Below are 72,089 nucleotides of genomic sequence, written 5' to 3'. Positions count from 1 at the left end.
AAACTTGAACAAGAAACTGGAGTTCCCTTTCCCAACCTCCCCCAAATCCTCACCCTTGCAGCATGCTCTGACTACACACCTACCCTGTGACCTGTATCTACATCACAAGAAAAACTTGATTGTTATTCAGTTGGTTTCTCTTGGTGATGATGCTTGTAAAAGTGACCAGAACCCCTGTAGGTAATTTCAAATACGTCTGGGTTTAATTGAACACAATGCATTTTGTAGAAATATTCACAACAAAGCCATTTCTCCACCACTCATCTCTATGGACCAAAGACTGCTTATTTCAGAAGCCTCTGGATGCCTGAGGAATATTTGTCTCATTATCCCCATTATTTTCTCCTCCAGGGAACTGTCCCTAATAAACTTTGCTATGTCTCTTCTCCTGGCTAGCTTTAATATGAGCCAGGGGAAAGATTTCAGAAAAGCATGAGTTCGTTTCTGCCAGGGCTTGCAAAATTGTCTTTTACAGCAGATGCATCTGTTAGTAATGATGGAGACAATCTGTGCGGCATAAGACAACTTGTTGAGAGATGAGTCTAAAAGACCTTCTTCCAAGAAATGTTTAACCTCTTAGTACCTTTGCCTGATAGTAAGATCCTGAATCTAATGTCTCCAGTGGACTACTCATTTGGCATGGTCATTTTAACAAAACGCTGCATTGGGGAGCAAGAGGCCCTTGTGAATTTTGGGAGCCCCAAGGCTGTCAGTATTTCCTGAACTGGTACTTCAGCTTCAAGTACTATTTCCTCTTGGGGAGGCACAAGGTGACTGAAGTTAACAACGGTTCTCTTTAAAGGAACTGGAATCCCTTTAAAGGAATTGGAATCCCAATTCTCTACATTACCAAGAAAGTTTGCAAGGCTAAAACCAAATGCTCAAGAAGCAGAGAGCACCAGAAAAATCCCTAAATTAGTCCCCTAACCCACTTGTCTTATTAGCGTTTTTCCTCAGTCTGGAAATGAAATAGTCTTCTGCCAGAGATTTAGAGTAGTGTGGGTATGGACAACCAGGCCCAATGGGCCGAGCCAAAGCTAGAATCATCTCTGGGAGTCCAATTTCCCTTAAAGCTTATTTGCCAATGCATCAGCTGAGGCTACCCTGCTCGAGCAAGGATTGTAGACACCGAGACAGATAAGGCCATATGCCAGGAAGACAAGAAGCCCCAGGAAAAACATGGCTCAATGTCCTAGAATATCCAAAAGAGTGAAAATGTCATGATTTTAGTTTTAGAGCACTACAAGCCAGAGAACAACTAAAACCTGGAGTAAAATGCAAAATTCGTGGTCTTTATGAAAGTTGAAGCAACCCCATTTCAGATCTCGGTGGTCCTAATGTTTTTCTCTACCACGAGGAGCATTTTTGATAAGCTGTGCTAATCTACCTCTTTGAGAAAGGCGTGCTAATATACCTCTCCCAAAGCTATTAACATGTTTTTCACAAGACACTCGAGAGCGGAATAGATTGAGCAAAGAGTAAAACACAACATTTCTTGTAGGAGGCTTTCACATACCTCAATTATACAGAAATAGACTCTGACATTGTCAATAGGGCTAGTAATGTCCAATCTCACACAACCCCAGTCAAAGCTAGGCAATGAGTAGAACTAGTAAACCCAAAGGAACAAACTGAATCTCTCTCATTGTAGCCCTCAGTTCATGCATCCACTCCAGCCATGTGAAAAAAGCTCTGAATTTGTCCCTCGCGAGCATGGAGCAGCAGAACTCCTAGCTTACTCAACATGAGTTCCTTTCCACCTCCCTAATAGCATAGGCCCTGCTGGACCCAAGAAAGAAGAGTAAGCTCAGGTTTGTTCTCTTGGGAGATATTTCTATTGACTATTATTGACCCCCTCTAGCCCAGCTGAGGATAATTTGGATGACACAGACCTATTATTGGTCAATAGACAAGAGGTCTTTGAAGAAAAACTTAGTGGAAATTAGAGAAGTGAATGACTTGAAGATTCATGGCTGTTTCCTTTCTCTCTTTGTAGCCCTCAGAGTCTGATTTCTCCAATCTGCTTCTCTCTCTCTCCCTCTCTCTCTCCCTCTCTCTCTCCACCCTCTCTCTCTCCTCTCTCTCCTCTCTCTCTCTCCCTCCCCCCCCTCTCTCTCCCTCTCTCTCTCTCTCTTTCTCTCTCTCCTCCCTCTCTCTCTGTCTCTCTCTCTCCCCCCCCTCTCTATTTCTGATTCTTTTTTTGGGGGATGGGGGTCCGGTCATAGGCCTGAACTCTGGGCCTGAGTTCTGTCCCTCAGCTCTTCAGCTCAAGGCTAGCGGCTCTACCACTTGAGCCACAATGCCACTTCTGGCTTTTTTTTTTCTGCTTATGTGGTGCTGAGGAATTGAACCCAGGGCCTCAGGCATGCAAGGCAAGCGTTCTACCACTGAGCCACCTTCCCAGCCCCTTCTGATTTTTATTTTTTTTCCTTCTGTGGACTCTCCATTTTCCCTCCTTCTGTCTTCCTCTTCTACTGCTATTCCCTTTATCTGATGTGAAAAATGGTAGCACTTGCTAACAAGCCTGAGGATATAAGCATCACAATATGTAATTAAAATACGTACGTGACAACCTTAGTACATTGCTTGGAGTTTTGTTGCATACTTATTAATATGTCTGTAATTTAATTTGAAATACTTCAACTTATTCTGTGAGATATTCTGCAGATGGTAGTTTAGGCTTCTTCTCCAGGGGCAATCAGCTGCCTTAATGGAAAACCCAGACTCCTGGGGTGCTCAGTTAGCACTGTATCAGGAAAAACACCCAGAAGCAGCTACTCCAAATGCTTGTTTTCTCCATCTCAATCAGCTGTATCTAATTAGCACAGTGAATTTTAAACATATTAAATGTGAGTATTTATTAAATAAATTCATGGCTTTTAATTGGCATATTACAGGATTTTCATGTGCTTATACTACTTTTCAAATATCTTATTTGATAGCAATGGAATCCAAAGTTCAAAGGCTTTGTTGGTTAAAAAAATAATAATTAGGTGTACTCATGATATTTAGATTGGCTAAAATATTTAAGAGACTTACCCAAACTTGCTTGAATAGGGCATAGGAATCTAGCTAGGCCTATAGCATAACTCTTCTGAGATTAAGCTTAGCGATCAGTAAATGGTCCCGGGTCCAGTCATTAGCCAGGAGAATGTCTGGTTCCTTAAACTGTAGAAGAGCATACTCCTGTCTGTGTTATCTCCACATCTGCCTCAAGTGAACCATTCACGCAAGTGGGGATCAACACAGCAAAAAGAACAGAGACCTGGGATGTCATCATGCTTGTGGAGCAGATTGCCTAAGCTATTCTGCATCTGTTTATATGACTGTTTAATGAATGTTCACACCAGGGAGAGGGATTTGGCCTGCGACTTGCTTTTATCACAACTTAGGAAGGTTGTAGGAGGCAGCTAATGCCCACTCACCTCCAATCTCTTTAAAGACTCCTAGGTGCTATCAAAAGGACTTTGCACATTGTGCATTAAAAATAGGCTTAGGCCTAGGGCTGGGAATGTGTCTTCAGGGTAGAGTTCTTGCCTTGCATGCACAAACCCCTGGGTTTGATTCTTCAGTACCACATAAACAGGAGGAAAAAAAAAAGATGGAAGTGGTGCTTTGGCTTAAGTGATAGAGCCCTACTCTTGAGCAAAAAGAAGCTCAGGGATGATGCCCAGACCCTGAGTTTAAGACCCAGGACTGGCAGAAATAAAAAGGCTTAAGTCAGATCATAACAGTAACATATAGGAAAAAAAAGACAAAGGTAGCTTTGTTTCTTATTTCTGCTGTCCCCAGAGCACTCACAAGAAACACCAAAAAAAGCTATTCTCTTAGCACCATGTTTTCAAAATTCATCCTTGTTGTGGACAGTAATTGTATGCTTATCCATTTAAGGAATAACCAGACTGTTTTCTAAAATGGCTGTGCCATTTTACATTCCTAAAGCAGTAAATGAACGTTCTAGCTTCTCTATATTTTTACTAAGATTAGTTATCTGCCTGTCTTTTTTCTGAATTATTGGGGGTATGAAGTAGTATCACATTTTGGCTTTATTTGCCTTGTCCAATGGCTAATGATGTAAAGGAACTTTTCTTGTGTACATTGTTCTATTTGTATCTATTTTGGAGGAATTCCTAACCAAATATTTTGCTCATTTTAAGATCTGAAGATCTATTATTGTTCCATATATCTTATAGCGACTCTTATCTGAAATGATATGGAATTTTTTTTCTGCCTTTCAGTCTTTTTCATTTACTTGTATCCTCTGAGGATAGTTAGAGAAGTTCAATTTATCTATTGTTTCTCTTGTTGTTTGTGTGGTGAGTATTATAGTGAAGAATTTATTGCTATATCTAAGATCACAAAGATTCATCTCTATGATTTCTTCTAAGAGTTTTATAGTTTTAGCTTTTAAATTTAGGTCTTTTGGAAATTAGGTCAAAATTCAGCTGATTTTGAGTGCTGGGTTGGTGTAAGTTAGGGCTCTACCTTTATTCTTTTGCATGTGGCTATATAGTCATTCCAGAACCATTTATCCTTTCTCCATTTAACAATTTTGGTGTTTCTGTTGAAAATACTGACTATAGATACATGGCTTTATTTCTGGCTTTCAACTTTTTTTCCCCATTGTGCAGTATATCTTTGATCTGTACAAACTGTCTTTATTACTACTACTTTGTAGTAAGTTTTGAGTTGGCAAATAGAAGTCCTCCAACTTTCCTCCTCTTTTTAAGACTGTTTAGGTTATTCTGGGTCCTTGGCATTCCTGTCTTAATTACAACTCATTTTTGTTTCAAAAAAGAAAACTAATCTAGTGTTGTTGGGTTGTAACATCTATAAGTAGCTTCTGATTTTGCCTTCTATAGATTCAAAGGAAACCAATCTAAAATTTTATAGCTCTGTATTTCAATGTAGTAGGAATTTCCTTTAAAAACTAAGCTTATCAAAGACAAGATATTCTTAAAATGTCTTTGTGCTCTATTCATCCTCTCACTTTTCCTAATGAGAGATCCTTTAAACCTATCCAGTGTGGGAATTGCTTGCTCAGAATGCTCACAGATATTGTCACCTCTTCTTTCATAGCAACCTTGGAGAGGTTGTCACTACTTCATCAGAGAAGTGGAGGCAATGAACAAGAATTCATCTGATACCAATTTAACAGTCTGAACAGAAAAATAATTTTCACAAAAAATGCTCTCTGAAACCCCTCTTATTTAAAATTCTCGACCTAAGCATCATCTAATAAGTCATTACTTCCTTCCTTCACCCCCACTGTGTAACGCAATGGTCTCAAGAACTCACATAAGACCCCCTTCAAAGGAGTTCACCAAGAGGCAAGGAAATGGTGTTAAAAGCAGTGGAATCCCACAGAGAAAGGAGAAGAGAGGATGGAAAACAAGATAAGCAGATAAGCAAGTAACCAATAGGAAGCGCAAATGGGAGATGAAGAGGGGAAAAGGAAAGAGAAGCTGAGAAAGGGAGAGAGAAGCATATGGCAGGTATCAATTATTTACCATTTACGTACAATAAAAAAATGCACTTTAACTACAGGAAGAGCACCAAATCCACTCACTAGCCATTTAAAAGCATATGGAAATAAAACATAGGCATTTAAAGGGTTGTAATAAATGTGTAATGCTCTTTGTAATGCCCCTGAAAGAATACAAGTGTTAAGCCTTGATAAATTACACTTAAAAGTAAGTGTAACATAAAAATGAAATTAGGAATACAAATAACCTCACACTTAGGGTTTAAAAAAAATCTCCTTCAAACAGTTAATTAGAAAAGCCTCTAAGGAGCATAACTTTTCTTCTCCCATATTTCTCTTTCCTTAACACGAAAGTCCAGACATAACAGGAGCATATAAATAAATGGAACGAAGACGCAGAAGAAAAGGTCTACATTATGTCCTCCGCCCTGGAAAAAGGAGAGAAAGAGGGGTAAAAGAAGAAAAAGACAAACAAACAAAAAGAATAAATGGGCGCTGTCAGAACTGTTCCCATCATGAGTCAAGCGGAAAAGGTCAGATAATGTGATGTTAGGAAAACGAACCCTTAAATATGTATTTTAATGTTTTTGTTTCTTTCATGCATGTGTTTCTAATGCATTTATAAGATTATTTCTTTGTTGCTTTGTATGTCCCTCCCCCACAGTGTAACCCCCGCTTTTACTATATTTGATGTCAGTATAACATGTGGAGGAGATGGGGACAAACAAGTCGTTTAAGGATTCAGGTGGATCTGTTGCCACAATGAGAAGTACAAAATGTCATGTCAAAACCAGCTTTACAATGTCGGTGGGGGGGGGGGTATGATTGGGTGGGGGGAGGGGGGAGGCTGGGAAGGGAGGTGAAGGGTAAACAAAGGAGGAGGCTGCAATGCTTGGTAAGAAATGTATGCATTATCCTGCCCATGTAATTGTAACCCCTCTGTACAGTATGTTCTCAAATAAAATAAAATAAAATTTAAAAAAAAAAAAAAAAAAGAACTGTTCCCATCACTTAGTGGAGAACTGGATGAAACCCTTTAAGCAAGGGTCACAAAAAAATATGTGGCTGGTCACAACTATGTGTATTGCAGCATTATTCATCATAGCTAAGATATTGTACCAACTCGGATGCCCCTCAGTAGATGAGAGGATCAAGAAAATGTGATGTGTGTGTGTGTGTGTGTGTGTGTGTGTGTGTGTGTGTGTGTGTGTGTGTGTGGTGGAATTCTATGCCTCCATCAGAAAGAATAACACTGCCCCATTGGTTAGGAACTGGAAAGACTTGGAAAAAATCGTATCAAGTGAAGTAAGAAACTTAGGTCCCATGGTTTCCCTTATTTGCAATGACTAGTATACATCTAGGATAATCTTACCAGACAAGCAGAAAAAGTCAAAAGCTATGTACATATGACCATATGAGATGGTGCTAAGCGAAATGAATCCCAAGATAGGGACACAAGATGTTTTTTTGCTTTGTTGCTGTTGTTTTTAATGTACTATGTAATTTTTTGGGTTTCCTTTTGTATATTCTTCCCCCACGGTATAACCCCTGTTTTCACTGTATTTGATTCTGGTGCCCTGTATCTTGTATATATATTTTTCTAATTTGGGGAGGGAAAGGAAAATAACAAAATGCTGAAATAAGGATACCAGTTGATCCATTGTAATAGTGAGACATAGAGACACTAAGTTGAAAATCAACTTTACAGCTTTGGGAGGGGGAAGGAAGAATTGGGGAGGGTGGGAAGGAAAGGATAGTCCGGGGGGGAAAAACAAAGGAGGGGGTAACAATGCTGGATAGGAAATGGACTCATTACCTTCCTCATGTAACTGTAACCCCTCTGTACAGTATCTTTACAATAAAAATTTTAAAATATGTGGCTGGTTTCAAGGGTTCTGTTCCTCAAGTGTGCATTTTAATAGTTTCAATGTTCTCTTCAAAATATACTAGCTAATCAGAATTATTATGACCACACGTCCATTCTCTGAGATAATATAGTCATGTTTCTAATAAATCAGTATGTTCCAACCATTAAAGAGTGAATGGAGGGGCTGGGAAGGTGGCTCAGTGGTAGAGTGCTTTCCTTGCATGCATGAGGCCCTGGGTTGGATTCCTCAGTAACACATAAGTGGGAAAAGCCAGAAGTGGAGCTGTGGCCCAAGTGGTAAAGCGCTAGACTTGAGCTGAAGAGCTGAGGGGCAGCACTCAGGCCCAGAGTTCAGGCCCCACAACCGACCAAAAAATTAAAAAAGTGAATGAAAAGGAGTTTTGCTCCAAGAAGACTGTGGCTATTAGATCCTAGATTTAAACAGCAGAGGTAGGATGTCACTGTTGGCATATGTTGCTCTGCAAAAATATGAAAAATCCATGGGAAAGTTCTACACCAAGAGTCCTGTCAGCCATCAATGAGTGGCATACTCTTTGTCACCCTTTCCAATTAGTGCCCACATCTCTTAGGTATCTGCCACACAGCACATGTACCTATATAACTTGGTAAATGTTACAACTTGGGTTCCCCAGGCAGCCCACTTTGAGACAGAGATCAGTGTGCTGAATATTTTTAGGAAGATCTTGGAATTCAACAATTGGAGAGAGGAAAAAGAAGGAGAGGAAGAGCAAAATTGGGAAGAGAGAAGCCAGACCTTTGGGAAGTTCTAGAACTGGACTGACTTCTCAAAGCTATCCCAATTGAGGTGAGAGGACCAGGCTTCACTAGCCAGTCTCTGGCACAGCTGCCCAAAGAAAGAGACAGGGCTGGGCACTGGTGGTTCATGAGTGTAATTCTAGCTACTCAGGAGGCTAAGATCTGAGGATCCCAGGTCAAAACCAGCCTAGGCAGGAAAGTCTGTGAGTCTTTTATCTCCAATTAACCACCAAAAAAACTGTGAGTGGAGCTGTGGCTAATGAGACAGAGTGTTATCCTTTAACACAAAAACTCAAATGACTGCACCGAGGCCCTGAGTTCAAACCCTAGGACAGGCACAAAAAGAAGAGAGGAGAGGAGTAGAGAAGAGAGGAGAGGAGAGGAGAAGAGAAGAGAGGAGAAGAGAGGAAAAAGGAAGGAAGGAAGGAAGGAAGGAAGGAAGAAAGAAGGAAGGAATAGAAATAGGAAGTGAAAAGGGAACTCAGAAAGGCATTATCACAGCTAATCTGAGACAACTCACTGACGACTGAGGGTTGTCTGACTACAACATCTCTGACAACACCTCCTGAAAAAAAATATTTGAGGGCTGGGAAGGTGGCTCAGTGGTAGAGCGCTTGCCTTGCATGCCTGAGGCCCTGGGTTCGATTCCTCAGCACCACATAAGCAAAAAGAAAAAAGCCAGAAGTGGTGCTGTGGCTCAATGGTAAAGCGCTAGCCTTGAGCTGAAGAGCTGAGGGACAGCGCCCAAGCCCAGAGTTCAGGCCCCATGACCGGATCCAAAAAAAAAAATATTTGAGTCCATATTCTGCTGCTATAACAAAACACCTGAGACTGGGTAACTTATAAAGAAAAACCTTTGACTCACAATTCTAGAGGCTGAAAGAATGAGTTTGGGCACCCCCATGTGACAAGAATCTCATGCTCCACCATAATATGGGCAGAAAAGCAGAAGGGCAAGCAGGCATGTGCAGAAGAGACAGCAGAACAGGTGAACTCTCTTTAGAATAACCATGCGCATAAGAAAAGCATTAGTTCCTCTTAACCTAATCACCTTTTAAAGGCTTCACCTCCCAGCACTGCCGCCATGGCAATTAAATGCTCACCAAAGTATCTGAGTAGACAGATCAGGTCCAAACCATTGCAAGAATCTAAGCAGTCTATATCCATGCCCTTCACAGGGAACAAGCAGATTAGTCCTTTTAGGTTCGGTATTCATTTAGGCAACTCATACCGCATCATTTCCGTGGGCATGGCACTAATCTACAATTCTAGCTACATCTTCAGGCTCAGACCAGAAGATTTTGTACCCATTGCTGCTTCTCAGTTTTCTCTGAGACAGTACAGTATGAAGAGCTTGCCTGGACATTTCTTCTCACTGACAACTGCAAGAATTCAAATGGTTAGAATATGTTACAAACAAGTCCTCCAGTATTTAACAGAAGGCAAAAAGGCATCTTGAGGTAACAGCAGGCTACTTTACCATGTAATATAGCCAATCCATTGACATAGGTCAAAGATGGACAGAAAGAGAAAAGATACTGCTAAGGAGAAATATACTGGAACTTTAGTGTCTCTTCTCTCTCTCTCTCTGTCTCTGTCTGTCTGTCTCTCTCTCTCTCTCTTCTGATTTCTCCCAGTCTTTGCAGGTATTACTGCAGGGCAAGATGTCGTCCATAAATTATAGTCTGACTCTATTTTCTAAATTTCATTAAAACCCTGTATTCTTCTTCTTTATCTGAAAATTTCCTCTTTCAACTCTTCCAAAGACACTCCTGGGTCTGTCTTATTACCCAATAAGTAACCTGCTACTGTGCACGCCGACTGTAATCAAGCCTGTGCTGCAGTTCTAACAATGCACCTAAGTGTGCCACAGACTTCCACAGTTCACCCTGTTGTGTCATTTCACTTAATTAATAAGCAGAACAAAAGATTTGAGAAAAGGAGGAAATTTGATTACGCAGCGTTGTAATGGCCCACAAGGCTACTATAAAGACAGAGTGGGGTCTACCTCCCCTGAAAATCTCCATTTGCTCCACGATGGTAGAGTGGAAATGGCAGCTTGACTCCTCCCAACCCCCAGGTGACCTTTAGCTGCATCTCTCAGTAATACCAAACCATTAGTCATGCCTGGGTCAGTGATGTGTCAATAATGGAATAATTATCGAAGGCAGCTTTGAAAGGAAGAACAGCAGCCTCGATTCAGACCTAGCTCAACCCAAACCGGCACCACGGTTTGTTGAATAAATGAGTCGATGTCGAATAAATGGCCCCTTTACATCTGGGAACCTAAAGACTACAGATTCCATTAATCCCGGGTTTATTTGTAGCAGCTAAATACCTCTTTAGAACAATGAGTGGCATGGCTTTTACTCCTGCTGACTGCATCCCACCCTTCCTGAGCAGAAGAAATTTACTGTAGTTAATGGCTCTGGCATTTTAAAAGGAAGTCAGTCAGCAGGGCTATTCAGAACACCTGTGTATTTGCAGAATGTTAGGCGCAGAGAAGATACCGGCTTGAGGTTCTCAAATTAGGGAGGTGTCACACTCTGCCAAGTCTCTTATAGCAAGGTATCAAGAAGAGAAATGAGGAGCATTCAGAGAGGCAATAATGGCTCCATAGGTTACAGCGGTGACGCATGAAACAAACAGGCACGCAGGATGGGGCAGCATGAAGATGGAGCCACGCAGAACAGGAGAGACCTTCACAGAACCCTCCCACGCTCTCCCGCCGGAGAAAGCCTACCTGACAACTTAGTCTTGGATCTGTCTTGGCTTCCAGATCTGAGATAACTTTCTGTGGTGTAAGCCAGTGTGTGTGTGTGTGTGTGTGTGTGTGTGTGTGTGTGTGTGTGTGTGTGTGTGTGTGTGTGTGTGTGTGTGTGTGTGTGTGTGTGTGTGTGTGTGTGTGTGGTGGAATTCTATGCCTCCATCAGAAAGAATAACACTGCCCCATTGGTTAGGAACTGGAAAGACTTGGAAAAAATCGTATCAAGTGAAGTAAGAAACTTAGGCCCTGAGTTCAAGCCCCAGGACTGGCAAAAAAAAAAAAAAAAAAAGCTAGGACAAGAATACAGTTTATCTACTTCACAAATTTATTATGGGCTTCAAGAGTTCTCATATATAAAAGCACTTTTGAAATTCTAACATAGTCCAGTAAAGGAGAGAGAGCCTAGGCCCCAAAATGCTCAATAGCAATTTTTACACTGTCACAGTCTTCTTGAAAGCAAAAGTTCAGTTCCCATAATGCTCTTTTTTAATAAGCAAGTATTTCCTGTAATAATAAATCACTAGAATAAATCCTATGTCACTCACATCCAGTTGTCCAAAAGAGCTGCATGAAAAAGGAAAACCGTCAATGAACAAATGCCTTTTATAGGCAATTCCTTGCTAGTATACATCCTTACTGTGATTTGATGAAAACAGCACTTCCTGTGGTCTTTCTCCAATCCATCAAAAAAAAAAATCTTATAACCCTAATTGAATTGTAACATTAGAGAAATTTCAATAGAAAAGTACTCTACCAAAATACTTGACCAGTCCCTCTTAAAACCAGCAATTCAGGGTCATCAAAAATAAGAAAATCCTGAAAAACTGCCACAACCAGCAGGAAGCCAAGGAGAGGAGAGGTTTCAATATAACGTCACATCCTGGATAGAATCCTTGGAACAAGAATTAGGGAAATTGGAAAATTGGAATACCTATGGACTTTAGTTAACAATAATATATCAAAATTGGCTCATTAACTACAACAAATATGCCATGCTATCATAAGGTGTTAATAATGAGAGAAACCAGCTGAGTGTGGTGGCAGATAGCTGTAATCCAGGCAATGAACACAAAGTTTGAGTGGTAGCATCCTGGGGAGGGGGCAAAGTGGATGTGTGTAGCAAGGTTCTAGGCCTTACATTGGGTGAGTTTTATATAACTTACATAGACATAATATATTCTTTGGTATGTATCCAATAAAATACGCATTTTTTTAAAGATAATAAAAACCCTAGTTATAGTATATACCAATCAGGTTCAGGCAGACAAGGAAACCAACTTCAGCTTAAAGAGAAAAGAAATTTATTAGTTAGCAAGATTTTGGGTGGCTCAGAGAATAGCCAGAAGGATAAGACAGCCAGGCTATGGCTCAGCCAAGAATTCAAGCAGCAGAGCTAGTCCTGCAATGACACCATTAAACACAGACACGACAGCTTACATCTCCCAAGAGAGCCAGGTCCTCTCTCAGAGCTGAAGGAGGGGACAGTTGCTGCCACCACAGGTCTTCATGGCTCCTGCGTCCTCACTCTTCACCCTCTAGCTTTAGTTTCAAGTAGCCAATCTGCCAACCCATTAGTCCTGCCTACGAATTGGGAGTAGCTTCTTGTCTTAGGCTTTCTCTATCCAGATGCAGTCATCAGTCCGATGCAGAAAACACTTTCACACCTGGAATTGACAGAGGGCCCTAAGAGGGGGCTATAGTGACCTTACTAAAGCTTCACACCATCAGGACAACTGCTATCCCATATCTGACGCTGTTAGGGACACCCAAGCCCTATTAACAGTTGTTAAACCTTAATGTTCATATACTGTTTAGCTTTGGGATAATTATATGCTGAATAATTGTTTTGTTGCAGATACAGAACTAGTATACACCCCTCTTGATGGAGTGGGATATACTCTGAATACAAGAAATGTTTCCACTTCAGTTATTCTGGAATCTCATCTTCTGCTCTTGAATAGTCAAGGTCTGTGTTTAAGGAAGGATAACTGTCAACTTTCAACTATAAACCATTTTCTATTCTATTACATTGTCTTCCAAAATATCTTCAGACCAAAGGGAACAAAGCCCACTACCAAAATATATGTTAGGTCATATTCAAGGGTCATATAATAAGGCACTGAAAAAAATGTTTTGACACATTTTTCACATCACCATTTTTCTTCTTATCCTCACAGGTTTATTTGAATTTTAGAAAAAAAAATGAGACCAAGAATAGAACTGGGACCCTTTTTGTTCTATTACTTCTGAATCAAGAAGACCTTACTCGTCACCTCTTTTGTAATTTCTTTCTCTTTCTTTAAACTAAGAAATTTGTCACTCATGCTGTTTCTCTGACAATCAATTCATTGATCTTCACCATTCTACTCTAGTAATATTTGAAATGCAAATGAGGTCACAGGTCTCTTTTCCATTAAAAAAGGGTCATTCAGAAAGAGTAAAATTGTGCAGTTCTATAAATCCTCCATCTTTCTAATATGTGTACATATCAATCTTTTTTCCTTTAATTTTCTTTTTTATCAAAGCAGAAAGTAAACTGCTGGCAAAGGCATATAGTGGTTAATCTTCCAAAACACAAGAAATCATTATATTGGAAGACTCTTTATTCATTTGACCGAAACCCCTCAATTTCTTAGACACTCAACATCAGCAGTATTAGCAAGTCTCTTTGTATCTATCATCTACTTCATGCATCATTCATATAAAAGGTGACCCAGGTCCCATTAGTTGACTAGATGATCTGAATCTTCTGGGTTACTAAGATAAGTCATTTCCAGTGGTCCTTCTTTTAAAGTTAATGGAACAGAACAGAATACATGCTACTTAAAAGAACACCCTGCTGGGAATGTCTCACTAAGCTAAGGTTAATTCTTTTCAGTATTTCATCCTTCTTTCTCACCCTTATTCTTGCTGTCATTGTGAAGGACTGTATTTCTGAATTTATTTCAGATCCAGAAGTATAGAAGATCAATGTCAAGGCCCCAGCTGGGACTTCACATACATGAATTGGAATTCATAGCTGCCCTCTGGTGCAAAGCCTATTTCCCTGAAAGTGGTGCCTTTCTCCACCAGGCCTTGGTTAAGCCCATGAGAGCAACAGTCCAGTTGCTCAATGGAAGCCGTGTTGATCAAAGCCTCAAAGTTGAAGGCCTTCCCTGTAACACCTTACAGATCTGAGAGATTGCTCACCTCCTTATTTGCCATGAAACTGTCACTAACCTCAAATATAGGTAGGCCTTAAAATGTGTGTGTATGTGTGTGTGTGTGTGTGTGTGTGTGTGTATGTTTGTGTTTTGGGAGATTTAAGAAGGGAATCACTATCAAGTTCAAAAATCTTTCAACAGAACCCAGTAAAGTTCAGTTAACAGTTCAAATTCTGAAATTAACAGAGACTTTAGTGGCTGTCCACTGCCTACCTTCCTACCATCATCTCCCACTTGGACATTTTATTTCTCCTATCCCAAGTTGCTTGGCATTTTCCGTGAATGCTTCTGCATTCATGATGCCTAAGATGATTCCGCCATCCTGCTAAGGCTTCTTCATCTTCCAATGTCACTAATTTGCCAGGCATCTTTGTGGAATGCTGACTGACCGTGTTCTAGATATTTCTGCTTTGCTCTTACTTGTCTGTGCCTACCTTTTGGGATTTGTCATTCAGATTCATTTACCTGTCTATTATGCCCATTCAGAGCATCTAATCTTTCACTCATAAATTCTTGCCAACCCAAATCTAAGAGTCAAAGTGGTGGCTGTTGGATCCACCTAGCATCAAAGGTGAGCAAGGCCAATCTGACCAAGAATTATCTATATGAATTAAGTATCTCTTATCAAAAGTGCATGCATGCAAAAATGTTTCTAATTTGGGACTTTTTGTCTGATTTTGGAATACTTACATGCACATAATAAGATACCTTGGAAACAGGTCCTGAGTTGAAAGATAAAAAAATTATGTATGTTTCACATACACCTCATATTCATAGCCTTAAAATAAGTTTATACACTATTTGTATTTTTGCCTACTCTTTTACTGTGACCTGCCACATGAAGTCAGGTATGGCATTTTCTACTAGCGGTACCAAATTGGTACTCAAAATGTGCAGCCCTGCAGACTTTGAAGCATTTCTCATTTAAGATATTTGAATCAGAAATGCTCAACTGTAACTTCAATAAAAAAAATTCCCCAATTAATTAAGGAATTTATCATTATTCACTTAAATTAGTTATATGTAAGAGGCATTTTAATGGCTTCTTATATTTCAGGGGAACTTCTTCTAACATACTTTTTTTTGCCAGTACCAAAATTTGAATTCAAGGTTTAAACTAGTACTCATTTAGGTTGTTTGCTTGACTAGTTCTCTACCATTTGTTCCATGTCTCTCCCACAGCTTTTTGCTTATTATTTTAGAAACAGAGTCTCTTGGACTTTTCTGTACGAGCTGGCTTCAAACTGAAACACTACAGATTCCAACCTCCTGGCTGATCAGCCCATCACCAACATACTTCCTTTTTAGTCATATATTAATTATACAGGAGGAGGAATTTCATCAGGACATTTTCATGCATGTTTGTAATATATTCCAATAATCTTACCCCTCCAACATATATTCTATAAATCACAACTAAAGCTCTAATAAGCTGTCTTTAGCTACTGTTTCAAATGATGCAACACCATCACCCTGCTGAGGAATTATTTCAGTGTCCATGCTTCATGCTTAAATGGCTTTCTTATGTCTCTAAATATACAGACATACAACACCTGACTTCCAGCCCATTCTATATTCATAGCCTATTAGACCGCTTAACTAGTTTCCTGCTGTAGTAGTCAAAACACAGATACAGACATAAAAAACATACACACCAAACACCTTTAAAATATCAACTAAAAGAGAGCCTGTGTGATTTTTCTAAGATATGTAATGAACAGATTTAGGGAATAGTCAGCTAGTTCTGGTAGTTGAAATGACGTTATCAGAATCTATAGTTTATAGATCTCTTCATTCCTAACACAGCCTCATTCCCAAAGAGGTACATGTATTTCTGATGAGAAGCATAGACATAGCAGACCATTTCGGGACCCCAGTCCTATTTCCTCAGCCTACCTCAAGTTTCAGCTGGAGGTGGGGTAGACAGTACCTAACTAAGGCATTAAAGTCCAGTTCAGCCTCCATGGTACCATCCACATTTCTGCCTTGACCAGCAGCACTCTCCAGCCTACAAACTTGTATTTGCTGTTGCCTATTGAACAAAAATATCTAAGCTGGAAGTGCAAAGCTGCTCACTCTCTTGTAAAAGAGGGCAGAGTTGGTCAGCAAATGTCCCCTCCTCAACACAACTCTCACACGCCATCTTTAAGGTCCATCAGAAAGTCCCAGGGACATTCAGCCCAGTTTGTCTACAGTGTAAACAGCCCAAGAACACTTTCATTTGCTTTTTCTTCCATCTTTGTCTTGATCTCCACACCCCCACTTCTGTTTCCTGAGACTATTGCCAAAAATTAATTACTTATGCATACACCTTAGTTTCAGAGAAAGCCAAACAAAGTTAATAGGCATCTGTTATTATTTATATCATCTGAGCCTTGAAGGCAATGGGATTACATGAGAAATCTCTCCCTCCATCTGACAGGGACATCATAGCCAAGTTACAACTCCCTATGTAGAACCACTATTGCATAGTGTTTATATACATAGAAAAGCAGGGGTCAAGTTTGCTGCCCTCAGCTTTTTCTTGAGATAATGAATGATAAGTAAGCCTTTGGTCATGCACACTTTTATTCAACATCCTATGTCACCTCCAATCTACCTACTCCTCCTTGTCCCTACTCTACACTCAAGCTGGCACTGGGCCCACCTGTCAAAATGTCAGCCATTCTTCACTGTGCCCTTGGCCTCACAGTTCTTGATGTGCTAGGAAAGATAAGAGCAGAAGACAAGCTTTAGAAAAACAAGGATGGGATTACATTTGCCTGTATTTCCTCAAGTATTTTCTCTCCAGCACACCAAAAGCCTTCTGACCAGACACAAAGTAAGTATTCAATAAACATGTGCAGATTGATAAATGAGCAAATTCCATTTTAAGTGTATTTCACTCCATTCAATATGAAAATGATTATTCCTTTTCTCTTTATGAAGTTTCTCTAAAGTAACTGAATATTGATAAAGGTGTTTTTTTAACAATTCCAAATATCAGGAGATCTATAGGACAATGTTTCTGTCTATAATAGTACAGACATTTACAGTCAGAATTCACACTTGCAATAATATTTGTAATGCTTTTTAACTTAGGCTTTTTATATGGTGCTATTCTAGATGCTTCTTAATATTTTTATCATAAAATTGGACTGATGAGAAGGGAAGACTGGTTTAGACCTAGTGGTATTTAGGATAGATTACAGAGTAGAGTGAAATGTCTTAATATCAGCAGACTTTAGAATTTTCATAATAGTTCAGAAATGACAAATGATGGCGACAGTAAAATTGGAAACGGAGAATGGGTTAAAAACCATTCTACAGACAAAGACAGGAAGATGCTGGTTAGACAGTTGCTATGGGGAGAGAATTTCAACATATGAAAGTGTGCAAATGTGAAAATGAGTGAAGATTCCCTAATGAGCCTAGAGAAGGAACTAGGGTGGGAGGTATTCTGATGAGCTAATTTTACCCTTAATCAGTTTGGAGTTATGGAAAAAGTCAAGTTGGCATTGCCCATTAGACATTTGAGAATGGGCAGATAACATTCAGAAATCATGAGCAGAGATTCAGATTTAGATATTTCAACTCAATTGGCATCGGCAAATCCTATTTTGTCCAAATCCTGAGTTGTGTTTATGTGATTATAGCCCCTCAAAAGAAGTTTCCTTTAGGCTATGTTTTTCTTACTTTCCCGAATGGACTTTATATTTCCATAATCTAGAAAAGGTACGAAATTCAAGTAGAGCTGGTATTCTCTTTTTTAAAAAACACTGTGCCTATTCACTTACCAACTTTTTATCTCTCGTTTGCTAAAGTTTCACAGTCCCCACCAAGTCACATTAGCACACTTACCCATTTCATGCACGATCATCTGTATTCCAGCTTGAAGCTGTTTGTTCAGTTGGGTCAATAGGTATTTATTGAGCATATAATATGGCCCAAGAAGTGTTCTCACACAGAGGGAATGAAGATGATTAACATGTAACATCTTCCCTGAGGAGCTATGAGTCTTAAGAAGACATCAGCAAGGTGCTGGGAAGGTGGCTCAGTGGTAGAATGCTTGCCTTGCATGCATGAGGCCCTGGGTTCGATTCCTCAGCACCACATAAGCAGAAAAAGGCAGAAGTGGCGCTGTGGCTCAAGTGGTAGAGCGCTAACCTTGAGCTGAAGAGCTGAGGGACTGTGCCCAGGGCCAGAGTTCAGGCCCTATGACCGACAAAAGAAAAAAAGAAGAAGAAGAAAACATCAGCAAGTTAGGTAAGAGCAGTTAGGAGGTAAAGAAGAAGACAGCTATCCAGCTTAAAGTGCTCAAAGACAGCTGATGGAAAAGACACACCAAGAACAGCATGTAGAAAAGGAGAAGAAGCAGGGTCTTCCAAACAGAAGTGAGGCTGTGTGGGGGTGGCAGGGGTTAGGAACCAGTTGGTTCATTAAAGGAACTAAGGAAGGCTCAGTTACAGGTTAGTTGACCCAGAGAAAGGGGCTGTAAATGGAATATCACATAAAGTCACATCAGAAATTCATCTTGGCCAAAGAAGAATGGATCCAGGAACCAGAAAAAAAGTGTCTAGAAGGTGTGGCTTAAGAACAACAATCAGGGGGCTGGGAAAGTGCCTCAGTGGTAGAGTGCTTGCCTTGCATGCATGAGGCCTCGGGTTCGATTCCTCAGCACCACATAAGCGGAAAAAGCCGGAAGTGGCACTGTGGTTCAAGTGGTAGAGCACTAGCCTTGAGCTGAAGAGCTGAGGGACAGCGCCCAAGCCCAGAGTTCAGGCCCCAAGACTGAAAAAAAAAAAAAAGAAAGAACAATCAGAGAGAGTAGTCCTTGTCTAATGGGGTATTTGAGTCTCAGGGTAACCAACCATGTACAACTAAGGCCAATAACCAGTAAAATTTACATCTCTTAATGTGGTTTAAGCTTAGATCATTAAAGCCTATTCCTTTTGTTTGTCTGTTTTTGTGCCTACTGGCACAAACTGGGACTTGAACTTAGGACCTCATGTTATGGTTCAGTTGCTTAGCTGGCATTCTACCACTTGAGCCATGCCTCTAGTCTTACTTTTTTCTGATTAATTGGAAACAGTCTCACAGACTTTTCTGCCTAGAATAACTAAGCAGAAACTAGGATTATAGGCATAAGTCTTTAGTGCCTGGCTGTTAAAGCTTGTTTGTAATTACTAAAGTGTGTGTGTGTGTATGTGTGTGTGTGTGTGTGTGTGTGTGTGTGTGTGTGTGTGTGTGTGAACTCTGGCAACAGGCCCTAGCATCAGACTCAGATCCTACAATGAAGATCACTATGAGCTTCTTATTCATCTAAACTGCTTTCCTTCTCTCAAAATTTCTTCAGTTTTCATGTTATGTCCCCTATACCATTAGACTCATTATATATTAGGATAATTTATCCATAAATAACAAAAACCTATTCAGAAATGTTGAGTTTATCCTAGGGGCAGGGGAGTATCTTACAGAAACTCAAAGCAGAAATACATCTTGACTGCAAAAGACTGGATCATAGGACCAAAAACAGCATCCAGGAAACATTCTCCATCTCTTATCTCTGCTTCAATATGTGTGCTGTAAAGTGCAAAGAATAATACTAAACACACATATTCTGCTTCTTCAGAGTGAAATACCCACTACCCAGCAAGGAAGTATTCCAAGTTCCTGCTTCCAATAACAATTATTTCTTTGTCATTCTCAATTTCAAATCTCCTGGGAAGGGAATCAGCCTGGGTTAGGGAAATAGCCTTGAACCAATTCATCTGACAACCAATTCATCTGGGCTAGTGAGGAGGTTCATCCTGAGCTGGGAAAACTCTCTACAGAGTTATTCACAGTAGGTAACAACCCTAACATCACCATCGCCCAAGCATCTAATTCAGGGAGTAGTCTTCAAAATATCCCTACCCCCACCACACAACCACACACTGACAATATCCATACTTAGCTGTTGAGCCTGTACTCTTATCATTGCATCTTATCAATGACCTTCTCATCCTTCTATGATGGAGCCACCTAATCCAGCTGATGTGGGGGTTAGAACATCATGTAAAACTTTTGTTTATCTACCCATAAGTTCCACCATTCCCAAAGTATGATAACTCTCAACAATAGCCCGTGGGGTGGATTTATTTTTATAATACTCTACAAGCCATCCACACTCCACACAGTTGTCTACTGACTGGTTTGTGTATTTATCCAAACCATGTTCTCTCTTTTGCCCAATTTCATGGTAGCAATCGCAATTACCAACGGACAGTGTAGCACGATGACATGATTATAATATACGTACAATTCAGTTAGCATGGTACTGTGCAAAACAAGAACTGCCTGCATTCTGATTTGATTAACGGATGGACTAATAGGCAAAACACGATCCCACATAGACGTGCATCGGCTATTCTGAATTCTGTCATTCTGTTCAACTCCCTTCTCAAGTCTCCCTTTTACAGAATCAGAAACTAAAGAGACTAGTGGGTGGTAGGGCCGAAGGTTTCTCAGGCTACTTTCCTTGCTCACTTATCCTGTCAATTTTCATTGTTACTCTTTTATTGTCATCAAGTTTATGAGAGAAAAAGATGGCATCATATTAAGGCATAATTAGGATAATAAACGGGAGCTGTGGTTTGTTTTTGGACTGAATCCAATTGGGTAGCACACATAATCACCTCTAGCTGACTGCTTGATGATTGTGACTTTGACAAAGTGGCATTATTTACTGCTAATGGAGGAGATGATGATTTATTACTAATTACTCTCTTTTTCAACAATTTTTATATTATGTTAAATGAAGGATTATAGTAGGGTAATAAATATTCTCTAGAGGAAAAATGTCTGGCAGCAGAGTTCATGAGACTGTACCCCGAGGAGAAGATCCATTTTAATACTCAGGACCAGACTTCAGAGAAACCCAAACTAAATAGTCCATCACTAACCCTCTCTCCCATCTCTCCTATGAGCTCTTTTTTCCTTCCTTCAGGAATCTCCACTCTAGTGCTTCAAGCCACGTCACCTACCAACCATCAGTTTCATTCTTTTTTCCTCCTGAAAAGATGCTGGGGAAAGAGCTTCAGCCACAGTAGCATATCCTAGGTCAATGTGGGTTTCCAGAAACTCCTGAGGATGAGGGGAAAAAAGAAAACATTAACCTTTCTAAGTGGGAACTGAAGATGCTTTTAAGTATCATGAGTATGAAGAGTGTACAGAGAAAGAGTCTAGTGACAGAGGGGACAAAACGTAAATGTGGAGTCCTGAATCTTACAAATATGGGTGGGACCCTTGGGACAAGATGGGGATGCACTAACAAGTCAATCACATCTCTTTTGGAAGAGGAGCAGATGCAGACTTGGGTGGCTCTAAATGGTAGTGTTGGACTTGAGCTTTTGTGAGAAGAGAAAGTGCTCAAATCCTGGCACAAAATGCAGAATGACATAGATAGAGGAGAAGACTAGGAGAAGGAATGAGAGATTAAGGAAAACTGAGCAAAAGATGGATTGAAAGCTCCTTGAGGTGTACCAAAAGGAGATACCTTTTAAAACTTCTTTATAATCTCTACAATGCCTAGAACAGTTGTCCAGAGCAGAGAATGCTCTGTAACAGTGTATTGATTGAGTTTTGGCAGCAGGATTAAAGGAGAGAGAGCCAACACTCACCACATGCAAATCAATTAATGATTTTTTTTTTTTTGGCCAGTCCTAGGGCTTGAACTCAGGACTTGGGTGCTGCTCATTAGCTTTCTCAAGATTAGTGCTCTAACCACTTGAGCCCCAGCTCTACCTCTGGATTTTTGGTACCTAATTGGAATGAGAGTCTCACAGACTTTACTGCCTAAGCTGGTTTTGAACCATGATCCTAATATCTTAGCCTCCTGAAATTAGGATTACAGGCATGAGCCATGAGTGCCTGGTTCAAATGAGTAATTTTTTTTTAAGATTTGCAGACCAGATTTGTAAAAGATGCTATCTCTTACTATCAGGAAGTGCAATATCATCAAGTTAAGCTAAATTATTATTTTCTTCCTGTTTCACTAGTGGTTTTCATTGCAAGCTAAAATTCCATATACTTTATAATTAGCACACACAGCAGTATCTGATTTTAATGTGTACTCTTGATCAAATTTTATTGTTGAGTAAGTTGCTCTTGGGGTTAGTTTATAGTATTGTTCTTACTAAACTTGTAGACCTCTTTTTAGAAAATGTGGTTTCTTTTCACATTTTTTAATATTATATACTTCTTTCATTTGAATCCTATATTCAGACTGCCAAAAATATAAATTGCTTCATTGATATAAATAAACTTAACAATGTTTTACATTTTCTGGCATATTTATGTGTAATCACTGAGCTGACAGCCAAAGGTACCAACCATCTCCACCCTAAAACTCTTGGGGTCCACCCAGACATATATGTACCTCTCAGTAAATGCAACATTGGATTCTTGCCATCACCTCCATGCTAAACAAATCTTAAGCAGTGATTTGTGAATTAAGTCCAAAAAGATGAGTAGAAATTGACAAGGCAGAGAAGAGAGTGTAAGACAATTGATGGGGAAGAGGGGAACAGAAGATAGACCATATGGGGTGGATGCTAAAAATTTTCTTAGTTAAATTTTAACCAATAGGCAACTTGTGGCTCTAACTGTACTTCTAAGGAAGTACAGTTATTCCTTAGTATTCATGTCCCTCAAACCACCGGGAATCTCCAACAGCCACAAAAATCCACTTATTCTCAAATCCCTTCTATTAAATGGTGTATTTCCATATAACTGATGTGCATCCTCCTATTTATTTTAAATTATCTCTAGTGTATTTATAATACCTAACACAGTGCTCTGTAAATAGTTGTTAGGCTGTGTTGTTTGGGGAAAATGACAAGAAAAATGTCTGCACATGTTCAGTACAGGCACAATTTTCAAATAAATATTTTCATCCCTCGGGAGTAGAATCCACAGATGTAGAACTAACAGATAAGATATGGAGAGCCAACTGTAATATGATTTTATCTGTATTTTAGAAAACACACTGACACAGTGCAGAAGATAGATCTAAAAGAAAAGAGAACTAAAGAGAGCAGCTGGGAGTTATCCTGGTAAAAAAGTAAGAGGTAAGTTACCCAGGAAAGAATGAACAGTCTCTAGGGATAATTCCTTAGACTTATCATGACTTATAACTCATTAAATATATGAGCATGAAAGAAAGAGAGGACTTCAACATTTTTAATTTTACCCTGAATGTGTGTGAGAAATTTTGTGAGAAAGCATTGTATATATTTTTTAATGGAATTTCACCTTAGGCTTTGTCTTCTAAAGAACTTGCATCTAAATTGAAGAAACAAGTATTTGTACCAGAAAGGAAGAAAAATGAACATCCTTTGAGCACTTACTAAGTGCTAGATTTAGTCTAAGCACTCATATTTAGCCCAAGTATTCATATTTAGCCTTCATAAAAGTCCTATAGTACAGATATTATGTTATTTTTGCACACCAAGAAGCTGTTATAGAGACGAAAAATGAAGACTCTACTCAAGTAGGCCTCAAGGTCATTCGGCTAGTAAATGGCAGACCCTAAAATGTCAAATCAGGCTTTGGGGTTTTGAAATAAGTATATTTCTTTTCTTCCCTCCTATAGTTACCCCATGAAGGATTGAGGTCTGCCTTGTTCCCTAGGGTAAAGCAAACTACCAGGTGTGTGCTCACATGCTTGTCCGCAGACAGGTCATTCTGACCTTGTCCCTAGGAGACAACAGCCCCCCACACCCCAGGTGGAGCATTCCACTGTGAGCCTCATCAAGGACATGCCCTTGGCCTCCAAGAGACCATAACCCATTCTTTATTTTCTGCTTCCTTGTTAAACTCCATATAAGCCCACCCCAAAATCCAGTCCCTGGCACAACCTCCAATCCTATGGGAAGGTCTGTGGCCCTCTCTGATTCTCAATAATACACAGCCCTCACCTGTTAACCATCAAGTCAGGCCTATTCCTTTCCCGTTCTCCTCCATTTTCCCAATATATGGTGCTCAAACCCAGGCTGCCTGGGTGAAAAGATGGAGAGAAGCAAGTCCTTCACCCCATAGTACAGTAAACAAAACCTTCATAAAATCTATATTCCTATCAGTAATTTCATAGTTAAGAATTCAAAAGAGATTTGAATTTTTACCCTGAAAGTAAAAGACAAAAAGAAGTAAGTAAGCCAGTCTAGAATTCTGAGGAGGATGCACAGAACTCTTGATGCCTCAACTTCTATTAGCAGCATTAAAACTGGCTGAGGAACTGGCCATCAAAATTTTTGTGTTGTTTCATTTGTATCCTCAATAGCATTATTAGTACCAGTAAGAATTACTTACAAGTGTATCATATTGTAATGCAAATTCACATTTAGTTAAAAAAAATGTCAAGAAGTATCAGCACATATTTTTGAATTTACAAGAAAAGATTTCTAACAAGATATGACTGAGTTGATTAGTTGATTCATTAGTTGATTCATATCCTACTCTGCTTTATGGTTCTATTAAAGAATATGACAGACCATGTGATTTATAAGAATGGAATTTCTTATAAATTCTAATACATATATTAGCTCACAGTTCTCAAGGCTGCAATACCAATGCACAGGAAGATTTCATGTCTGCTGAGGATTTGGTCTTTTTTAAAAAAAAATAAGTTTTTTATTGTGAAAATACTGTACACAGGGATTACAATTACATGAACAAGGTAATGAGTACATTTCTTATCACGCATTGTTGCCTCCTCCTTTGTTTTTCCCCTCCCATCCCTGCCCTCCCATCTTCACGACTACACTCTCCCCCCCTCCCACCAAAATTGTAAGTTTGTTTTTCGACATAGCATCTTGTACATCTCATTGCTGCAATAGGTCAACCTGTATCCCTTTACTTTCAAGATAGTACCTTTAATTCTTCAAGAGAAAAGAATACTATTTTTCATGTAGCAGAAGAAAAAAGGGATGAGCCCACTCCTAAAGCCCTTTTATTGAATCAGTAACCCATTTGTGAGGAAAGAGCTCTCATTACTTAAATACCTCCTATTAGGCCTCACCTCCAACATTTGGTGATTAAGTTCCCAACATGGAAGTGTCAAACCTTAATAGTTGGTTGGATTAAGATATCCTTCCAACTTCTTCCAAGATGATAAATGGGGTACAAAAATATTTAATACAGATAAGATGGTTGCTTTTATGGGCTTCATAATTCAATTTAGCAGAAATTTTACTGTCATTAGTAGTTGTACAATGGAGCTACCATTAAGCAAAGCTGTTTATGAATACAGTGCATCTTGATCTATGCTTTCCACATTCTCACCCACCCTCCCAACCTAACTCTTCCCTTATTTTTCTTAATATATTGCATTCTTGACGGCATCTCCCCTTCTCTTCTTTACTCATCTATCCCACTCTCCTGGGTTCTACCCCCTCCCCTTGCAAGAACCTGTTTCCTGGTACCTAATTTGTTGGGCTTTGACTTTGCTTTTCTAAGAAATTATACTAGTTGAGTTCTTCCTTGAGTTCTTCAGTTAGTACATTTGTAACCATATGCAGAATTAAATCTTAGTGACTGAAAATGTGGGGTAGTGCCAAACTTCCCATACAACTTTTTTTATGGATATGAATACCTAGGACTAAAATATTCTATTTATTCAAAAAACATGTATTGAATAACATATATGTGCTAACTATGTTCTGTATGCTGGAAGTACCTATGGCAGTAAGCAAGCTAATCAGACAAGGAGCTTCATTATACACGTGAAAGAATGAGGTGAAGAGTAAACAAGAACTCAGAAAACCAGTACAGATAATTCTAGAGAGTTGATTCATGCTGACTGCTCAACCAAAAAAGAAGCCAACATGGAGAATACTAAATTGAAATAGCCATGCTTTTTTAATCTATTTAATTCCTATTTCCTTAAGCATATACTTTGAATTTGGTGAAAATAGATATGATATTAGAATAAGAAAAGAATAAACACCTGCGCTTTCCAAGTGCTTTGTTTTACCTTTTATGAACAATGTAGAGGAATCTAAAATAGAAATTAATGAAATATATGAACTTATACTTTACTTTTCATTAGAGAACCATGAGAACTTCAGTGCCATAAATAGTTTTGAATTATGACATAGTATTTGAGACTGCTGATGTCGCCAATGCTAAAACTAAAGTTGAGAGCACAGAGTTATATATCCCAATATTCAGTGACACTCCTGAAAGACACACTAATAAGTGGCCAGTACTAGTTCTGGAGTTTTATCCCTACATGTACAACTTGGAGGTATAAAAGAGAGAAGATTTTTAGAGAAACTTAAGGAAGTAGTTTTTCCAGTCCCTGCCCCATGAACAGGAAATGAAGGTGTCCTGTTCCACTATCCCATATAAAGCCTTCAACAAGGGACTGTAACACAACCTTTTGTACCCAGGAAGACCAACATCTTAGCTTATGACAGAATTATCTCAGGGAACTGGGCAAGAAAGAGTTCTTGGGGAAAACTGGACTGGCTTCCAAGTTAATAAATATCATTGCTGAATAAACAAAGCTGGAAGGACAAAACTTCCTGAGCCATGTGCATGCCAGGGAAGCCATCTTGAAAAGCCCTGCCTGCAGTGCATAAGAAACATAGTAAGAAAAATGAGTGTAATATAGGGCCACAGCAAACACATGAAAGAGGGTTACAAGAGATTAGCCAGAAAATATACTACTCTTTGCAGATCAATTCCCTGAGTGTGGGTGTGGGTGGTGAGGAGGATCTTCAATTACTCACAAAACATGTCTCAAAGAAATCCAGCACTGAGACATCGGCCACATGAAGAACACTGACACTCAACTACATGAGTACCAGCCAAGTGAGAAACTCTGCCGCCATCTACCTCTCCTCTATCATTGCCAATACAATTTAGTAAGAGTCCAGAAACAGCCTACTGAATGACACACTTGCAGTGGTAGAGCAAAGAAGAGATGGGAAGGAAAACAGGCCAAACTCTACTGCCTGAGGGATCATGTCTTGTCTGAGCAATGCAGGAAGAAGGAGCACATTGGAGAAGAAGCTTCCATTAGATGGAAGATTAAGGTTGTTTTTTATATTAGATTGAGCTATATTAGATACTTAATAATCGAAAGTGGCCGGGCTCTGGTGGCTCATGCCTGTAATCCTAACTACACAGGAGGCTGAGATCTGAGGATCCCAGTTCAAAGTCAGCCCTGGCAAGAAAGTCCATGAGACTCTTATCTCCAATAAACCACTAGAAAACTAGAAATGGCGCTGTGGCTCAAGTGATAGAGTGCTTGCCTTGAGCTGAATGCTGAAGGACAGTGCCCAGGCCCAGAGTTTCAAGCCCCACAACTTACCAAATAAATAAAAAAAATTGAAAATGAACCTATTTGCTAATACTTTGAATGTGTCTGAATAGCTTTGAAAATTACCCAAATTGTCACCAACAAGGCAAAGAAGGGAAACATGATTAAGTATGATAAAGAACAGTTGGAGAAGAAAAATGACAGCTATATCTTGGTCTAGCCCTATCAAATCTATCACCTTAATAAGCCAGTGAGAGTTAAAATGCTGAGTTAATCACAAAGATTATACTACCTCACCTGTCCAAGATTCCTTTATGTCTACTGTAGTTTCAACATATCTGTAACCAGGTGAAATGAGCTTATAAGAGACCAGGGACTAGTTTCTAAACAATTTACATATTGATTAGAAAAAGAATAAATTAAGGAAAATTTTAAGGGAAACCAACCAAACTAATACAAAATGAAGCTGAAACCAGGAAGCTAATGTTATAAGAGGAGCATATTTATTAGCTATCTTCAATGTGCTAAGTGGTATTTAGAGGCATAAGGAGTCATAGATATGGCTCCTATTCTTAGAACCAGCTGGATAAAATAAATCCATGCTGAAAGGAAAAAAGACACAGTAGAAAAAAAGAATAAGCAAAGTAAGTAGAATCAAATGCTATATTGAGGTTTAGAGGATATTACTCTGCATTGAAATGTACTCACATGAAATAGAAGCATGGTGAATAGATTTGTATGACAAAAGAGGAAACAGACCATCCAGAAAGACAGAGGATTTTGAAAATGTTTTCCTGATGCAGATTACAAAGCTTGAGCAGAGATGATCCACAGTAGTCAACAGAGATTTCCATTATACAGACATCTGTTGGTAGTCTCATTATGGGAAAATCAAACACCCAAGAAATAGTGAAAAACCCTTGCTGAGAATTTTGCTCCTGGGAAGGATATCATTTGGAAAAAGTTAATAGGGATAGGTTTTTCTCCTTAATCAGAAAAAGAAAAATCAAATGACCATCATAACCTGTCATGTGGTTTCAGGTGATAGGTTTCAGTGATAGGACTTCTAAATACTGGAGGAAATGAGTGGTCTAAAACTACATTAATGCAATAAGACTGAAAGGTAACTCTGAGAAACTATGAAGAATATAGGTGGCAAAAGGAATTATCTGAGTTCAAATTGGACCAGGATGAAGATCTCTTTTTGATATTTTTCTCTCTGAACTTAAACAAGCCCTTTGTTCTCTACAGTGACACATGGCCTTGGTTTTAGGTTTACTGATAAGTCAGTCATTTGATCTGAATTTCCTTGTGAATCAGCATTGACATTCCAGGAAGACATGCCAAGGTACATATGGATGGGTTTGGTGATACTGTGTATCCCTGAGGACAGAAGCCTTTCTGCCTTATTCACAAATGTTAATGTGAGTCATGCATACTAACCTACTTAACCTACCCTTTGCAGATAGTGAATTTGGTGTCTATGAATATGGGACATCATGAGGAGTTCTTCTGTGATATGTACATGCCGAAGCACTTGAAAGAGAGAAAGAGAACACTCTGAACATTGGAAGAGGCTGTTCAGGTCAGGTTGGTTTTTTTTTTTTTTCCTTCAGTAAGTGCACATTAAGTTATGCTGACCTAGATATTCCAATTTTGACTATTTTCCACATGCACTAGAAAATCCTGATCTCAGCAAGCATGTGGGCCTGGCGAGCTGGGAGGATTAACCTGCGGTCCTATCAGGATTCTTCATCATTTTAACGTGGCTTTTGCTGGAGTAGCAAGGCTGCACTATTCTCTCACTTGGGGAGTCATTTCTGTTAGTTCTTCCACATACAACAGATGGAAGAGAGGCCCTGATTTGGTATAAGGCCATCTCATACTTGATTTTTTTCTTAATCTGAAGTATTCTGTTATTAAAGTATTTTTTGTTGTTGTTGCACATTTCAAGGAGATAGGGTTGAGATCTAAAACACAGTTCTAGGTCTGATGATTTCCTGAAGAAAAAAACATTGTCCCTCAGCAAAACCACTTAGTCTCTTCTTTGACCACAAGATATAAGCTGTAGATTATAATGGACTAACAGTTCAAACCAAAATTATAACTTCTGATTGAGCAGTATGGCTTGGCCGCTGAAACACTACTGTAAGAAGCCCTGAGAGAATGTGGAACCCAAGATGGTAGCTATTGTTTGTGAAAGCAGCGTAACTTCTGTGTTTAACTCTTTATTAGCTAACTTCATCATCCAAATCTTATAGTCAAAGCACAATCAAGGCAATCAAGAAGGTATTACCAGAATCAGGAAGCAACAAATAAACTCTAAGGCGCAAAAGGCAGCATTTGTTGATTCATTCCAGAAATGTTTATAAGCACACGCCACCTGCCAAATGCTGGGGAAAGAGCAGGAAGTTAGGCCTGGTGTACACCAATGAGATAGTATCTCGTGTCTCTAGGACTAATATGCACCATGTCAACTTCAGAAAGGTGTCAGTGTCACCTGTATAATCTTGTAGCATTAACCTTGAGTGACCTCAAGTGATATAAAAACTCACATGAAGCACTTAAAATTATTTGGAGGTAAGTAACAGTAAGGTCAACTCAAACTGCACCAATAATAAATTTAATGAACTATTTCACATAGTGAAAATTTCAGAAGTTATATAAACTTTGGAAATCACTTGATGAAGACTCCAGCTCCCATGTTTGCTGCCCTTTTGACTTTTCCTTTCTCTATGTGCCAGTTTTATTTTCAAGCTGGCTTTCTTCTTAATGACAAAATGAAAGCTACAACTCAGAATTCATATTCCCATAACAAGTCACCCATAAAAATGGGAGAAAACTTCCCAAGCAGTGACCGAATTCTAAGGTCCTCACCTACCTTAGCTAGTAAAAAAAGTAAGAAAGAAAGAAAGAAAACAGATTTTACTGACTTAGGTCAATCACAGTCCATGCCTGAACCTAGAAGTGAAGGTCAACCCTACCAACCTCATGGCTGCTCTTCCCACAGATAAAAAATGCTGAAGGAGAACCGTGATAACAAACCTAAACCCTCATCTTGGCTATCCAAAATTAGAAACACAAGATTTACCAAACATTTCTCTTTTCTTATGCCAGTTCTGGGCTTTGAACTTAGGGCCTGGGTGTTGTCCTTGGAATTCTTTTTCTCAAGGCTAGCACTGTACCACTTGAACCACAGCACCACTTCTAGCTTTTTCTGAGTAGTTTATTGGTGATAGAATTTCACAGACTTTTCTGCCCAGGCTGGCTTCAAACCATGATCCTCAAATGTCAGCCTCCTGAGTAGCTAGAATTATAGATCTGAGCCACTAGCACCTGGTTTAAACACTTCTAGGCAGAGTCCTAGTGAGTTTCAGAAGGTACATACTCAACTTTGTTCACAAGAATCTCAAAATATGCCAACAGCTAAATAAAAAATATTTCTCAGTAACATTTCCTTAGGCAGTCTATAAAGGTACAAGTTTCTATTTCTGCTCCTGAGAACTGTGGAAGGTTTTCCCACAGCTCCTTCTAAATGAACTCCTCATTCATAAGCCCCAATATATTAACAAAGTGATCTTGAAAACTTAGCCACGAATGAGTGGCTCAAGCAAGAATCCTTGATCCAAAACCAGCAACCACTTGCTTCGTCTATAAAGTGGCCTAATATAAGAGCTCAGTATAACAGGAATTCTCTACCCTGAATGGTAACTAATTGAGCCTGTCGGATCCTCTTAGGGAATTTGAATGTAAGGCCTCTGTCAAAGTGAAGAGCTTTAACCTTCTTTGCAAGCTAACAATTTATCCTGCCACACTTTAATGGATGCTAGCAGAAGATGCAATAGTCTTGGTTAACAACAAAGGACTTATTACAACACTGTAAGTATCCACTTCATATTTATCTCTGTTTCCCTCGCCCTCCATCCCGCTAAGACCCAAAGAGGTGACAGAAAACATCAGGTGATATAGTAGTAAGACCTTGTTTGCCATAACAGCATAACCTGAAGGAGAAAGAATTTATTTTGGTTCGTAGTTCCAGAGCTTTCAGCCTGCAATTGTCTGGTTCCATTTGCTGTGGACCTGATGCAAAGCTAAACATCTTGGCCATGAGCTTCTGGTAGAGCAGGGCAGTTTGCTTCATGGCCGACAGAGAGCAGAAAGGGACAGAGGAAGAGATTCAGTTTCCAAAATTCCCTTCCAGCTAGGCTTTACCTCCTAAAGTTTCCATCAGCTCCCAAAATAGTGCCACCAGTCAAAGAGCAAGTCTTAAACAATGAGTCGTTGGAGGACATTGCCCTTTTAAGCCATAACAAGCACCATACCTAAAGAATCTCAAACCTAGGATTGTTTCAAACCTGTCCTATCTCTGCCTCTAGAATTTTTTTATTTTAATTTTGCTAAGCTACATTTGCAGCTGCCCTAGATATTTTTATACAAAGCAACAAACATAGGTTTGTTGCACTCTGGAAGGTGGTATCATCATTTTCTTACAATATGCAATATCATCATTATCATCTGACCACTATACAAATATTTATAAAAAGGGACTCTAGACCAAACTTCTCAATACCTCTGAGAATAAAATGTACAAAAATGTAGGAGATCCAAGAAGAGTTGCTACAACAACAGCATACAAAAGAAAACTGCAGAAACCCACGGCTGCAGAGAACAGATAGAAAGTGCTAATACAAATCAGTAAAAAATACAAGAAAATGAGAATGAGAGTTATTTACAGCAGAAGTAAAAACAAGCAAAACATGACACAAATAGTCATGCTGATGGAACTGAGGTAATATTTCTAAACATGAGCAAGACTTACATTCACTTACCAAAATAGATCATGTAGTATTTATAAAGAAGTAATCTGTGAATATGAGAGTGTTATTGAGAATGGAAATTTCTCACATTGTTCACTGAGCCTGTAACCATAGTCAAGGAAATCAAGCTGCAGTCTGGATATACTAGGCTTAGGAGATTTGTAGATCTGCATGATGTAGACATAGACTAAATACTGGACTGATATACCTGAGAGAGCAGAGCATGAGGGAACCATCTCTATCACAGGAACCATTTATGTTAAAGAAATTGATTTTGCAGTATTCTTAGCTTCTTGCATTTTATCCGTTACTTTGTATCTACATCCAACCTTTTCCAGATAAGAAATATTTACTGTCTTTTGTCAGATATATTAATTTCCAGGTAATGTTTGGATGCATCAGTCAACACAAGAATTATCACAAAGAGGAATTCATATTTATTTTAGACACCCAGGCTCTGTTTACAAAGTGTCTAGTTATGGCTAGTCTATTACATCCTAAGAAAACAAACAAATAAAACCTCACAAATATCTCATTTTTTTACAGTAAGTGTACAATCAAAGCAGGCATTTTAAGTTGTTACTACCTCTTATTTATATTACATTAAGCAGTTTATTCACTCCTAAAACAACAACAATTAAAAAAAATCCTCCTGCTCATTGATAATTAGATGGTTTGCTTCATTTGGACTTCCTCCAACAATCTTCTGTTCAGATGCAGCTCTTTATAATTAATTATCCTCTTGCTGAACAACTGAAAACTGAAGTCTGACCAAAGTACATCTCATCCCACACAGATGTCCTAGTTACTCCACAAAAGGTTAATTAATCATAAGAGGTGCTTTGGAGCAGGAGGCACTGGAAGAAATTCAGACCTAGTTTCTGGCAACACAGAAAAAACTACCATCATGCCCCTTGTTATTGAGCTCACACTGAGAGAATCTTTCAATGGAACAAAAACCCCAACTGCACAAAATAGCTGGTGGATATAATATCATGCCTCAGATAATGGAGCATGCATGCCACTTCCCAGCCACTGATGATTCAGAATCACAGCCTGCCTGTGAGGGAAGGTCAACATTGTTTGTCCTCATTTAGCAGAGGTGCCTGGAACTCCCACATCACAACAATGGCAGAAGTAGTTTTCATCGTTCCTTCTCTCTTTGGCTGGGTGCCGAGTCTTTAGATGAATGAACCCTCGTCACCAGTCAGTCAATACAGTCCTCCAAATATATCTTGTAACTTTCCTATCATGTAGTTTTAGTCATGCAAAGCTCCACACAGTCCTGGAACAGCCTTGCCTTTTCCCACATCTAGCCAAAGCCTATTATTCAGTTCAAATAACTCCCCTCATAAACCTGCATCTAGAACATGCAACTCACAGGATTCAGGAGCAGCTGTGTACATTAGAAGGAACATTGCCCTAGAAAACAGGAAAGAGATGCAATTTTGGCTTCATTAAATGTATAGCTTTGAGCCAGGTGCTTAACCCCTGCCAGCCTCAGCTCAATACAATGGGAAGAAGAACAATTACTTCATAGGCTGTACAATAGTGATTACATGGAATAAGGATATGAATATGTTTGTCATTTTGTTGCTGATCAGCACATATTTCTTTGATTACGGAATAATTAAGCATTCTTGTGTTGTAGTTTCCTCTCTTCATTTTTCTCTCTTCAACAAAAGACATGACAGAAAAGATCACTTGGTAGTTCTGGAGCTAGTAATTATTATCAACATATCCATCTTTAAGAAAATAGTGTGGTGGCTCCATTCTTTTCAGTAACATGTGCATCATAAATTATGTGCTTCAAAGATCTATAGGAAGATATTTTCTCACCATGAGCAAGAAATTTTGGGGAGAGTACATACACAAGAAAAAGAGATCAGGACACTGAGACTAAGAATTCTAAGTCCATCATGTCTAAGCTTTGGGAGACTTGATTATAGTCCCAGAAGTAGCTGTGAGTGGAGCAGGGAAATGCCTACCACATGGATCACACCGCCTGATGTGGCTTCCAGGAGATAAACCTGATTCTCGCCACCTTCACCCAGGCGAGGTTCTCTCTCTGCTACTGACATCCTCTCCTGGCCTCTAAGAGAGGTTTTCTATGACTCTCCTTAAGAATCAAGAAATCTAGCGATGGAAGGAAAGTGATACCCTGATGAAAGCCCTAAGTTGCCCCATCATCTCTCATAAATGGTTAACATGGCTTCTCTCTTCAGCAGACTCTACACTTCTGAAAACCAAAGATTAGTTGTGCCTTCTATTTTCCTCAAGACCTCACCCTCTGCTTAGGGTATACCTGGAAGACTTCTTTATTTTCCTACGTTCACTAGATGAGCCACTTTTCTCTTATTCAGTGTGTGGTATGTGTGCACGTGTGTGTGCAAGTGTGTATACATGGACACATGAGCATTCATACATGTGTGCTCTGCTCCTGGGGCTTAAACTCAGGGCCTTGGTGTTGTCCCTGAGCTTCTTTTGCTCAAGGCTAGCATTCTACCCCTTGAGCCACAGATGCACTTCTGAATATTTTGGGCTAGTTTATTGGATATGAGTCTCGGGTACTTTCCTTCCTGGACTGGCTTTGAACCATGATCCTCAAATCTTAGCTAGGAATATACTGGTGAGTCACAAGCACCTGGCTTCTTGCTCACTTTTAGCCAGGATTTAAATCATATTGAAGTGACTTCCAAGTCAACACTGAGGACTGAAGATAGTTGATACTTTCTCCTTATCGAATGATTCACTCTATCTCTTTTGGAAATGCCATTGAAAGAGAGAATTAATAAGCCTTGGGATGACAAATACTAAACATAGAGCAAGAATTGGACATTTGGCAATGTTTTGGGAGCAAAACATATAACCTTTCTTTCATGTCTAAGATTCTGTGAGAAAAGGTAGCAACTCTAGTTCACAGGAGCATAAAGAGGGTCGCGCTGCCTCTGGTCTACCATGTTTAAATAGTTCTTATTTGGAAGTCAGTCTTGAACTGAGAATATATGGAAGATTTTCTTCCTATTGACAGATATAAATAACAAGTGTTCATTTGAAGCACCTTTATTCAAAAACCCAAATCTCTTTTCAGCATGATTGTGCCCAACCTTTAGCGATAACAAGGTATTTCTAGAAATCATTATTTTTTTATTTTTTAAGATGCCAAAACTGAATCAGCAAAGTCAAATATCAAGTTCAGCCAAATAGAATTGGAACCCAGTTCTGTCCTTGTTATATATGTAATTATGATAATTATTATCATTCAATGGTATTTCTGATGTTGACAGCCCACTGTGCAGAATTCAGCTAGCCCTTGACAGGCAGCCAATAGTGAGGGAGACAATGTTTAATAAAAAATAATCCTGAGACCACACAGCACTCCCAGCTTTGAAATTCTAAAAATAAATCCCAAATTTATTCATGGAAATCTATCACAGAACCCAGATACAAAATTATTTCCATGGCCATTCCAATAAACATCAAAAAGGGTTTGCCAACTTCTATTTGGACAACTGAAATACAAGGAGGAGTTTTTGTTTTTTTTAGTGAATAATCCTTATCTATCCTCATACAAGGCTAATAAGCAGGTTATTACCAGGTTCTAAAAACATGTTCAATTTTAAGTCTTCTGAAACTCTTTTGATTGTATTTACCCAGTTTCTCCATGAGTAGGTACTTGAAGCCCTGAAAGACTTTCCCAGTGCTCTAACTTAGAGTCAACAACACACATGCAGATATAATAATAGCCAAATAAAGACATACAGCGCTAGATGGACATCTTAGCTGTATCACCAACTAGGTTGTTAAACTGTTCATGGTTCCTAACTTCAGCTTATGTCTTCCTGTATATATTAGTTAGTTTGGGCTGCCATAACAAAATAATCACAGATTTGACATCTTGATGGACAGAAACGTATTTTTACCATTGCAGAGGTTAAAAGCCCCACGTCAAGGTATTAGCAGGCTTGCTTTCTCCTAAGAGCTCCTTCTCTTGTACACATTGTCTTGTAGACATTGTCTTCCTGACGTATCCCTCCTGCCGTCTTTCCTGTGTGGGCACATGCCTATGCCCTAATCTCTTGATAAGGAAACCAGTCATGTTGGATTAGAGTCCACTCTTTTGACCTCATATTACCTCTCTGAGGGTAAAGACTTCAACATATTCACTTTGGTGAAGCTATACTTCAGCCCCTACCACTGTATTTCCTAGATAGATAGCTACTATTTTTGCTCATAGAAAGACTACCATAAATGCATGTTTTTTGATGACTCAATGTAAATATACAAGCAATTCTGAATGGACAGGAAAGGAATGGTGAGCTTGTAAATCATCCCCTATCCCTGTTCTTCTGATTTTTTTTATTGTGAAAATACCGTACAGAGGGGTTACAATTACATGGGCAAGATAATGAGTACATTTCTTATCAAGCATTGTTGCCTCTTCCTTTGTTTCCCCTTCCTATGATTGTTTACAATAGCTCTTCTTCCTCAGTCTGTGTAAAAGTATATATACTGGTACCACACACAAGGACTGCAAGGACTCTGTATTTCCTAGGGCTACCAACAGTGATGAAATCTCCAAAGCAGGCCAGCCAGGCAAGCAGAGGAACAAGAGAAAAGAAATTACTATGCTAATGTAGAAACACATTGCCACAGACCACAGTACAGTGTATTTGTTGGGAGAGGTGGTGGGGGTTCCTCCATTAATTTAAAATGATCTAATTGGAGCACCGTTTGACATCCAAGAAACCTATGTTGAACTTCTAACACTGCCTCTTACCAGGTGCATAAATTTAAGCACATCACTAACTCTCTTCAATCCAGGCCTTCACTGTAAAATAGATGGATAGCAGCTTTGTTATGAGAATTAAATATGCCAGTTCACTCAAAGTACACTGGTATTAATTGGGCTTTCAGTTAATGTTAGTTTCTTTTCCTTTCTGACTTCCTTCTCTACCAAGGCATAGTTTCTCCATATAAGCACAGGCTGGATACATCATTTAATGACCCTACTTCTCGCTGTCACAACATATCTTAACTTGAAAAAACATACAAACCCTCCTGGTCCTACAAAGGTTGACTTTGAAATTTATAGCTTTGACCTCTAAGATAGATTAAAATACTAAAATGACAATTAATGCATGGATATCACCCCAAATCTCTCTCTCCAATGCCCAGAGAAGCCAACTCTGTCTCTATTGTCTGTGTGTATGTGTGTGTGTGTGTGTGTGTGAGAGAGAGAGAGAGAGAGAGAGAGAGAGAGAGAGAGGAAAGAGAGAGAGAGGAAAGAGAGAGAGAAAGTGAGATTGAAAAAGAGAGAGAGAGAGAGAGAGAGAGAGAGAGAGAGAGAGAGAGAGTGTGTGTGTGTGTTAGGGAGCAGGTTTCAAAGAGGAGTTTTCATTTGCTGCTGTCTGGCTATTCAGTCCCCACTGTAAGAATTAAATTATCCCCAGAGGTCATAGACAAGTCAAGTCAGCTATTTTATTTAAAGGAACAAGATCCAAGCTAAAGTCCCAAACTGATTGCTGAGGAAAGAAGAAATTGTTGAAGAGGCTGTGCAATCACAGGGAGGGGTGAGGGGGAGAGGAAGGCTCCTGCTGCCCAATTAGTTCTCAAGAAGAAATGCAAATGACACATCCATTTGTTCTGTAATTTATCAGTAAGCCAACTTGCTAGGTGCTTGCTAAGTCTTTGTGTTCCACTATGTGGAGCCAGCATTGGGAAGGACGGGAAGGAAGTGAAAGAGGCAGCAGTCAGACTTCCTTTGCTTCTTAGTTTGTCTGCATCCTGGCAGGAACCCACTGGACTTGGTTAAGCACATACTCCGTTTGTTAGACAAAGGGAGTCAATGCTGCTCCAGGTGCCTGTGGCATTGCACACTTTGAAGCAATAGTTGGAAAGCATTTCCACAATTACCTTTCTGTTTACAATAGAAATAAAAGAGCCAGCAAAGTTTGTATAGTATCCCTTCAAAGAAGTCTCAACAGGAGATTTGAGAAGCCTGGACAAAGAGGGTATGTATATGCAAAAAATGCTGCCCAAAAAGGTTTTCATAAATGCAAAAATATTCAAGATCTTTACAACCTACCCATGACTATGTATCCTGGGTTTCCTTTTTCATATTCTGCGATTTCATTTTCTTGATCTAAGCTATGTTCTGCTAAGTTGGTTTGGTCTAATGCCAATCACGTATGAAAACACATATACAGGCACATTCAACAAAACTGAAAAATCTTTTTAGGAATAAAATCTGGGCTATCGTAGTGATCAGGCATCTGAGGAGAATCTGGAATTTCCCTACCCCCCTTCTGGAACATGCCATTTTGGCAAACATAGGGTCATTCCCTGACAAAAGAAAGCAGAGCTCAGCAACTGTTTGATCAGAAGTCACAATCATTAATTTCTAAGAAAGCTAACCCATCCTAGTATCTGACAGCACAATACATTCAGACCACGCAGATGAGCAGAACACATGAACACACACACACACACACACACACACACACACACACACACACACACACACACACACACACTACAATTTCACTCTGTCAGCTTCAAACCTTTCCTGCCTGGCTCTGGGGGAAGACACACTAAACATTTTAACCCATATTTGCATATTCTGTTCTCAGAATAATCTAATTAGAACAAGTCTTACTTGTCATTCTTTGAAACATTGTTCAGAAAAAAAAAATCCATTTGAAGAGAGTGAGTAAGGAAGAAGGCCAGAAGTAGATGCTGAGGTTAAATGAACACTTGCTTTAACCTAAATTAAAGACAGCAAAAGCAACACTGGGAGTTTACAGTCATATCTAAGCCACAATCAGAGCTTCACGTTAAGTGATAAGGATGAACCAGACATGCTAAGCTCCAGTCTCACTGGATTTACAAAGCAGTGGCAGAAGAGACAAGTCTAAGACAAAAAGGTCAATCTGAAAGCAGAATAGTGATTACTAGAAATGGAGAAAAGTACAAGAGCAGAGGTGAAGGAGAGTTGGATATGATCAATGCTATATGTAGTATGGAAATGTCACACTGAGCCCCTTTATTATACACAATGGGTAGAGTTTGAAAAAATCATGATCGTGGCTTTTAAAGTCATTTGCTATCTGACCCATGCTTAGTCATGATAAAAAGACAGAGTTCTTTAAGCCAGAGTAACATGATCAGATCTTCTGTTTACAAAAAGCCTTCACCTACAGGACAGAGAACAGTAATTAATAGCAAGGAGACCAGTTAGAAGGTAATTGCAGTATTCCATGGGAGAGATGGCATGGCTGACTCAAGCAATGCTAAAGTGTGAACAGATTCAAGAGATAAAAGTAGTAGAGTCACTTCCTACTTTCACATATGTGAATATGAATGATGTTCAGTTGGGGGGGGGCAGGCAAATGAGATATTTGGTTCAATTTTCTTCTAATTATCATGCTATACTGTTTTCTCTTAAAGAATCACTGTTCTTATCCATCTTCAATGAAATCTTGGTAATTAAAATAAATAAGGGATCTAGCATTTATACTGAACCCAGAAAAGCCACACATTCTCCTACTCAATACAAATGGCTTCTTTAGAAACCGACCACAGCCACGATTTCACTCCTGGCACTTGTTCATCATTCCACTTTCTCGAAGTGAGTGAGTGAGCAAATGACAATCAATGTTCCCAATAAAAGTTTAGGAGATAATTACAGTGCCGGGAAGTGCAGTCATTACAATAGTCATGCTGAGTTTGTTGTGATGCTACTAATCAGACCAAGTTTTCTGTTGCATGTAAATTGCAGGTACTTTTACTCTGGTAGGAATCTCTATTAATAGATAATATCATTATGCTAATAGCTACTTAAAGTATAATTTAAGAATTTCAAGTGATCTAGGCTAGATATTTTAAAACACCATAATAACCTAACAGATATGAGCTAAAAAAATCACATTTAAGGGAATTACTTTTAAAGACAGACACCTGCAATTTACCAATAAAAAATAGATACCTACACTACTTGGGGGCTGAGTGATTAAATAGATGCTTGATTTTCATTTGCTCAACAAAACAGAGATTTCAAAATGTTTCATTATCTGAGCTCTGGTTTACTATTAATCCATGATTGTTTACATATACCGCATCATTTTCGATATATAATTTTAGATATGTAAATGATGGTATACAGATCATTCAATAAATAGAATTTGTTGAACATTACTTGACATGCACACAGTGCTACTGACCACTGTGATAGCCCTGTGGACTCCCAAAAGAAGAAGAGAACATGTTTACAGACTAAAAAGGCAATGAAAGAACAAATAAGTGTGATAATGAATTGTGTGCCCTGCAAAGAACTAGAAGATACTGTAAAACTTTTAAGGCAATCTAAAACTTTCAAGACAACATAAGAGGTTGTTTTGATTTTAGGTGAATTTAGCTGAAAGCCAAAAGTATGGCAGATAAACTCAATAATTTAGGAAATAATCCAGGAACAGAAGAATGGGTAAGTGGGGACAAGAGAGCCTGGTGTGACCTAGGAGCCCAAAACTGCAACTCAAGGCCCCTTAGGATAGGGACAGGAGACTGTGGAGGGATCCACATGCACTGTAAGGCTACTGAGGCCAGGAAGAAGCACAGAGACATTGCCTTTGACTAGTTCTTCAGAAGAAGAGACTATGGGCTAGCATGCCACTTTTGTATTTAGTGTGTTCAAGGTATAGTAACCAAGTTGTTCAAACCATGACATAGAGCCATTACCTTTCTATTAGGACACACTAAAAAGATTCTTCTTTAAAAATTAGAAATATCTCCTACTATGGGCTAAAAATTTGTGTTCCTTTTCCCAAATTCAGATAATAAAGCCCTAATTCAATGTGATACTATTCAGAGGTGAGCTTTGGGAGATAACCAGGTTTAATGAAATCGTGAAGGAAGGGACTGCACACTAGGAACAGTGCCCTTAGAGGAATGAGACCTCAAAGCTTTCGCTTCCCACTGTGTGAGCTTATAGTAAAAAGACAACCATCTTTTCGAGCCAAGAAGGCCCATGCATGGGGACAGATGCCTTTCCTCTACTCTTTGTACCCCCGAACATAACTACACATATAATAATGGAGAATCTCATACTTACAGAGGGCTTGGTGAGTGTTGGCTTGAAAATTCAGTTAATTACTTAGAAAAACATGTGAAAGGAAGAGGCTTATCCAATGAACTCTGGCTTCAGAATGTTAAATTAAAATCAAGGTTCCAAGAAGCTTTATTTGAATAGGAGTGGTAGAAAGAGGTGGTGGTAAGGGATTAAAAGGAGTAACAGAGGGCTAGGAAGGTGGCCCAGTGGTAGAGTGCTTGCCTTGCATGCATGAGGACCTGGGTTCGATTCCTCAGCCCCACATAAGCAGAAAAAATCCAGAAGTGGTGCTGTGGCTCAAGTGATAGAGCACTTGCCTTGACCTGAAGAGCTGAGGGACAGTGCCCAGGCCCAGAGTTCAGGCCGCATGACCAACAAGAAAGAAAGAAAGGAAGGAAGGAAGGAAGGAAGAAAGAGAAATAAAAGAGTAACAGAGGAGTAGGAGAGAAGGTAGAAGTGGAGGAACACCAGGAGGAAACAAAGGGAACCCCATGAATGGAAACCCCTGTAGAACAAAGTATAAATTGTCAACGGCACTAAGGAACTCTGTGTCTGATGGCCCAGAACATCAAGTTCTGCAGAATACTCCAGAATATTCCAGAAACAAGTGCCTGGCAAAAGAACCACAAAAGAATTTCCTGTTTGAATCTAAGCTTTTCAGCTCTGTCAGGAAGTAGTATTCTGTTTACAAACCATCACATTTCTGCCACAGATACACAGCCCCTGGGTCTCTCAAAAACTGTTCTACTATTGAAGTGAACATACTTCCCATCGGACAGTTTTCAAATACCTGAAGATCCACTCAATCAGAGCAGCACATGGCCATACATATTTAGGGATTTTAATCTTTCTACATAAATCACTCCCTCTTGCTACTTAATCATGTGTGACAACTTGCAGTGACTGCATCTTGTGCTCTGATTTCCCTGAAAGGTCTTGCAAGCTAAGCAGGGTTAAGCTGAGTCAGTAACTTAGATAAAAGGCACAAGAACCACACAGGAAATGCACAGAATGAGCCAACAGACATCACGTCTCTCTGGACCTTGGTTTTTCACTGCCCGGAAGTTGGGCTCTCTCTGTGGTTCCGGAGTTGTACTGTTTTCTGAATGAGGTCAGACTTTCAGTCATCATACATGCCCTCCTTGCCTAACTCAGAAGTTAAACAGAGACGTCAAGCAGCCCTTTCAGTTTTCATATGCTTGGCCTCACAATTTCTATGAGACACAGATTGCCTTCACCAGAGTCATATCAGAACCTCTCATGCTAGCATGACAGATGGACTTTGAATCAAACTAAGAAGAATCCTTAGACTTTAATAATATATTCCCAGGCCATAACTGCTGAAAATAAGGGAATGTTGTAGTCCTTCATGATTCTATTAACACTAGTAATCTTAACTTCCTAATCTTATATTAACCAGGTCCTGGTGATAGTGATCTCAGCTCTCCAAAGAAAGTCAAAATTCTGATCGTGATGTTAAGGTCCATATAATTCTGTGTGTTTGCTCCATCTATTGACATAGACAATAAAAAAATTAATTCTTGAAATAAAAAAGTAACATTTACCTGAATGCTTCATCTTAATACTCTCCAAAGCACTTTTCCGCTAGTAAATCATTTTAAACTTTAAAATAATCCTACAAGGTAGATGAGAAACCAGATCTCAGACAAAGTAAGGGACTTGCCCTAGGTCATACAGATAGCAAGTGACAACACTGGGATTTGAACACAGATATTCCAGAGCCTTCTGCTGTTCTAGACTTTCTGGTGTTACTGGAGTTTCCTTCTCTGAAAGAAAATTAATAGCATAGCAACACTTAGAAGGAAATAAAATAAAGTGGTTCAGGACCTTTATTAAAAATAAAACCATTGGCTCTTCTTAGAAACCTGGAAGGAACAGAAGGCAATGAGGATGATTCACAGTGGGGAGAGATAAACGTTTACTATCTCTGGTCCAGGGGTCTACTTCACAATGTGGGAGAGACAGTTGATTAATGCCAACGAACACTGAATTTCATCGGTGAATTGAGAGTGGTTAAAGTAATCATCCTTAATAAGAAGTCCTTAACAAACAGGCTAAAGATCAGGTAGCTTGATTTATTGGCTGCTCCTTGTCTGGCCAATAACTATCACCATCTTCCCCTGCAAGGAATGGTGTAGATGTTCAGGAAATGCCAAAAAAAATAACTGAGGACACTGATCTGGGAAGCAATAGAATGTGAGAAATTGGTGAGATTGTAGGGTTAGTTTAAAAAGAAAAACTAGGAGGCTGGGAAGGTGGCTTAGTGGTAGAGTGATTGCCTAGCATGCATGAAGCCCTGGGTTCAATTCCTCAGTACCATATAAGCAGAAAAATATGGAAGTGGTACTGTGGCTCAAGTGGTAGAGTGCTAGCCTAGAGCAAAATGAAGCTCAAGGACAGTGCCCAGGCCCTGACAAAAAAAAAAGAAAGAAAGAAAGAAAGAAAGAAAGAAAGAAAGAAAGAAAGAAAGAAAGAAAGAAAGAAAGAAAGAAAGAAAGAAAGAAAGAAAGAAAGAAAGAAAGAAAGAAAGAAAGAAAGAAAGAAAGAAAGACCAGAGCTTTCTTCTACTTATATTAGAAAACAAGATGAAGTGCACACACAAGATTGCTTTAGCAGCTGGGCAACAATGCTTCAAACCTGTAATCCTAGCTACTTAGGAGGCTGAGATCTGAGGATTGTGTTTCAAAGCCAGGCTTGGTAGGAAAGTCCATGAGACGCTTAGCTTCAATTAACCCCCCAAAACCAGAAGTGCTGCCATGGCTTAAAGTGGTAGAGTGTTAGTTTTGAGCAAAAAGCTCAGGGTCAGCGCCTAGGCTCTGAGTTCAAGCCCCCATGGCTGACAAAAGAAAAAAAAAAAGATTGTTCTAGCAAGAAAGGAGCTAGAAAGATAATCCTAGCTCATTTTAGATAGGGCTCGCTTTCTCAGCCAATTAGAAGTCCTCTGCCAAGGCTGTTAATCATAGAGGGATCAAATTGGAATTGTGGTATAAGACCTTGGCATATCCAAACAAGTTATTGCTATGAACTCTTCTTCAAGTAAATTCTTCTATTGCTCAGCAGTTCTCGGGGCCCTTTCTGAGCTTGTACTGGCTTTGTAGTGAACTCATTTGCCTTGATTTTATTATATTTATCCAGCAATGTGTAGATGCACAGGAATACAAGCAAATAAAATGACCAGGTCCTCTGCTCAATACTGAAGACTGCTTGTAAACCGATGGCTGCTCCTATGTGTTTAAATTATCTAGTTTCTTCTAAAAAGGAGATGTTTAAGGTTTGATTATCCACATAATACAAAGCTAAGTAGCACTACACTGATAATCAAGGGTATAGCAACCTCTGGTGCCTCTTGTTAGTTGGTGCCCTTGACAAGTTACTCAACCTGCCTGACTCAATTTATTTTCTTTAAAAGAACATACTAATTGAACTTACTTCATAAGGCAAGAATTAAAGAAAACCTATAAAGCACTTAGCCCAGGGATGGAGACATACTAAGTGGTCAATAAAAAATGCTAACCTCTTGCAAGGACTTCACTGATACTTTTTAGTTGCTCAGTGTCTATATTGAAGCACAGCTTCCAAGGTACTCATGTGTACATACAAATTCAAGTGAGAGGCTAGACTCTCCAGCTATCAATAAGGGCTTCAAATTGCCCAGCTGTAGTGACTAGTTCTTGTTTTCAGATAGAAGCAAAGTGGTGGTGTAATGGACTATGAGCTCCCAGGAAAAGTAGCCAACTCTCTCTTACTTAATACCAATAAGACCTTGACCTTTCCTGCTTTCTATGTTAGCCTTTCTCTCATAAAGCAAGCCAGACCACAAGTCTAGCCAGAGAGTCGATATTAAATTAAAGCTAGAATTTTAAAACATTGCCCAGGTCTTTCTCAACAACTACAATCATCTTTACACATGAGAGTTTTCTGTATGCACCCCAAAAGAATTGCAGCATAGAACTAGTATTGTTAATCCTTCTTCCAAGTCTCTACAGCCTATTCAGCATCATTTCTTTTTATATTCTCCCAGGTGTAAGTAATACTTGTTGCCTGGGATTGGGTCTTTATTCTGCATAACAAAAGATGTTCAGGAAAATGTGATTAGATTACTAATGCATTATACACTTACATATGGTTAAATAGCTACATTCTCAACTCCCTAAGAACTTCCCTTTCCTTAAAAAGAAAAGGATTTTTTTTTCTTTTTTCCTGAAAAAAAAAAAAAAGAAGCAGAAAGATTCAGAAGTCTAAGGACTCAGAGCATCCATGGTGTTCCTTTCTCTGAATTCTCAGGTTGATTTCTGTTTTCTCCCAGACTATGTCTCTAAGTTGTTCCACATGTTACTCTGTCTTTCCTCTTGTAGGCAAGGATATTTTTGCCTCTCTCATAGTACCTAACTAGCAGTGGTACAGTTTAAAAAATAAAAACTTTTTATCAACTGATTAATTAAAAATGCTTTTTAATTGATTTATGTGGACCAGAGAACTATGCAGACAAGTGAGTAATGAACCCAGTTAAATGTAAGACATTATGAGTTAGTAAGGACTGCTGTTTAAGCAAGGAACCAGAATTCCTGCCATGCAATAGTATAAGCCCTATATCATTAAATGCTCCAATTTTTAGACATATAGATCTATAATATCAAATGTCTCAGTTTTTACATGATGGTAACTAATTGACAAAACTATTATAGTCAATGTAGGCTATGTTCAAACCAGAACCAAAGTTCCTTAAGAAAAATTCCTTAAGAAACTATGACAATTATCTGAATTCTCCTTCATCTTCTTCACACTAAATACTCTACTCTGTGTTTTATAATAGTGTCTCTGAGGCCAGGTCATTTATAATAAAAAGATATTTGTTAGCTTGCAGTTATAGAAGCCAGGGAGTTCAATATCAAGGTTCTGGACTCTGGTGAGTCCATTCTTGCTGTATAATACCATGACAGAAAGCATAACATGGTCAGAGAGGGAAGGAGATAAGGAGGAAACAAGAAGGAGTAAATCAGCTCCCAAGATGATGGCAGTAATCTATTCAGGAGGTCAGATCATTCAGGACATAATCATCTCTTCAGGTTCCACCTTCCAGTACATGGCAATTACTTTCCAATATGAATTTTGGGGTGGAGAAGCATTCAAATTAGTGACCACCTTCAAAGAGTAGAACACAAACTGCAACTTGTCCTCTATTACCAGTCACAGATAGGTTAGCTCTCATTAGCTAGTCAATTAAATGATACAAACCACGCAAGTCCTTTGATTGTATTGTACAAAACTGAAATAAGGTTAATTGTAGAAATAATGTAGAAATGCTGTAACAAACCTTTTTAAAGGTCTGAATGATTTCATGATCCTATCATAACCCCAACAGAGCTTATCTAAAGAAACGACATGGATAATTAAGGGTCACGCTTCCAATGTCAGCTGATTGTCTGCAATGGGAGATGCAAGAAGGTTCAGAAGGAATATTCTATTCTCCTCATCAGCTCCAAGTTAATTTGCATATAGTGAAGATCCTTGCTTCCCTATGAAGCAATAAACCCCTGGCCCAGGGAGAAAGGAATATTTAACCCACTAATGGGTTTATATTCTTATCATAATTTGTACATTTTCCTTTAGAACAACATTCTCTTTCCTCTATCTCTTGATACTCAGTCCTTTTTGTAAAATAAAATTCTCTGAAGATGGATCTTGTGTCATATCAACATTTCCATCCACCATACCAGGAACAATATTTTCATACAGATTCAACAAATATTTTTATTGAATTAATTAATGATCAAATGATTAAACCCAATCCATTCCTCTAATGGTCTTGTTTTATGCTAATGCTGGGTGAGGCAAATCAAAAGCAAGGAGGACAAAGATCAGCATCTTAAAATGCAAAATGCAGTGCTTTTTTTTTTTAGGATACTTTAGAGAATTGCATGGTAATTTATCTAATCCACCCTGTCAGTGAGACTCTGAAGACACAATCTCTGCCTCCCTGCTAAGAAGTGAACCTAAACAATTAATTGCACTATTAAATAAACACTTTATGTTCCCTTGAAAACCTTTAACGAGAGCCTCAGTGTCTGAGAGAGAAAGTTGCTGAGACATCAGAACCATGAAAGAGACATTAAATTTCCTTCTGCCTGCAGCCCTGCCGGTGCCTCATCCCTGCAAAGTTCAGGGTCTTTAACATGACACTGAACTTGACAGAGAAATTACAGGTCCTTGAGTACCTATCTGCATTGCAACAGATGTCAGCCTCATGTTTAGAGGGAAATTGAATTACAGATGGAAGGAGCTGGAGAGTTGAGAGCATCTGTTAGGCGAATCTGGATTCAAGGTAATACATTTGAAAAAATAAGTCTCCTCAACTTCCAAATGAATTAAAATTGTCCATGTTTGCACTGCCATTCTTTCCTCCCTCCTCACCTCTCCCCTTGCCCCTAAGAAAGAGCAAGGAGAGGTTGAAGTTCTCAAGGTGAGGGAAAGGAGTAGAAAACATTTCAGAGAGCAATGTGTCCTTTGTGGAATATCAATTAAAATGTTAGAATATGTTGGTATAATTTGTGGAGGGGAAGGGAAAAAACAAATCGTTTAAATAGGGATACAGGTGGACCCATTGCAACAATGAGATGTACAAGACATTATAATGAAAAACAAACTACAACTTTGGCGAGGGGGCGGGGATGATGGGAAGGGATCAGAAGGGTAAACAAAGGAGGAGGCAACAATGCTTGATAAGAAATGTACTCATTACTTTGCTCATGTGACTGTAACCCCTCTGTACAGTATTTTCACAATTTAAAAAAGTTAGAATACTTTAAAATCTCTTCTCAAATAATACCAATATCTGCATTCTAATAAAAAATAAAATAAAATCCCTGTTGTCTGATGACCTATGATGCTTGGTCAGCATAAAAACCTAAAAGTTACTTGTGTCTTTTGATGTCATTATCTATTTTGTTTTAGCTAATGTGAGAAAAGGAGCATTCAATTCAGGTAGTTATTATTTCATCCAACAATAAGTTGCTCTTTCAGCCAAAGGTTCTCAGAGGATAGTTTATGGCCTAAAATAAAATTATTTCCGACAAACATGGGCCTTACACTAGACACAGGACATGGCTCAGACCTTCCCAATCATGGTCTAACAATGGCTCAACTCACACTTAACAGAACCATATACAATAATGTGCCCTGTAGCCTATAGTGGTAATGAGAAAAGGCACACACTCATTTGCCACAGGTTATAAACAGGTCCACCAACACACCAGCTGCTGCACCTTCAGTCATCTGCAGTCTGATCTCCATTGTGGAAGACAGATGATTTAAAGACTCAAATCCATCAGACAGTGATCATCTGTGATTTCTTAGTGTCTTCTGTCTCCCTAAACAGCAGCTCCTGCCTGGAACTGTGCTTATGTGCCCTTAAACAACAATAGAACTTTAGCCTCCAGAATCCACTACCACTACCAGCCACCACCATGAGCTTTGATTAATTAGCACCTTTATAAATTAGTTGCCAACCAACATCCCTCTGTGCTACCCTAAACATAGTTTCCATATGAACAGATGCCCAGCACTGACCCAAGGTGGGCAAAGGTGATGGAAGAAAACTAGAAGGCTTTCTCTGAAGCAGAAAGCAATTAAGCAAGGAAAAATTCTACTGTTGGGAACAGGATAGTTAGAAAACTTAAGGTGGCTGTTTAAATACGGTAGGGCAAAGAGCTCCTTAAATGACCTCATGGAGATCATTGAAAGCTAGAACTGAGCTCAATTATCCATTAAAATGTAATGTATGCCTTCTTTTACAGGACTCTTGAGCTTTTGTCATTAATCCCTTGAGCGGACTGTCCCCTTGGGAGGGAAATTTCCCTGCACAAAGGAGCTGGAAAGTAGGACTCCTGGATGTGGGTGGGTGCCCTGTGATGCTTTCCTACCATCTCCACTCTGAATATGATAAATACAATGGCTTGTGCACATCTGGCTGAAACCGGGAGTGTGCTGCAACCACATCTGGAGCCTGGTGTTATTTCATCTCTAATTTAATAGCTGGCTTCCCAGTTCTGAAACTGACAAAAGACTTGAGAATAGAAATATGAAAGGATGATCACTAAACTTTGTTAGCTTCCAAGCACTCCTTCTTGCAGGAGGGAAATTTATATCCCAGTCCATTGAAGATACTACTGCTCAAGTGACAGTCATAACTCAATAATAGTGCTCAGAAGATCTTCCAAAGGTTGACATTCTTACTGGTGTTCCTTTACCCTGTGGCTTGGGTCAAACCTGTACTATAGAAATTTTCCCTTTAGGCCATCAGCTAAAGGTCACCAGTTCATCCAGAAAAGCAAACGAACAAACAAACCTCAGTAGCATTTCCAAATTTCTTTTTAATTTGTCTTCATTCACTTCATTCACCCTATTGAGCCTCTCATACCATTGCACATTCCCAAATCATCTTTTATTCCATCTACTTCCTTTCTCAATTTTTATTTTTGATTGAGTCTTCATTGCTGTTTTTGTTAGCATTTTTCTTATAGTCACTAAGGTATTCTATAACTATTTCTTATAGAATAAGTATAGACGTATTTCTTATAGAATATGCTATAATCTTTTTCTCCTTCTTATCTCCTTCTGAATAATATTACCTGTTAGCCAGTCTTTATCTTCTTTACATAGAAACCCTTGGTTTTAGGCTTCTTGTTCTCTGGGCTTACAATTTGCTTTCTTAATATTTGCACAAAGCTTAATTGGCCAAGGAAATTCACTATAAAATTTAAGTCTCTCTTTATCTTTGAAATCAATTCTTTTTGTTGAAGAGCCAATAACATGGTTTAAACTCAGTTCCTTGAGATCTCATTACACGGGTGACTTTATTAAGTCAAAATATTATCAAAATAAACTTTGAAAATATAAAGTATGAGAATATATCTACTTGCTGTGGGATAATCTTAAATAAGTGGCCTTACCCATATATTGTCAGTTGATTCAAAGAGTAAGTATTTGACCAGAGAAATAGCTGAAAAATAGGAGATATTACCTGACAAGATGAAGCTCCTAAGGCATTATATTTCCACTGGGGATGTATATTTATATGTATATGCTTATTTCCTACCATGGACAAGTGTGAAGCAATGGGGCCAAAGGCCTTCCTGATTGCTGTGGGTCCAGGCAAGGAGGGAGACACACAGCTACAGTATTAGGGAACAGAACTAAGTCCAGAAGAAATAAGGGCAAGGTTACAAGTGTGCCAAGCTCTGAATAATCTGTACCTAAAAATAGGGGTGGGTGTGGTTTTGATTACTCCACATCCCTTCTCAGAGGCGGAAGGCGACCTGATGGTGGCTCACCACGGATCACGACTTACCACATTGCATCTATCTGAAGAAACTGCGGGCCACCTCTGCCAACCACACAAGGGGTTGACGAGTCCTGAAAAGGGACTTCTCAGTACAGGTGTGAGACGTGAACAGGAAGCCCTTGGCCAGGATGGGAATGGGGGGAGGCAGATGGGGCGGCCCGGGCTGCAATCCATCCACCTGCGCTGCGGGGTTAGAAACACGTCGGCAACCCGCACGCGTGGCTCGTGACCGACCACACTGAGAGGTGCGTGGTCCCCTCGGGTCACTCTTCCAAGGCACACCAACCCCTCCCACCGCATTCCCAGCAATCCACTTCCGACCACCTTTTTATGGCTCCACAACGCAGTTTTTCCTCGAATTTTATGGCATTTCATTAAAGCCGCCAGAAGGTGATACTGCCCCTTTTTCTAGGAGTGAAATAAATTCAAGTTTTATCGCTTCTGGAAATGCCGGAGCAGCTGTCAGGACATTTGATAGATTTTCTCAATTACAGGACTTGTGGAGCATTTTATACTTACATCTGCACGGAAGCCCAATATGGTAGATGCGCATCCTGACTCCCTCTCTTTTATCCTGTGCATCTTTTTCTGTTTAATGACCAATTTGTTATTTCTCCCCCCCTCTTTATTTCTTCGTATCTCTTCTTTTTCTGCATTTTTGTCTTCCTTTCTGCCGTTTAGTTTGGAGAATGATGCATTTCTCGTCCGAATGAGCAGTCTTGGTAGGAGAGGAAGAGGAAGAAAAAAGAAAGACCTAAACAGTATCTTTAGAAGAAGGAAAAAAGATTAAAATTTAAAAGCAAATCAACTTTTCCATAGGGGAATTTGCTATTGAGGTGAGGTACACTTTGCAAAGGTAGCATTTATTACTGTGACAGGACATGGCTGCGCCTTTTCCTAATGGGACTGAGGCTTTGAATTGTGTCACTTTTTATCCTAATAAGGCTGTTCATTGGTGTTTCCCTTCATTATCAAAACAGAGAATATCAACTTTCAGTGACAACTTCGTGGATTATTCAGACTTGCAGAACCATGGCCTTAATGGATGTTAAATAAATTTTAAAAAGGCTCATGTGTAACACAGACCACAGCAGAGGGGCTGTGCCAATGATAGAGTGTTCACTGCTTTTACACGTAGCATCTTGTGAACATGCAGAAACCTCAGGAAGCAAATGGATGATCCAAATGTCTCTGTTTTCATAAAAATGTTTTTCTTTCCAAAAATAATTTATAAACTTAGGAGCACCTTCTCTGACATTTCCAAGTCTGACTATCCCAGCAATCCTGGAGGGTAAGCAAGAGGAGAATAACCACAGATGAAAAATGAAGAAACTGAGGCTTGCAAAGGAGGTGGAGGGCTTTGCCCAAGGTCAAAGAGGACTCACCTCCAATCTGGTTCTTGTAATTCCAGTTCCATTGTTTTACACTTCTTGTTGAACCTCCATACAAGCTGAATGGGGACTGGTTAACTTGTGACTCTCTCTCTCTCTACACAGAACACTTTAATCATAGGTGTGATTCAAAATATCTCAAAATATGCTCATACCCACTCTGAAACTTCTCCTAAATCATTATTTATACCATTACCCTGTTTAACTTTTTAAAGTCCAAATCACATGCTAAAGTTTTATTCCTTTTTAATTATTCCCCCATTTATTGTTTGGATTATCTAATGCTATGTAACTATGTAATGCTATGTAATCCATCCCAAAACATTGTGATTTTAAAAACAAACACAATTATTTCTAATAAATCTATGAATTATTTGAGCAGTACTCAGTGGTTTTTCCTGCAAACATGGGATAGCCAAAGTCTATAGGGTGGACTCTATCATGACTGTATTTCGCTTAGAGTTTCTTGGGGTTGAAACTTTCAAGATGGACCCTCATTTTCTTCACACTTTCTTCATGTGGACTTTCAGCATTCAGCTACCAGGTTCAAGCACTTTATAGCATAGTAGCTGGCTGGTTGTAAACAATAGGTGCACTGCAAGAGCTAAAGTTTAAACATGAGAGAATTTTCCCAGCTTTTGTTTATTTCACCCATCCTGATACCCAATCTGGCTATTAAAATTATGTATAAGTGTCATAATGGGCCAAGAATATAACAAAATACTGCAATATTTAGAGAAAACTACTATTTCCATATCAACTTTGTGAAAAAAAGAAACTTTGTATTATTTACCTGGCAAGTAATAGAAGCTTAATAAATATGTGTTAAATAAATGGATAAATGAAGGAACTAAAGCCTATGAATGTCGAATTAATTCACATTATTGCTTTTTTTTTTTTTTGGTCAGTCATGGGGCTTGAACTCTGGGCTTGGGCACTATCCCTGCACTCTGCAGCTCAAGGCAAGCACTTTACCACTTGAGCCACAATGGTACTTCCAATTTATTGGAGATAAGAGTCTCACGGACTTTCCTGTCCAGGCTGGCTTGAACTGCGATCCTCAGACTTCAGCCTCCTGAGTAGCTAGGATTACAGGTGTGAGTCACCAGCACCAGGCTTTATTGCTTTTTTTTAAATAAAAAAAAAATTGCGGGGGGAGGGTGATCATAACTTGTAATGTTATGAACTTTTATTCCCATTCCTGAAATTCTACATAAATTGAATCATGCAGTATATTCTCTTCCATGTCCAGCCTCTTCTTACCATTGTGTTTGTAAAAAACTAATCTTTGGTGTTATAAATGAACCTGTAATTTTTCATTCCTGTTTCTGTATTGTATTCCATAATAAGAATATACTATCAAGCATGTATCTACCATACTGTTGATGAATATTTGTGTTGTTTCCAAGTTAACACTAATATGAGCAGTGCTGTCATGCACATTTATTTAATAGATTGGTAGCGTATACCTTTCTCTTGGATATGTCACGTAAGACTGGAATAATTGAATAAGAAGCAAATGCTCAGCTTTAGAAGATACTCCCATTTTAACAATAGAGTTGTAGTGTATGCTGTACCAGTAACACTGAGGTTCATGGGGCTTCATAGCCTCAAAATACTTTACCTTAGCCAGGTGCCAGTAGCTCACGCCTGTAATGCTAACTACTCAGGAGGCTGAGATACGAGGATCGCAGTTCAAAGCCAGCCCCGGCAGGGATGTCCATAAGACTCTTATCTCCAATTTATCACCAGGAAACTGAAAGTGGCATTGTGGCTCAAGTGGTAGAGCACTTGCATTGAGCTGAAGAGCTCAGGGACAGTGCTCAGGCCCAGAGTTCAAGACCGACACAAACAAAACAAAACAACTTTACCCTTTTCTTTTTACCATTCTGAAGGTGGACAGAGAAACTGCATCTTTTTTTTTTTTAATTTGCTTGTCACTGGTAATTGATAAAGGGATTGTTTGTTTTTATTTGTTTTACTATAGCTATTACCAAACACACAGTAGCTTTTAAGATTGTGTGTATGTATGTGTGCGCGCGTGTGTAAAATTCCTTCAGTCTCCTATTTAGGAGGATACATATGTTATGTGTTAAAAATCCATGTATTAAAGACTTGGTGTCCAGCATAACAATATTGGAAGGTGGAAACTGTAAAAATTCAGGCCTAGTGAGATGACCATATGTCACTTATAGGAATCCTTGAAAACCACTGTGTCTCCTTTGCTTCCCAGCTCTTTGGGTACTCTTCATGTGCTGCTTTACCTCAGGCCCAAGCCATGGAGCCACTCAGTTATGAACTGGGAACTCCAGAACCATGAACCCAAATATATCTTTTCTCATTATAGAGTTACTTTTTCTCAGGTATTTCATTGTAGCAATGTAGAGTTGACTAATAGATTGCATAATAGGACCCATTCAAATAACTCAGGAAAGCTTCTGCTATCCACATTTTTAAGTACATCTTTTATTATGCAAAGAAATATTCAGTCCTTCAACATATATTGTAATAGTCACAAATTCTGGAAAGTGAATATATTTTTGCAGCAGTGTTTTATCAGTATATATGTGGGGATAATTTATATGTCCTTTTTTGTCAAGGGTTTGCTTAAGGCTTTTGTCCATTTTTCTATTGAGTAGCTGACATTTGTCTTATTGATTTATGAGCACTTCTTTATTATTCTCAATATAAATTCCTTGTCAGATATGTATTTCACAAGTTTTTTCCTCATTCTTTGGCTTGACTATACCCTCTTCTAATTATGCCTAGTTCAATTTACCTCACTTTTTAGTAGATTAATAAGTAGATTCAAAGACGCTTAATGACTTTTCCATATACATAAGTATACAAGTACTTCTACTCAAACTTGTATCTTTGTTACTAAAGTTTATTAGTAGGAGACTGTGTTTCTGTAGTACAATAAAACCACAAGATATTTCTAAATGTTTCCTTTAGTATTGGGAATCTTTATGTTTATTTGTTTTTGTGTGTGCCACTATTGGGACTAGAACCAAATTCTTACTCATTTTTTTCTCCTCACAGTTGGCACTTTACTATTTGAGGCATGCCTCCAATTCCAGCTTTTTGCTGGATAATTGAAGAATCTCTCATATTTGTCTACCTAGACTGGCTTCAAACCATAATCTTGAGATATCAACATCCTGGTAGCTAGGACTACAGGTATGAACCACCAGCATTTAGTTAGATATTTTATTTTATTTTTAAAAAATAATAAAATAATAGGGACTTGGAAAGTGGCTCAGTGGTAGAGTGCTTGCCTTGTATGCATGAGGCCCTGGGTTCCATTCCTCAGCCCCACATAAGCAGAGAAATCTGGAAGTGGTACTGTGGCTCAAGTGATAGAGCACTATCCTTGAGCTGAAAAGCTGAGGGAGGGTGCCCAGGCCCAGAGTTCAGGCCCCATGACCGACAAAATAATAATAATAGTAATAAAAGTGCGTACATGCACATGCATGCATCAGTCCTGGGGCTGGCGCTCAGGGCCTGGTTGCTGTCCCTGCGCTTTTTGATTCTAGTTAGTGCTCTACCACTTGAGCTACAGCTCCACTTCTGGCTTTTTTTCTTTTTTGGTAGTTAACTGAAGGTAAGTATCTTATGTGCTGGCTTTGAACCATGGTCCTCAGATCTCAGATTGCTGAGTAGCCAGAATTATATAAGCCATTGACACCCAACAATAAATTTTGAATTCAATAATTTTTTTTGGTTGATTGTGGGGCTTGAACTCTGGGCCTGGGCGCTGTCCCTCAGCTCTTCAGCTCAAGGCTAGCACTTTACCATTTGAGCCATAGAGCCACTTCTGGCTTTTTCTGCTTATGTGGTGCTGAGGAATGAAACCCAGGGCCTCATGCATGCAAGGAAAGCACTCTACCACTAAGCCACATTCCCAGCCCCATAAATTCAATAAATTTTTAACACTTGGTTTCCAAAATTTTAGCTGGCCTATTTGCAGAAATTAACAAACTGGACTTAAAATACATATGGAAATTCCAGAGACTCATCATGGCCAAAACAATTTTGAAAGAGAAATCCAGAGGACTAAGATTCTTACTTCTCACTTTTACCAAAAAGATACATTGAAAAAAACACTGTAATCCCTTTGTACAATACCTTGACAATAATTTTTTAATGTATACTTTACCTGACTTATATAACTGTAACTTCTCTGTACATCACCTATATACTAACAATAACTTTTTAAGAAAAAAAGACAATATGATAGAGGCATAAGGCATAACAGTTTAAATAAAGCTACATATCCTGGTCAATTCATTTTCAACAAAAATACAAAGACTGTTTGGGCCCTTTCAATGAGAAAAGAATAATCATTCATAAATGCTGCAAGACAACTGGAGAGCCTCATGGAAAGGAATCGTTAGGTACCTAATTCACACCATATAACAAAAACCTCTGAGTGAATGACAGGTCTACATTTAAGACCTAACACTATAAAACAAGAAAGTATAACTATCAGTCTTCATGACCTAGGACTAGGCAATAAATATGATCCTAAAAGCAAAAGCAACCAAAAAGCAACAACAACAAAAAACAATAATGAGTTGGACTTCATCATTTTAAATATTTGTACTTGAAGAAAGAAAAAAAAAGAAAAAGAGCCCACAGCTGCCCACAGGAGAAAATAATGCATGCATACAATTACAGGTGAAAGTATTTATAAGCATTGTTTGTCTTAGTTTCTATGCTCTTACAAACTTATTTTATTCTCTTTAAATAGTTGTACAAAGGGGTTGAGCTTACAAGAAAGAAAGATCTCCTATAACTCAATAGTAAAAAGACAGTTTTTGTGGTGGTTGTGGTTATTGGTTGTGGGGCCTGAACTCTGGACCTGGGCACTGTCCCTCAGCTCTTCAGCTCAAGGGTAGCACTCTACCACTTGAGCTACAGCACCACTTCCAGCTTTTTCTGCTCATGTGGTGCTGAGGAATCGAACCCAGGGTCTCATGCATGCAAGAAAAGCACTCTACCACTGAGCCACCTTCCCAGCCCAAATAAAGTCTTTTATATGGTACAACATTGATATGACTTAAAAACTCGCTAAATGAAAAAGATCAGTCACAAAAGACCACATATAAATCGTTTTATATACATGAAATGTCCAGAAGAGATAAATTTATAGAGACAGAAAGCAGACCAGATTATTTGTTGCCTAAGGTTGCAATGTTTGCAGAGAGAGAAATAGGAAGTGACTGCCACTGTGTATGGAATTTTTGTTGAGGTGGTTAAAATGCTTTCAAACTAATGGTGAGACTACAAAACTCTAAGTATGCATACACACCACACACACACACACACACACACACACACACACACACACAGAGAAACCAGCACATATACTTTAAATAGGTAAATTATATATACATGAATAAAGATTTTTAAACGTCTTACTGCTTTTTTATCTAAACGAATCCTTCACTGTTCATTGGGAATAATGTTTTATAAATTCCAGCCCCATAATATTAGCTTTTCATAAGCCTTGAATAATCCTGAAGGAATTCAAATATACTCCGGGCATTTGATCTGTTTTAGAGAATATTAATCTTCCTTAGGGATACCCTATGGTATAGTAGAAAGAACCAGGGACTTGGAGGTTTGAGACTTAATATCTGGATATTTTGAGCAAGTCATTTAACTTTCCTGAACCCTTGTTTAAAAAAAAATAAGAAATTAAAATGCCTCACAAATAAACAAAATTACATAAATTTATTTTCTAAATAGTAGAGAAAGTGTTCAGTATCAAGATCATAACTCCTCCTAGGGCTGTTACTTTCATATTGACTCTGTGACTTTGGAGATATTACTTACCATCTCTGAGCTTCTTTTCATTATTGTTAAAGTCCACGAAGTCTGAGGGTTATTGTAAAGATCAAGTCTTTCTTTCAAACCTACATAGCCCCTGGCTTATGGAAGAAATGATTGTATTTGCCAGTTCTAGGGCTTGAATTCAGAGTTCCTCCTTTCTTCCTCAATGCTGATGCTCTACCACTTGTGCCATGCCTATACTCTGGCATTTTTTGCTGGTTAGTTGGAAATGGAGATCACAGACTTTTCTGTCTGATCTGGCTCCTCTAGGGCTCAGCCTCCTGGGTAGCTAGGATAATAGTCATGAGCCACTGGAGCTAAGCAGAGAAAAAACAATTATTAATACTAGCAATAGTAATACTGGAAAATAATGGCTAAAACGTGCTAACAAAGTATTAAAATTCAGAATTACCAATAGGATACCATTAACCCATCAACTTATCATCAATTTCACTATCATTAGGAGAAAAGCATCAAGCATCTGATGTTCAGCTCAGAAGGAAGCATGAATTAGAGGCAGGAAATAGAGAATACACTTTTCTTTTTAATATATATTTTTTATTGCAAAGATCATGTACAGAAGGGTTACAGTTACATGAGTAAGGTAAAGAGTACATTTCCTATTGAGCATTGCTACCCCTTCTTTTGTTTTTCCCCTACCATCCTCTCCCTCCCCTCCTCCCAACTCCCCCGCCCCACAAATTGTAAAGTTCTTCTTCAATGTAGTGTCTTGTACATCTCATTGTTACAATGGGTCAACCTAGTGTATCCTTATTTCAGCATTTTGATGTTTCCCTTCCCTTCCCCAAATGTGTTCACAGAAAAGTTTAGCTCCTAATATTTCTATTTTTATTGTTTTCCCTTTACTGCCCCCTTAATGATACCTAGTATTTATTAAATGCCAGCTATATAGGCACATGATTCCCTCAACAACGTTAATATGGGAAAGTGGACAAATACATTCTTCTTTTTTTGGGGGGGGGGAGGGGCGGTCCGGTCGTGGGGCCTGAACTCTGGGCCTGGGCGCTGTCCCTCAGCTCTTCAGCTCAAGGCTAGCACTCTACCACTTGAGCCACTTCTGGCTTTTTTCTTTTTGTTTATGTGGTGCTGAGGAATCAAACCCAGGGCCTCATGCATGCAAGGCAAGCGCTTTACCACTGAGTCACCTTCCCAGCCCCAACACATTCTTCTTTATGGTTCTACAGTAAGCCCTGTTTAAGTCACATTCTGTTTGTTTGAAATTTATAGTTGTGGCAGGCCATTGTCAGATATAAAATATTTATCTTGGAAATGAATAATGTAAACATAATTTGATAATAGGCATTTATGAAAACTCATTATACTTTTTGAAAATGTAACTTGTCTCTACAGCTATGATTTTACTTACTAAGTTTCATGGTAACTACCCATGCATGTATCTCCTCTCCTAGCAGAGCCTTTGTCCTTAAAGAGCTCACAACTTCCTTGTTTTTGTATTTCTAGTGCCTACTGAAGGCCTGGCACAGCATATGCATCCATTCAATAAATATTTATCAAAGACTTGCTGTTTCAAAGGACTATACTCTGAGCATTTCTGAATCCACTTACTTGAAAGAGGCTAGCAAGCACATCAAAAAAATATGCTTTTTCATTTGCTTTTTAAAAACAACTTTATTAGGAAAGTTTTGCTGACTTTATTCCAGCTCTATTTCTGTAAGTTATTAAATACCACATCTGTGCTTCTTTACAATATGTAGGATAATTTAGATTTTTTTCACTAATTCAGTCCTTTTCACAAATTAATCTGAACTAGTTAAGCCTCCCCATGCTAAACCAGTATTTGTGTTTTCAATTTGCATTTTACATATGCATACTCTTAGATCCAGACTTCTCAGACCCAATAAATCTACCACTGGCTTGGTCATTCTGATGCAAGAAAGTGTGTAAGTTGGAAGAAATTTAAATAAACTATGGGTTACATTTGCTTTAAAACTAACGTAAGCACTAATTTTACATGAACGGTACACAGATGTTTGTTAAGCAATCTTCTGCATGCCCTATACATTTTTAAGTTTCTCAAAACTGGAAAGGAGAAAGAAACATTAGAATGAAGGCTTGGAGGATGTTGAGTGAGCAGTTGTTATGGACCACAATTAGGAGGATGGGATAGTGGACAGGAAAAGCCCTGGATGAAAATAAAACCAGTGAAAAATGTGGTGCTGAGCTGGGAAGGTGGTTAAGTGGTAGAGTGCTTGCCTTGCATGCCTGAAGCCTTGGGTTCGAGTCCTCAGCACCACATAAGCAGAAAAAGCCGGAGGTGGCACTGTGGCTCAAGTGGTAGAGCACTAGCCTTGAGCTGAAGGGCTGAGGGACAGCACCTAGGCCCCACGACCCACAACCGGCAAAAAAAAAAAAAAAAAAAGAGGTGTGGTGCCATACAGGTAACATGGAACTCATCTTTTAACTACTTGGTGTTATTCTGCATTTGAGTACCAGATCTGTTGTTGCTTCTTCTGGTGCCTGTGAAATATCCAGAAATCACCTTAAATTCAATCTTAATTACATCCTCCTTAAAGAACAGGCAAGGTTCATAGGGATGGACTACATGCATCATGCTAGAATCCAGATTTTCCATAACCTTATTTATATCTGTGTCTTAAGCTGCTCTGACAATAGCTCAGTGTGTTAAAACACACATACACACAAACACACACACACACACAAATTTCTATAATATTCAGAGCAATAACAAGATAAGAAAAAGAGGGGCAGTTAGCTTTATTCTGCAAACAAGAGTGCATTATTCTTGTCTTGTCAGGCAAAGGTTACCTGTGTTCATAAATTTTATCCAGACTAATTTAACTATATTAAATAATTTCTTCAATTCACAATTCTGCTTTTTGCCAATCTTCTCATTATTTCTTATTTTTTACAATAATTACTAAAAAATCACATCTTATTACCAATTCAACATCTCTCTAAATGATATATCTTTCAGTCCAATCCTTACCCACCCTACATCAAAAAAGCTATATCTTCCTGTCTTTCATACCATAAAAATCTCTGTTTAATGAAGAGTAGTTAATTTTTGATCAGCAATGTGGGGATTGTAGTATTTTTACAACACTGGCAATATTACAAAAACAGAGAAGCAATATTTTATTTGTCAGTGTGGGTTGGTGGGGAGAGCTTCAGATTGAGAATCTGAAGATCTAAGAGACAGTGTGGCTATGCAATCTGGGGCAGTTCCTTTATCTTTCTGAGTGTTGGGCTTACCATTTGTTTTGAGACATCATTGACCTTCCCAGATTATTTTGAGGCTCAAGTCAAAAAGGCAAAACTATTCATAAGTTGCAAAGTTATATAAATATAGAATGTTATCCTTTAAATTAGTATAAACACATTGGAAGATGCAGCTTCTTTTCCACAGCATGTGGCTGTACATTCCTGTACATTGCCTATCCTATTTGTCCCTATCTTTATCTTTTGTTCCCATGTAAATCCTCCTGCTGCTGTTGGTGGTGGTCTTTGTTTTTGCTATGAGTTATTGATTTTGTAGCTTTCTTCTATAAGGGGAAGTGACAAGTTTCATAGGCAGAAATTAATCTCCATACATGCACTCATTGCATCATCTTACTGCACTAAGGGAGACAGCCGACAGAACCTTAAACCTGTTTTTAAACACCTCAGTGATATATGAACATTCATTTCCAAGTGCTCCCACTAGAGTCATTCTAATCTGGGGAGCTCTAGGGACTGTTTGAACGTGGTCTATATGAAGTCGTTTCTCAGGCACTTCTTCTCAATGTCATGTAGCCAACAGGCTGAATCAACCACATGCAGTAATGAAAACATCCTGTATTTATAGCAGTATTTCTCCAAGGAACATCCTTCAGCAGAAATGCCCGAAAGAGCTTTAAGAATTGAAGGACATATTTCAGACATGTCTAACCTGTCTCCAAACCCCCATAAAAATGGTCAGGATACCAAATTGTGCCTTTCCCCGCCTTGTGCTGTAAAATAAAATGGGAGAGTTGTTTGGCTTTATGGCTTTCCATGTCATTGTGTCTTTTTGCTATTACATGGGTGTAAAAAATAAATAAATAAAAATAAGCTATATTAAGCATTATGCCATGTTACCACCTCACCAAGCAGCGAATATACCTTCAACTATGAATTTTGCTTTATCTTAAGGAACTTTCTGAAACATCAGACTGTACAAAATAGTCTACATTTATTTAACTTTTAGATTCTTCACCTCCCATCCCATTCCTCCCAGGACAAAACTTGTAGCATCTAAAAGTATGAGAATAATAATAATGATGATGATGGTGATGAATAAGTAGGATTACTAACAAACCAAACCTAAATTTTCTCTAAGTAAAGAAGAGCTTAACTAAAAGTGCTTTAGGATACTTGAAACACATAAACAGAGAACATACTGAGCCGTTAATTATTCATAATACAAGATATATATTTTTCAAAAGCTTTTCCATGGATAATTTTTATTCAAAGTTACCTAAAAGCAGAAAGTTTCCTAGGACTTCTAAGACAAGGAGTTATTTCATCATTTCTTAGGTGACTAGTGGGAAAAGAGAAACATCCCTGGCCACTCCGCCCCCCAAAACAAGAAGCTCATCTGTCAATGGCAAACATAACAGGCCTGTACTTCAGAAAGTCAAGTAAAATATCACACCCAACCTGGAGCTTGACGAAAGCAGAATCAATCCATTGGCCAAAGATCATGGCCCACGACTGGTAGGAACCTAAATGATGGGATTTGCAACCATTTTCTTTGCTTTCCTAACAAGAAGAAGATCATTCCTTTACAGTTCTGGAAATACACATTTAAAGTGAGAAAGCCAGTGGAGATAAGGGAGTGTTCTTGATCATAACAGCATGAAGTCATGGCATCTCTGGTGTGGCAGATACTAGAAAGATATGACCTACCCTGTCTCATTGCAGTGTGGCAATAAGACTGTATTTGTCAATTCTCCACTACATTTGTCCCTTCCCACCCTCACCTACGAGCTGGCTTCCACATACTTACTCAAAGTGAGGTTACAAGAAGCAGTCCATAGAAGCAAGTTTGTCCTATGATTGCTCTGCTCTGAAGACTCTAGAATACCAATACCTAAACAATGGACGACTTTTGTGAGAATCTACCATCTATCCCAATGAGCCAACGCCATCACAGATGGAGACAGGAACAACAGTTCCATTAACTTTGGTCAGGGACCCACTGTCAGGAAAATAATACCAGGATACACAATATGTAGATCACAGAGGTAAGAAAAAGAGAAAGAAAAAAAAAGTCTGCTTGGATACCCATTAAAGACCGAGACACTGTATCTAAATACAACTTAATGAGAAAGTTTTATACATAACAAAACTAATCTTTCCTGCAACTTACAAGCTCCAAAAGAAGAAAATAAGAAAATGAAGTCCAGAGAAGTAACTTGCTTAAGAATATATAGCTAACAAGTAGCAGAATCAAGATTCCAGCACAGGGCCTCTTGATGCCAGGCCTACATCCTTGTCACCACCCACTGGTGACAGCTCTCCTGACACATTTTCTCTATCTTACTAATATACATGTGCTGTACAAAAATTCAATGTTCTTCATTCCCTTTAAACAGCTATTCATAGTGATAGTGTGCTTATCCACCATATTTCCAGGTGCATCAAAGTATTTGAAATAACTTCCTCCACTATTCATTACACATTTATTCAATGCAGAGCTCCTGAGTTCCTAAGCCAGGCATTGTGCTGGGTGCTTAAGAAAGTCACAGTCCACTGGAAGGGATCACATTAAAATGAAAATAAGTGCTTGGTTTCCCATGGTACAGTAAGGCGTAACCAAGAGATTAGAGCTTGCTTATTGAGCTGCAATCCAAAACTACATTATTGGGCTATAATTTCCTATTTGATTGACAAGAAAGGACTGAGTAACTGGCCCAAGGTCAAGCAGCTAGTCAGTGGCAGTTCATTTCACTTACTTTATTGTCTCCAACATAGCATGTTTTCATGATTCACCCCCCCTCTTAATAGCCTTATGTAATGTTCAAAACATATTTTATGTTTTACAGACATTTTAAAAATTTAAAGCCAAAGAAGCAAAGCGTCAAATGCTAGTGTTGGGCTGGATCACATTTTGGCTGCCAGCTTTGAGGACAGCAGAGTGCCTACAAGGTTTGGCTTTTCCCCAAGCATGTTTCCAGGCTGTGGAAGCAGTTAATTCTGCCCTAAATGCTTGCTATGTCCTCGTCTCCTCAGTAGCCCTCTATCCAGGCTGAGACTTAATTGGTTTGGGTTGGGTAATTCATAGTGCCTCATTAGGGCATCAAAACACATACTAGGCTCTCTAGTAATTTTCTTCCCTGAAAGAACATTGATTGGCTCCTTCATTGGGAAAAGAATTAGCTAGAGGACTCTTGGGTTTACACAAAGAGATTAAGACCACAATGGATAATTTCAAAGTGTATTGTACTATCAGATTTCTTTGAGCCTATCTGCCCATCAAAACTCTCTTTTCTTACTAAAACTTCTTGCATACCTTACCTACTCAATAGCAAATCACTACTAGTTACCTTATAGAAATGCTATAAAAATCTTTGCATTTTAAGTTTTTTACTTGCTAGTCTGTCCCATTTTGTTTTTGTTTTTTCTGGAATGCATTTTGTTAATGCACTGATAGGAAAAGCACCAAAAAGATGGCTTTTCTGTTGATTCTGATTTTTAATGACTGTATCTCCCACTCTCACTGTATCAAATTTAGTCTGTGGCACACTATCTGTGAATACCAACAATTTCTATTTAAATTCATTCTTTGGCTGCAAGAGAGAAATCAGTTCTCTGTCAAGGTAGGAGGAATTACTGGAATGTTGATGTCTCTGGAAGCAGACCTGTAATGACAGAGGAGATTTGGTAGCTGAATATCTCAGCTTCCTTGCCTCTCGGTTGAGATAACTCTAAAGTACACTTTAAACTCTCGCACAATTCCTAGTCAGAATAACTGAAGATGGCTCAATAATGTACACTTTACTAGCCTCTTGTCTTTCCTTCTCACATTTCCTTACTCTACCAGGATTTCTTTTTTTCTTAACTTTTATTGGCAAGGTGATATACAGAGGAGTTACAGTTATACATGTAGTGAGTACATCTCTTGTCAAACTTGTGACCCCCCCCCCTCATTTTTCTCCCATTTTCCCTCCCCCATCCTCCCCTCAAGTTGTACAGTTCATTTTCAACCTATTGTCTGGTGAGTATCTCTGTTGTATTCGTTCACCCTTTGTTCTCTGTTCCACTATTTGTTTTTCACCCTCCCTTCCCTAATTAAGATTAACGTATATACAATACCGAGGGTACCAAAATCAAACACAGTGACAACAGGCGATAAACAATAGTGAGAACACACACACACACACACACACACACACACACATGAAATCACATGGTATATTAGAAACAACAAAGAAAAAGCTCTTGTTTCCATATCTTGGAGTTCATTTCTCTTAGCATCATCTTATATGGTCATATGTATATAGCTATTGAGCTATTCTGCTCATCTGCTAGCACTATCCTAGACATATACTAATTATTATAAATGAGGTAAACCATTGGATCTATGTTTCTCTGAGTCTGACTTAATTCACTTAATATGATTTTTTTTTCCAAGTCTTTCCATTTCCTTATGAATGGGGCAATGTTGTTCTTTCTGATGGAAGCATAGAATTCCATTGTGTATATATACCACATTTCTTGATCCATTCATCTACTGAGGGTCATCCGGGTTGGTTCCATATCTTAGCTATGGTAAATAATGCTGCAGTAAATATGGTTGTGCTGGTAGCTTTAGTATAGCTTGTTTGTGGTCATTTGGGTAAATGCCCAGAAGTAGGATTGCTCTACCAGAGTTTCTTAATACCTTCTACATTCCTTGCCTACACTCAAAGTTTCCTGAAGTCTTTATTATAGAATGAAGGGGGTGTGAATGAAGGAGGGCAATGGAAAAGAAATATCAAAATTAATTAGAATAAATTAAATGATTGCTTTTCTTAGTTTCCAAAAGAAATCAAAAGAGACTTGCTGTATTTTTGCTATTGTATCCTATTTTTAACCCTCATACTGGTATGTCATTGGGGAGAAGTTATAGCAAAATTTCAAAAAGCCACCCACAAATATAGCTTTCCAAATAGTAGCCTGCTTTTTTGATTCAGCCAAGACATCTAATTCCTATAAGACCTGTTTAGTCCTGTCTCAAGATAATATTCTTGAGCTTGACTACTGGAAAACAAATTAAAAGTTATTTCCTTCTCTCCAACAAAATATATAATAGACATATTGCTACTGGCAGTCTATCAGAAGCTGACCTGCTGGCTTTCTTTCTTATCATTTGTTTTCGTCTAAATCTGATATGATCCCTAGCATCCACATGGACAAAATTGTGAATGGGACCTACCCATGGGATTATGTATTCTGCATCCTCCAGGAGTGTCCCATAATGCCCCTGTCAGTTGGTTTTGCCTTTGGGCATCTAATTTAACTGACAAATCTGAGGAATCACATGGAGGCAGCCACCTCCCCAGTGAATTCACAGATGGGAGCCCTGCAGTGAGTAAGTTATTCCAGCAAGTTTGATGTTGAACATCCTCCTGACAGGTCTGCTTATTTCTTAATGGCATAAAACAAGTCACAAGTCTCCCTTGACTTGATAAATACCAGGGCCCCCTTTCTGGCTTTTTTTAATGGATGTCCTAAAGGCATCTGATTATGGCATTTTACATTTGGCAGAAGCTTATCAGCAACAATTTTTTTTTCTAATTATCCTTGGAAGCTTCCTCCTTAAATATACAGGGTTAAATATTCCAACAAGTAAAATAGCCAACTCTATGGACCTGAACTTTTGGGAGCGAATGGAGGTAAAGAGGGCATTCATACTGCCTGAGTACATGGAGGCACATTTCACAAAACAACTTAGTTGCAAATTTAACCAGAAATCAAATCATGTCTTGGCATTATGCCTAGCAGGCATTATATAGTTGCTAGTTTCAATCACAAGAACAATTACTTCAAGTTATGGTGCAGACCAGTTTTAAAAGTCCTCGGGCCAGCAAAGTCTTGCCAGGATGTTGCAAATATCAGTACATGAAAGAAATGCAATACTTTATACTTTCAGCCTTTATTAATATTTTGTCAGTTAATTTGGCAACAGGCACAGAGCCCTGGCACTGTTCCAAACACCATGTGTACAGTGCCGAGAGAGTGCAAATGAATGAAAAAGACATGACCTGAAGGCTGATGTCTACATGAAGAGCCAGATCACATTGACTAAAATGTCCAAAACCGAAGAGAAATACAGAATTCGGTAGAAAGATGAGATAACAAAAACAAAGCACTCTGTTCCATACTAAGGACATTTGCAGTAAATATTAACTAAGGACTAGTTTTATGACCTTATTAGAAAGTTTAAATTTATAATTGCATGAACACAGAGAAGGAACAAACTCCAGATGGAGAGAAATGCATTCTATTTTTTTCTTTACTTATTTTTCTTGGCATATATTAGTTATACAGGGGATATCTCATTGTGACATTTCCACTCATGTATATAATATATTCCAATCAATCAAGGGATGAGAGTTTTGAGTCACATTATGAAAGTTTAGAGAATCAGGTTGAAGCAAAGAGACAATGGAGCCCACTGCCATCCGGGAGAGTTGCTTAAGTCATAATAGAGTGGCAGAAGTAGGTCAATTTCATGCAAGAGCAGCAGGTCTGGCCAATCTTGAACAGAGACTCCATCAAAGAGAGTTTAAAATAAAAGCTTATCTAGATGGGAAGGTGGGCATTCATCTGAGAGGCTAAGCCGAGAGTTTAGCTTTGACAGAGTCAGAAAAAAAAAAAAAGGATGTACAGGGGGAATGCAGGGTGGAGGTGGGGGAAGTTGCATCTTAGGAAGGATAGCGACATAATTTGCAGGAACCAGGATGAAGTCAATACACAGGATCCTGTGTTCAAAAATTATTAAGAAAAGGCAGACAAGATTACAATGCATATCCTACAAACTTAAGAAGCAAGAGGGAAGGGGTGAACAGGGGAGGGATGGGTGAGAATGGTGAAAGGGGTGACATTGGTCAAGATGTGTTGTAGTTACAAACTGCTTTGTTCAACAGCAGCTCCTTTATACAACTTAAAGACAATAATCAGGACAGTGACAAGAGAGCATTTCACCATGTTTGGGACTGTTCTGAGCACAAGACCTTACCTTGTGGAAATGCACAGGTCATACACTCATAAAGCCAGTCCTGTTTCTGCACTGCAATGGAGAGCATGATTCCTGTGGGCTGTGATACTGACATCTGCTTAGGAGATGCATTGAGAAAGCAAAATACTGAAGATGTAGAGAACCATGAGGTAATTCTTCAGTGTAACTTGCCATGAAACATCCCAGAGAAATATCTGGAGGAAGTCAACAATAAATACAATGTAAGACATAAAGGAGAAAGAGGGTTTGTTAATCAGGAGGGGGAAAAAATGGAAACTACAGTAAGGATTCATTGAAGTGACCAACTCATTCTATTAGCTGATGGTATTATTCCCTCTGCAATATGTACTGACTGATGTCCCAGCACACTGCATGCCAGTACCAGATGGAAGCTCCAGAAGGACAAAGGTTTTTGTCAATCTTATTCATTTCTATATACACAATTCCAAACCAGTGTCTGGCATATAGTAGTCACTAAATAAATAATGAGTGCATGCATGCATGCATGAGTGAATGAATAACCCTTGCATCAGTAGATTCAAGATTCTCAGTGACTTCCCACCCATGAACTCTTTGTTATTACCTCAAGCCTGTCACTTTTCCAAGACTGTTCATGTGAGTTGCATGTTTTTGTAATCATGTAATTTAATTAATCATAGAAGCTTTTGCAATGTGATTATAAAGAGGCTTGTTTTAAAAATTAAAAAAAAAACATGGTTGAATCCTTGGACTAATTGGAATACTTGGCAAGTGTTACCAACTACATGTGGGAAAGAGAACATAAAGAAGAGGGCAAAATAGATAAAATTCTAGAATTCCCTGAATTGCTTTCAAAATGTCTCTTAAGTTCTCCATCTACTTTAAACAGTCTAGAAATGAGCACTGTAGCAGGATATGGATATGCTTCGTGTAGAAGGCAAGTACAGACTTCATGTCGTAGAGCCATGCATAAACAAGCAGTCACAACCCTATCTCAAAAGACAGATGAAGGACTATCATTCATATGACAGAGCACATTCATCATTTTTATATAATTTTTGCTACAACTGAACATTTTAATGAAGTGATGTAGATCTGACTGCATCAGATAAAAACAAATTAAAATAAATTGAGTAAATAAATGAACACATAAACCAACTTAAGGAAAACAAAGCAAAAAGACACATAAATTAGGCCTTGAACTAATTATAATTGTGTACTTTATAATTATAGGCATAGATGATAGTCATATTTATAGTTTATATACCTCATTTTTATGTGGGCTTAAAAACTTATATTAACTAATTTATTTGTAGTCTTATCCTGGGAAATCCCTTCGGGTGGCAAGCTATTTGGGAAATGAATGTCAATCAGAATGATGCTTAGGGAGCAGAGAGTAAAACTTGCTTGTAGAGAGTTATTATGTGAATTCTAGAAAAGCCCAGTGAAATACCCTCAAACTGAAGGTACTACCCGTCTGAGCAGATAGTGAAGTTCCTAAATTCAGTGCTCTTGTATTACCAAAAATAATAGTTACTCTGGAACAGAGAGAGTGATGAGAAGAAGATTGATAAACCCTTGGTGATGGGCAGGATGGCCGCCAAAGAATTCCAATGCCTCATCCATTGGACCAGTGAGTATCACTTTGCATGTCAAAATGTACCTTGCAGATGTAATTAGGATTATGGAACTAGATTATCCAGCTGGGTCTAATTTAATCAGCCTGAACTCTAAGAAGCAGTGAATTATATTTGCTTTTAAATGCCTAGGATGGGGTTCAGGTCATCTGATGCAAATACAAGATACCTTGGTATTTGAAAAAATAAAAATAAAAAACTTCAGCAAGAAGAAGGTAATTCTCATGATTTCCTAAACTCATCGTCCATGAAATAAGCCACAAAACCTAACTGAAGTAGATTCAGTACATTCCAGATGTGCATCCCTATGCTCAAGAAAAGGAGTGCCCACATCTTTGAAGACACATGAACACAGGAAAGAGGCTGAACAAGCCATGGATTAAACATATATTCAGAAAGGAAATCTTCCTAAACTGGGTATAGTGGTGCATGATGATAGTTATTTGCAAAGTGAAGGCAAGGTAAACTGCCTTAGCCTAGGAATTCCAGACCAACTTAGGCAACATCCTAAGAAAAAGAATAAAAAGGAGAAAAAACAGCAAACTTCCCTGTGCCTTCCTCTTTTCTACATTTCAACCTTGAGCATTTATTTCAGATATATATGTAATAAGTACATATATATAGTATACTATGTACATTATATAGTGAAGATAGATAGATTGATTGACTGATAGAATACTTGATTTCTGTGGAACTTTGAAAGAAGCTTTTATAAAGCTGACCATACTAAGTAACAGCACTGCAGGAACTCTGGTCCAAGCAGTAGCCAGCAGGATAGGGAAGTGCTGAGCATCAGTGCTTACCTAGTAGAGCCTTCTCTTTCATCCCTGTTTTCACTTTGCCATGTTTTCACCCTCTATATCACTCTATGGCTGTTCATTTCCTACGTTTCCACCATAACAGAAAAAGTGGCTCTGTGTCCTGCATCCTTGTCTAGCACCTGGAGAGTTCTTCCCTGATGAAAATCCTAATGTAGTTGATTTTCCTCCAAATCTGTGTAAAACATATTATACTCCTTTGATCAAAATTATGCAAAGAAGCAGATGTTTACTTTTCATTATACCTTACAAAGAGCAGTTGGTGTTTGTATGACCTATCTAGTGTTTCACTGTCCTTGTCCTTAGAATTCTATTCGGAGGGAAGGGATGATTACACATGCACTCCTGCAGTTTTGTTTGGTATCACATTATTTTCCTTGATTGAAGCTAAACGTATAAATATTATACTTTGGTTTTCTATTTCTTCTATAACAAGTCACTACAAACTTAAAAGTTGAAAATAATGTTCATTTATTTATTGTGTTCCAACATCCACAGATCAAGAGTCTGGACAGAGTATGGCTCAATTCTCTCTCTCTCTTTTTTTTTTTCCTGCTCCAGGTCCCAGAAGAACAAAGCAAGGTGTTGGCACAGCTATGTTCCAATTTTGAAAGCTCTGGGGAAGAATTTGCTTGGAAGTTCATTCAGGTTGTTGGCAAGATTCCTTTTTGCACTTGTAGGACTGAGGTCTCTGTTTTTGCCAACTCTCAGCAGAGTGATGGATGCCCTTAGTTCTCCAAGATCTCTCTTCATAATTTGCAAGTGACACCCTCTATCTAAAACAAGCCACCACATTTCAAACCCTTCTCTCCCATTTCCTTGCCTGATGCCTATTCTATTGTCTCCCTCTGACTACCCAGGAGAGATATCTGCTCTGAAGGACAGTTGTGATTAGATTGGGCTTAGTTGAATAATCAAGTTCCATAACCTTAATTACATCTGCAAGGTATGTTTCCACATGCAAAGTAACGTGCATACTGGTTCCAGAGAGAAAGGCTTGTACCTCTTTGGGGGCCGTCTTGCCCATCACAAAGCATTATCAATCTTCTTCTCATCACTCCCTCTGCTCCAGAGCAACTAATACTTTGAGTAGTACAAGGACACTGAATTTGGGAACTCCATTATCTGCTCATTAGAGTAGTACTCTCCATTGTGAAATATTTCATTGAGCTTTTACAGCCTTTACATATAACATCCTCCCAAAGCAAATTTTACTCTGTTCCCTAAGAAGCACTTTAATTAAAACTCAACTCCCAAGCAACTTTGACATCAGAAAGAGTCTTCCTCACACTGCAGATGTAAATAATGGGGCTGAAACAAATTTAAAAATAAATAAAACAAGTAGGGCACTGGTGATCTCAAACTTGTAATTTTGGCTAGGCAGGAGGCTAAGATCTAGAGGATCTCAGTTCTAGAATAACCTCTACAAAAAAAGTCTGCAAGACTTCATCTCCAAAATAATCATCAAAAGGCTGGGCTGGAGGTATGCTTCAAGTGTTAACAGGCCAGCCA

This window comes from Dipodomys spectabilis, unplaced genomic scaffold, assembly GCF_019054845.1.
Source record: "Dipodomys spectabilis isolate Male_0828 unplaced genomic scaffold, ASM1905484v1 ptg000051l, whole genome shotgun sequence".
Taxonomy (NCBI): domain Eukaryota; kingdom Metazoa; phylum Chordata; class Mammalia; order Rodentia; family Heteromyidae; genus Dipodomys; species Dipodomys spectabilis.
The sequence above is the reverse complement of the archived record's forward strand: the minus strand, read 5'-3'. Positions refer to the sequence as shown.